Genomic DNA, 69,616 nt, shown 5'->3' on the forward strand with positions numbered 1-69,616 from the left:
ATTGAATGGGTCTAATAATTTACTTTGAAATTTTATCAATTTGAGGAAGAACCTGGGCCTACCCTGATAAAGCCCAGATCCGCCACTGTTGATAGTGGATTCTTTAATGAATTTACGAGTATGACTGTTGTACCCATATTACAAGTATACAAGCGGGAAAGATTTTCTGTAAGGGTAAGATATATCCCTTCGCAAAGAGTCTCTGTTCATAAAAGCTAAGAGGCAAACCTCCATAGTCCTATCAATCAATTTTCTTTAATTTGATGCTCATTTACCAGTCAAATACAAATTCAAGCTAAAGAAAATTAAAGGCTTCTATGTCATGCCTTTGTAATAAGTTCCGAATAAGTATTCAACTACTAATAATATGATATGCATGTTGGCAGGGGAATGAGACGGTAATATCAAGTGTAGGCAAGATATGTACTTTAGATTATTACAACGCCATGGTGGCAAAGTTGTTGGCATTTCAAAAGTAAGAAGAATGTACTCTTTTCTCCTGGGCAAGTAGCTTTTTGTAAGTTCCCTCTTCAATGATCCTCCCATTTTCAATGACTCTCATTTTATCTTATTTTGACCACTGGGTAGTCTGTGAGCCACAACCAAGCATGTCCTGCCAAGCATAGCCTTCTCCTCAGTATCTTGAACAAGTTTGTCAGAATTAATGTCCAGTGCACTTGTGGTCTCATCCAAAAACAATATAGCTGGATTCTCAAACATGGCTCTTGCTGGTGCTATATTTAGCCATCCCTCATGGATTTCCTTTTCATTGAAATTCAGTAAAATATTTGAATCGAGACCAACAACCTCCAAAACTTGATGAAAGACCAAAATACATCCCAACTCAAAATAATATATGCTACACATATGGTTGATACTAACAAACCTGATGAAATCGTAGGCATTTGCTATAGTTGCAGCTTCAATTGATTTCTCCTTTCCATATGAAACGATATGGAAGAAAGTGGATAGAGTGGCTTTTGATGGTGAAGAAGACGGAAGAGACTCAATGGAAGATATAAGCATACAAGCAAAATTAACACGAGTCCATGGTGTTTAGATTTTTAAAAAATGTAATCAGTTCTGTATGTAAACCTTGTTACATAAAATGAGTTTCCTATTCTGATCAGCCTTTGTATAAGACTCTAAATGAGATGTCATTGCCATGGTTTTCAGAACTATCATGTACCTGAATTCAGAAATAAGAATTGGCAATGGAAAAAAATGAGATGTCATTGTCATCAATAGATATTATTACAAGGAAAACCTATTCCAGTCATCCAAAGCACCATTTCTTTGACAATCTTGCGAAACTCAATCTAATTGCCGTAAGGTTTGTTACATCTGCTAGCATGCTCCAATAGCTGTGGGGAGTTGATTGGCATATCTCAGATTTGGTATGAACTGCAAAGGCCTTAGTTCACGGCTAGTTTGTCACATAAAGATTGGTATGCTTGACTGCACAGCTTGAATTTTTCTTCAGCAACAACCTGTTCAAGTATGGAAATACGGGCATACTTTGTTAATATCATGAACAAATCCTACCACAAAGCACACCATGTAACAAAGTTCAGGGAAAAAATTAATAAATGGGCAGGCAACCCTGATCAATGGGAGAAGAGTAGTACCTTGGAAGACCCTTGGTGACGATCAGGATGCCATTTCAGTGCACACGCTCGATACCTGAGATTAAGCAGATGGAGATCAGAGAAATTAGGAAAACATCTTCCCACTGGCAACAATGATGCTTGGAAAGAAAAGAATAATACAAAGGATATACAACCAAAATATACCAAAAAGAAGACAGAATAATCTATACACCATCAAAAAGTGACCCAAAGAGAATCATTGAGAACTTACGCAGTTTTAACTTCCTCAAGTTTTAAAGGACCATAAGCACTTAGTCCAAGAGCCTGCCTATCCAAAGCCATATCTGAGTCTAAATTGTCTGACTCGCTTGAGGATTCATAATCCTCTTCAAATCGGGCTCTCCAATCCCCGAAATTTGTATAGTTATGATGATAACCAGATGAGCTCCTCCATTTAGTATTCTCTTCATTAATGAAGGACCAATAGAAGCGGCAACTAAAATCAACATCAATTTCTTCATCATCTTCACAAAACTGGAAAACTCCTGGGCAAAATTTAAAAACGCATCAGTAGTTTTATGAAATTGTTTTGATAAAGTAATAAAAAAATAAAGAAATTGAATCTTATTATTTATAGGGTTGAGAATACATTTCAATTATCATTTTTTCAAAATAATGTCATGAAAATGAAAACAATGAAATACACCAGGAAGAGATTTTTTTAAATAAAAAATATAATTATAAAAAAATCTTATTATGATTTTTCATAATTTAAAAAATCAAATTACAATTAATTTATAAAGAACACAGTTTAGAACTTTATGATTTCAAAAAATGAATATCAAAAAATAGAAACAAGTATAAATTTGAATATCTAAAAGTGCAGAAAAAGATTTTAAAAGTGTGTTTCTTATTTTCTTATTCTCTATTAGTAAGACAATAGGAGATTTTTCTATTTACTAGAAATAGAAAATGACAATGCATGACAAACAAGTTTTTTTTTATTCTTTACAAGACTAAAATGTGGAACACTCGAGAATGAGTTTGTAAACCAGTAGGACCAAAAATCCAAGCCATCCCACCAACTATAGCAGTGTCCTTACTTTTATCCCAGTATTGGTGACCCAGATTCCAACCCTTCTTGGATCTCCCAGAGTGCTGCTTTTTAAACCACGATGGGCCTTTACTTGTTGATGGATCATCCTCATCAAGGTCTTCTTGCCAACTCTAAACACAGAAGCAATTTAAGAACAGCTCAGTAATTAAATATAAATTAAAAAAAATCAACAATTTGGCTACAAATACTTGCATAGATTGCAATTTATGGAAAGGTCAATGAGACAACTCTCTAGACTAGTAAACAGCCTAAGGCCGAGATAATACAGCAATGTAAAACAACAATCAAAACATGACAGTCATAACGTGAGAAAATTATTAAAAGTTTAGACAAATAGTAAATACTCGAGTCAAACTGTAAGAAGACCCTTTCATACATACATTTGTGGCAAATTACTTTCATAAAAAAGAAACATAAAGCCTCTACGCACCAGTTTCAAGCGAATATAGTGACATTCAGCTCTTGCTATAAAGATATCAATAGGCAGAGCCCGTGCTGCATGATTCAGCGTGTAAATTCACCACAAAAAACATGTATCCATAAAAAACTAGATTTCAGACCAAACAAGCTGTGTCACTAACAATTGATAAACTTCCACAGAACATAATTACTTGACATAACATCCAATAATGCTTGCATAACCAAGGAAATAAAATTTGCATTAAGTCACTTTATCCACTTTCCTTCTTCTCTATGCAAGACTAGCGTACAGTGTCTATGATCCCAAATTTTAGTAAAAGCTGCAAAATCAATGCAAAGAATTTATAGGAATCATCTCAAGTTTTGAGTTCCATATAAGTGAAATTGGGCAAAAGCAATGGACTCGTATGCATGGTTAATCTGTTCTACTTTTTAAGCTTCCAGTCACTTGGGTCTTAAATCGTAGTTAAGGGTCTCACTCCACTAGTGCACTAGTTCTGCTAACATTCCCCAACAAGTAAAGCATAAATTGCTACATTTAGTACAAATGTTATGCTAATGGGAGTGCCATTGGCATTTTATTGAGATTACAAATGGATGATTTGTAGTGTTCAGTATTTATTTAGCTGTGCATAGAGTTTATACATAACCCAATTTCAAACAGAGGCTTATTGGCTTTACCTATAGCAAAACCTGCTATAAACTATTGGATCTTCAACTAATTATCATGTAACAAGTATCTCAATTGCGAAACAAGTGAACATGATACATGAACTCGAGTTTGAAAACTCCGTTATACGCTTTAAGTAGAGCAGTAGAAAACCATAAAACATGTGCAAGACCAGCAGACAAACAGGTATTACTTGGACAAACATTTACCGGGATAAGCATATAAGAACTTAGCAAAATGTACACCAACCTGAAACAGGTAATCAGCATAAGAGCTAATATTACGCAATAAAGTTTTCTTTGACTGCATCTTTCTGAACCTTTTAGAATATGCATTGGAAGAGCGATGAGATCTCTGCATATTTGAGCAGCATTTAAAAAATTTCATTTACCATGACAAAGAAATATAGTACCAAGTATTAAGGGCCTAAAAGACAAAATGAAATGAAAAAACGTAACTCTAAAGGGAGCAACTCAACAAAAAGAATCAATTTCAAACAAGCCTATTGAACTACACAAAAAAAACAAAGAGAAAGGGGATAGAGAAAGGCACTCTGACCGGCGTTTGCCAATAGCTGCGTCGTTTACGTTCAAGAACAGGAGTTGAATGAAACATAGCGAGCCTCAATTGACTTAGGTGGGTATGTGGACCAAAAATTACCGCCTTTATTGCGCCAATCATTTCTGAAACTCAACCAGGATTTTGCAAGAGAGATTGCGAATGCTTGTGCTGCTCTGCTCGCTGTGGAGGATTAGTGTAAAATAGGCGTCGATTCAAAGTGACGGGCTATAGGATAAAAAATGGGCTCGACCCGGGCTTGTCGTGGCCAGGCATAAATTACGCCCTGGCCCTGGCTTGGAAAATCAGGTGGGCTATCCAGGGTTATGTAATTTCACTCCTTTTTCTCCATTATTTTTTTGTTTACTTTTTTCTTCTGTCTTTTCTGCATTCTCATTGCAAGAAACTATATTAACTTGAATACATTAATGCATGTATTAATGTAATATGGTAATCTGAAGCTGCGGAAATTCTATCCAAGCTATATATCTCTGAATAAGCTTAAAATGTCACGACAAATAACTAGCCATAAGATAATTGCTATTCTATGTTTGCGAGAAAAAAGATAGTCTCTTCAAATTGATATAGTAATTGAATTTCCGTTAAAAGGAGAAATTCATCATAAATCTTTTACAAATATTTTCATATCATAAAGCAAACAAAAAGATATTTTCACTTCAGAAACCATGATGTTTTTGAAATTTATAATTTTTTTTGTTTAAATTGAATTAGGAACATATCTATTTTAATCCTATTAGGATTTGAAATCCTAATTAAACTATATTGAATATAATTTCCCTCTAGAAGTCGTATAAATAAGGGAGGATTATCTGAGAGAAATGAAAAAAAAGGAGAGAAAAATAACTCGTATAAGTGAGTTTACGTAGGTTACTAGATTATCTTATCAATTCTGTTGTATTACTGCTCAATCAATAAACTACACTATGGTCATAGGCATTCCAACTATTAGGATAGACCAAAGTTAAAGATCATGTGTCTTATTTTCTTATCTATGAATTTCATTTAATTATTGTTGCAAAGTAGAAGGCACGCCAAAATTTCTTCATATTCTTATCACCGCTACTATAGCTTATCTTGTGCAAGACTCGAAATTGTGTTCATTAGTTGGTGATAATAAATTACATCAATGATTTTGTTCTATAAAAAAGGCTTATGCTAAATTCCAGTCTTAATAAGCTTTATAAAAACAATGGCTTGTGATAGATGACACATAAAATCCTTAGACAACCAATTATGCAATGACTTGGAGAGTAGCCCAGAGCATCATCATTATCTAGAATGTAGTTAGCCTACCTCTAAGGTTGATACACAACAATCTAAGCAAGTTACGACTTTCAAACAAAAACCACCCAAAAGCAACTTTCCTAAAATCACTTAACGACTATACATCTCTACCCTAACAATGCACACATTACTCATAAGGCATTTTTCTAGGAAGGTAATGGTCATGGAAACATCTACATAACACGTAAAAACTACTCACTCTCAACAGTGACAAAAATGATAGAGTAAGAGTCAAAGGTCTTATATCCTTCTTAGTGCACCTTGCACTTAAAACCTATCAACTCCTAATAGAGAACCCTTCGACAGTGAAAAGATCAAAGCATTTTAGAGCAACAAGCACCATATCAAGCTCATTTAGGATGACATTCCATGCCAACATTCGTAGTCCCCAAGCTTATGAGATTTTTTTTTTTCATTTTTGTCTATTTTGAGAAATCCCTATCTTGTTCGAAATGACGTGGGGACTTGGTTGGGAGGGGACAATTGTCACCCTTACAAAATAAAGAATGTGACAAAAGGAAAAATTACATGACCTAGGAATTTCTTTGTTATTTTTCACACCGTTTTCCCCTATTCATGTATCCTCAAATCCTAAAATATGTGCACTAACTTAGAATAATACATATTTCACTATTTAAACACAATCAAAGGATTATTTCCTACCTAAGTTTTAATACAAAGACAAATACACACTTGTAAGGTTTAAAAAACCTAAAGTCTCATCTATAATTCAACTACCATTAAAATTTTTTATTAGGACTAAAGATAAAATCATCATTTTACTAATAATATTAAAGAATATGTAATATTATTTCATTTTCCACCTTGGATTTTGAAAACTCCCATTTCAGCCCAATCTCATTTTTGAAAAATAACTCCCCCCGCCCCCCCTCCCTCTCCCCCAAAATCTCTAGGGTTTGTTGCAAAATTTGGCGACAACAACGGTGGCTGCCACTGTTATTGTAGCTAGAGTTTACAACAGATTTGAAAAATTTACTTTTCAAAGTTGAGATTAGAGGTGAATTACGAGTTTTCAAAATTCGGGGAGGGAAGAATGAGATAAAATTATATATTTTTTAATATTATTGGTAAAATATCAATTTTACCTTTAGTCATAACAAAAAATTTTAATAGCAATCGGTTCATAAGTGGAATTTTGGATTTTTTAAACTCTGTAGATATGACTTTGGGAACACATAAAAACTTGGGTGGAAATAAGTCCTTTGGCCTTTAAACACTTATAAATATTATAACAATGTGTACATTAACATTAAATGAATACAATAGCAATTTAAAATATTATTTTTATATTTTTCTTCTTTTGTCTTGAAAAAAGAAAAAAAGGAAAATGCTATTTGTACATATTTTTTATGTACAATTTGGGCACATAAATGATAAATTATCATATGATTAAATATCATTTTATTTTTAATTCAAAATCATCTAATTATATAATGATTCATCGTCTATGTATCCAAATTATATATAAAAAATAAATAAAATTATGAATACTCACTTTGAGTATACAAATGTGTACACACTTAAATATGTGATAACATGATTTAGTGATTTTGAATTAAGGTAAAACAATATCCAATCATATAATAACACATATAAGTGTATACACAATTACGTACTAAAATGAGTACATATAATATTACTCATAAAAACTATATACACATACGCCTATTTAAAAAAAAACTAATTTTATACAATTTTATCGAATTAATTACATTCAATAATGTTATTGATACAATACGATAATATACCAGTTAATCAAGGCAAAATTTATGATATCGAGCATATTGAGAAAATGGGATTTCTAATATAATACAATTATATACATAAATAATATACACAATTTTATATTCAATCAATAACATGTTATCATATGATTGAGATTATTTTATTTTTATTTTTAAACTATTCAATTAAACGATGATATATCATTAATTATACACAAAATTGTGTCCATAACATTTATCCAATTTAGTAAAATTAGCATAACTCATTAATCAACCAAAAAAAAAACTTAATTCGCCAAACATGATGAGAACATCCCATTTAAGTAAAACCTAAATTATTAAAATACTATCTTATTAATATTACAGTAATTAAAAAAGAAATTATGACAATGAGCAAAGTAAGGAAATCCAAATTTTAATGTTATTCTTTTTAAATCATTAAAAATATTATACTGAAATAGTAAATTGTATGGCGTTGTTATCGAACCGATAATTGCTAAAATCCATTCCCACTAATTAAAAAAAGTAGTCAACCATTAAATCCGGAATCAGCGAAAGAGTGACCATGGTGTGTTGTTATGCATGGCACGTATTGAATCACAGAATTTAATGGATCACCGGCCGTCGGATTATTTGACTATTTCAACTCACTCCGATAAAGGTCAAGAAGATGCCAGGTGTCAGTAGATGCGGACGCACTTGAGCAAACATTTCGACGTGATCATTGGACAGTAGGAAACGGTATACTGAGCTGGCAGTGGCGCTTTTTCCATGTAGTCATCCCCACGACAAAGTTATGGAAAAGGAAAAAAGAATAATAAAGCTTCTAAAAATTAGAGAAAAAGGTCTGTTGGTTCCACTTGCAAGGACTAATTTACCCTTTGCAATCTTATCATTGTCTATCGGGTCCCCAGTGGATTATTTCCACAGTGAGGGAAGGGTATTAGTGGAATCAAGTGAAGTGTAAAAACTGTACTTTTATTGCTATAAAAGGTAATTCATTGAATTTTATATTATTAATTTAAACAATTTTTTAAAGGGCTTTCTCTTATTGATAATTAATTAAGTCTTTCTTAAATTTGACAAAAATTTTCAATATATATGAATTAATTCTCTTCTTAATTTTAATAGGATTTTAAATGAACATATATGATTTTTTAGGATTTTTCTTAGAAATTAAAAAATTTATAAGAATAGTAAATAAATTTATGAAAATTCTGAGTTTATAATTACCTAAGAGTTTCAGTTGGAATGCCTATTATGCCCTTAAAGTGAGAGGAAAGAGAGTGGCTAGGCATTAGGAGAAAGCCAAGGGCAAATCCATCCTTCAAAAAAGTTAAAACCGAAACAAGCAAAAGGGGAGCCAGCTGGAAGCACGATGAAGAAGAAAGAATGTGGTTGGGCTGATGTGTAATGGTGTGAAAGGACGGCCAGGATTCGATTGGAATGCATTTGAGGCTAATTTAAGATGAATTTCGCTTCATTTCCACGAGATTCCCTTTTTTTAAACTAGAAGGCGGGTACCTTCACGCTAAACATAACCCACAGCCCTCACAACACAGTCCAGAAGAGAGTAACAGAAGAAAATCCAAAAAAAAAAAAAAAATCAAATCCAGAGGTATTATTACTTCTCGATTTTGATTTCTATTCTATTAATTTCGATTTTGATTTCTTTTTTAATAATTTGTTTACAGTAGATCTTGGAATTGGGTGAAATGATGTTAACAAATTTAAAAAAAAAAAAAGATATCGGCACGGTAACATTATCGGACCGGCGTCATCTGAACGGATTGTTTTGCAGCGCATGTGGTGTTTTAAGATTTCAGTGTATCTAAAGTGCTATCCGGCAACGTTCCTGCAATTGTAATGGTGTAGGAGACTAGCAGTGAAATGAGAAGGAATAATGATTAGTTCTTCGAATTTGATTTTCACTCTTTTTGTTCTATATTTTATTAATTTATATGCAGCTGTTTCGATTTTTGTTTAGAAGATGCGTCAATGTTGCAATTTGATGATATCATCTTTCATATGTTTAAAAAAGATACACAGAACGGTAATGGTCCCCGGCCGGTAATATCAGCATGGCTGTTGCAGTACATTTCGTGTTTTAATATATCGATCGAGCTATATTACAAACCTGTCACGTAACAATAATTGTAATGAGAGGGGAGTGGAAAGCAGAAGAAATTATTATTAATTTTTATTAGTTCTTTGATTTTTTTTTCGATATTCTTTCTTCTTTTAATTTTGATTTTGATTTTGTTTAGATTTTGTATACAAGATGTATTGATTAATAGATCTTGTAATTTGATGATTTGGTATAGCTATAGTAGAAATTTGTTAAGGTTACTGGACCAGATGGTTGTTGTATGTATTACTATTTCATTATTATGATGATATAGGATTGAAAATGAGAAGAAAAGTTATTGATGTATCAAGACGTGATTCTTTTTCTTGGTATTTTTGTGGCAGAGATTCTATAGAAAATGGCGGATGGTGAGGATATTCAGCCTCTTGTTTGTGATAATGGAACTGGAATGGTGAAGGTGAGTATTTCAATTTTCAGAAATTTTGATATTATTTGAGGGTTTGATTCAAAGTGTATAAGCTTGATTTAAGTAAAAATGTGTGTTTAGGCTGGATTTGCTGGAGATGATGCACCAAGGGCTGTGTTCCCAAGTATTGTGGGACGCCCTCGCCACACAGGAGTGATGGTGGGGATGGGGCAGAAAGATGCCTATGTAGGAGATGAAGCTCAATCAAAGAGAGGTATTTTAACATTGAAATACCCAATTGAGCATGGGATTGTTAATAACTGGGATGACATGGAGAAAATCTGGCATCATACTTTTTACAATGAGCTGCGTGTGGCACCTGAGGAGCACCCAGTTCTTCTCACGGAGGCTCCTCTGAATCCCAAGGCTAATCGTGAGAAAATGACCCAGATCATGTTTGAGACATTCAACACTCCTGCTATGTATGTTGCTATTCAGGCTGTTCTTTCTCTGTATGCCAGTGGTCGTACAACTGGTAAGTGATTGCATCTTTGTTGTTCAATTTGGTACTTGAATGTAAATTTTCAGAATTGCTATTGAAGGTCTTGGATTATAGTGCTTCTATAAAATTCATGCAATATAGGACGATTGTGAAACCAGAGATTGTATAATTTCATGTTTGATCTTTACTAAATTAGAAAATTTTTGAATCATGATATTATATGCGATCGGATTACAAATTAAGCAAGACTTGGTGTGAAGAGTATTACATTTTACACATTATTGTGATTTTCTATGCAGGTGATGTATTCTTTCCACAGCTCTTATTAATAGTCTTCCTTAACTTGTAGCTTTTATGCAAATAGGTTAATAATTGATCATGCAAATAGGTTAATATTTATTCTTGGGAATTTGAAATGTTAACGTAGTTATCATTGAAGTGAAATTGACATTAATGCATAAGATTGTTGAAGTTGACATTCTTTAAATCCTTTTACTTATTGTTGAAGAATACTTGATTCTAGTACCTTTTTTTTTTTTGGTAAGTTTGATTCTAGTGCTTAATTATTACATTTCAACAGTCTTGGAAGCCATGTGTGTCTTAATCAACATGTAATGATTGTGTATGTGTTTTACTATTTAGGTATTGTTTTGGACTCTGGAGATGGTGTGAGTCACACAGTTCCCATCTATGAAGGCTATGCCCTTCCACATGCCATTCTCCGTCTTGACCTAGCAGGCCGTGACCTTACAGATGCCCTTATGAAAATCTTGACCGAGCGTGGTTACTCATTCACCACAACAGCTGAGCGGGAAATTGTGAGAGACATGAAGGAGAAACTAGCCTACATAGCTCTTGACTATGAACAAGAGCTAGAGACAGCAAAAACCAGCTCATCTGTGGAGAAGAGCTATGAGCTCCCTGACGGGCAGGTTATCACCATTGGGGCTGAAAGATTCCGATGTCCTGAAGTCCTCTTCCAACCATCTATGATTGGAATGGAAGCTGCTGGAATTCATGAAACCACATACAACTCTATCATGAAGTGTGACGTCGATATCAGGAAGGATCTCTATGGCAACATTGTTCTCAGTGGTGGCACCACTATGTTCCCAGGTATTGCTGATAGAATGAGCAAGGAGATCACAGCATTAGCCCCAAGTAGCATGAAGATCAAGGTGGTAGCACCACCGGAGAGAAAATACAGTGTCTGGATTGGAGGTTCCATTCTGGCTTCACTAAGCACCTTCCAGCAGGTACTTTATTTAATATTCATCTTTAAATGTTAACAGTTTTGACATCATTGACATGAATGGATGAAAATAAAGTATTTTTTACAATAAGCGTTCATATCTATACATGCTTACCGAATTTTATCTTTCCTCCCAAAGTAATTCGATTATCAAATATGCTTTGATTTGAAATGTTGGTTGATTATGTTGAGTGCAGATGTGGATTGCGAAGGCTGAATATGATGAGTCAGGACCATCAATTGTCCATAGAAAATGCTTCTAATTGCAGGACAAAAAGACGCCATGAAGAAGGAGCATATACCAAATCATTTTTTTTTCAAGAATGGGCTTCTAATTAAAGTTGTTGCGGAGTGTGTGTGTGTTTTTTTTTTTTTTTTGCCCTCCTATTTTATGTTTTCTTACCATTATTTTTGCTTATTTATTTTAATTGTTTTGGTGACGTAAGAACAATGGGGGAGATTCAATTCTTTACAACAGTAGGTTGATAGTAAAAAAACAAAAAAAAAAAGGCCATGTATTGTTACCGATTTGTTTTGAGTTTGAATTTAAGGATTCCTTTAATGTATTGATATCGATTAATTAACGATTGTGACTTGGGTTATTAATTAAAAATAGACATATTTGAGGGGTGTACCACGCAATTAGCATTTGAGGTTGGATGAATTTGTCATAATATAGAAAAAAATGTTTAGATGGAAATAGATTATATTTGAACTTTAAAGATAATTTGAATGATAAAAAAATATATTTTATATACAAAAAAAAATATAAATTTTAAGTTTTTTTATGACATATTAAAATTAAAAATTTAATTTATCTAATTCAGTAGTTTAAGTTTTGATGTCAAGTGTTCTTTATTTATTTATTTTTATTTATCATTTGAATTAACCTAAGTTTCAAATTCTTAGTCAAAGATTAGTGTTTTATTGTCAGAAGACCACTTCCCACTGTTAGCCTTGAGCTCCAGATGGAGAGATTCCATTTGTCACACCGCTTTAGGTTGCCGTTAAAGATTCAAGGCTATGAGGACACGATGGGCAAAGCCTTTCTAATGTTGATGAGCAAATATTAGTCCATTACTTATCCATTATTAGAGGAAACTATTTTGTGACACCTACTTTAGAACCTTCCTAGATGTTAAGAAGTAAATATTAGCATAGGACTTACCCATTATGCGCTCCTCCATCAAATAAATTAAAGGGAACCCACATAGGAGTTTTGGTTTAAGTTGAATGAAGTTGATTTTAGCTCATTAGAGATAGCTATGGTGATAAGACTCATGTTTAGTCATTGCACCAACATACAATTATATGTATCAATGTTAAGTGTGAACCTTCTCAAGGAGATGTACTTTTCGGAATGCAGATAAGTCTATCATGATGATTTGATTTTGGTCTTTGACATGTCTAACACTTATCTGTAGAGAATTACTCTCCAAAAAGAAGGCAAGCTTGAAAATGAAGTGTAACTACTTAAACTTCACATAGATTAACTTATGCAAAATTTAACATACTAAAAAAGACTTCAATAAAATGAAACCTCACCATCCATAAAAAACTCAATCTCAAACCACACACTAGAAATGTGAAAAAAAAAAAAAAAAGCTTATAAAAATCATCAAATATAAAAAAAAGTGGTTGTTATACGAAAAATAAACTAACACAATAAACATCACATAAACTAATCCCCTCATGCACTCCACCTATTGACCTACATCTTTGTAACCACAACTCACCTGATTCCTGCAAAATACTAAAAGAAATGAATGAGTGATAAGAACTCAGATAGTAAGCGATCAATTAGGCACCTTTATATACTTCACTATATTACATGTTTCTTTTACAATACCTCTTAGCTTTGCATGTCTTATCTCATAACTTTTGTTACCTAGGATACTTAATACCATGTCTAACTGTGATGAAATAAGAAACAATGAACGTTGAAAAACAATTTAAGACTTGTTAAAACATTACATATAAAAACTTTTTTAACATTTGAAAACTTTATGTATCAATGCCAATTAGCTAGGTTAAGGCATGAGTTTGGTACCTTGGCCATGTAAGCATGCATATACTAGTGTACTCATCTCTTCATTCACATAATGCATGCAACTAAGATTGCAATAGTTGTTGGTTTACCTATATAACTCTCACCCTACTACAAGCATGTTAATGAAAGAGAACATAGGTAGGAAATGAAGAAAAAACCATTATAGAAAAAACTGAACGAATTGATTTGGACATACACAATAATCAGGGTTGAAAGTAGCTTGAGTTATAAGTAGGCATGATACTGTAATACCCTTAAGTACGTTCTAAGGGTATTTATGTCTTTTGACCCTACTTTGAGACATTTCCAATTTTAAATATATATGCTCGCATGTATGTGTGTGTTTATATATATATATATATATATATATATATATATATATATATACATATATACATATATATGTATATATGTATATGTATACATATACATATATGTATACATATATACATATATGTATACATATATACATACATGTGTACATATATGTATACATATATGTATATGTATATTTATACATATATACATATATGTATACATACACGTGTACATACACGTGTACATATACATATATACATATACATATATGTATACATATATACATATACATATATACATATATATATACATATATGTATACATACATACACACACACACACATACACACATAAATCTATATTGAAGGGTATGTATATATATAAAAAGATAAAAGATAAAAAAGGAAACTTTATGCCTTTTTCCATCATTTTCTCCTGTCCATTCCAGAAGCTTAGCCTTCTTCAAGTTGTTTTCTTTGTTTTTTGAAGAAAAAGAAAGGAATTTAAGGGATTTTGAAAGACAAAGTAAGGAAAGAAAAAAAAGGAAGCACTTTGAAAGCCTTGGTAACCAAAAGATCACCTTCTTTTCCCTTTACTTATGTTTATATATATTAGATACATGTTTTATGAATATGTTAGTGTGTTTTGGTGTTGAATTAATGTGGTTTTGGTGATAAAAGAAGCAAGACAGAGAGGAAGGAGTCAACTTACAAAGATTAGCTTGAAACAAGATAAGGGGTATTATTCTTGGTATGTTTCATGTTTTATGCTTTTGGTTCCTTGGCTTTATTTATAAATGATGATTTTGAAGTTGAGAAATTTTGTTTTGCCATTTGGGGAATCTATATGTATGATTTTGTTCATGGCAGAGAGTTGGATAATATTTATAATTTTACCACTGAATTCGTCCTACGTTTTAACTGTCTTATCGGATAAATCATGAGTGTTATTATAGCTTGTTGGAATACTCTTTGAATCCTCTTTTCAATAATATATAGTTTGTGTAAATTAGAGATCGTCTGGACTGTTAAATTGCATAAACAAAAAGACTATCTTACTAAATAAACAGTGAATATAGTTTTTTTGCCATTGATTTCATCTCATGTTTTGACTACCTTATCTGATAAATCATGAGTGTTCTTAGCTTGTTGGAACACTCTTTGAATCCTCTTTTCAATGATATATGGCTTATATGAATTAGAGGCCGTTTAGACTGTTAAATTGCATGAACAAAAAGATTGTCTTAATACATAAACAGTAAATATATTTTTTTGTCACTTATTTCATCACATATTTTGACTGTCTTATCTGATGAATCATGAGTGTTGTTATAGTTTATTGGAAAACTCTTTGAATCATATTTTCAATGATATATAGTTTGTATGAATTAGAGACAGTTTGGACTGTTAAATTGCATGAACAAAAAGACTATCCTACCAAATAAACAGTCTAATGAATAGTAATTTACAGTTTTTGGAAAGGAAGAAAGAAAGAAAAGGAGGAGAAAAGGAAAGGAAGAAAAGAAAGAAAGGAAAGAAAAAGAAAAGAAAAAGAAAAGAAAGGAAAAGAAAAGGAAAAGAAAAGAAAGAAAAACAAAAAAAGGAATTTGGGGCTCAAGATTCAAGGGTCGTCCCAAAAATGTGGTCTAGTAGGTTATGGATAGTTTTAGATGGAAGCAAGATTAGTAAGAGATAAAACACGTACGCATGCTACGAACTATGAGGGGACACTTTACACAACACCACTTGTAATAGGGTACATCTATAGTAAGACATAGATCCATAATAGGGCTCACTCATAGTAGAACATGCTTATAGTAGAGCACAATTCAGATTTAAAAATAGTGTAGGGAGAGAAAAAAAGAGAGATCGAGCCTAGAAAAGTATCAAATCTCTGTAGTCAGCTTTTATAAAGTATCAAATGGACACTAGATGGAACAAAGTGTGACCCGAATAGTAAAAGATAAACTAAATTATCCCCTCGATTCCTTGAGAAGGCTATTATGTGAGATTGAGTCCCGAGAGTGATTTAAAATAGGAAAGGAGATAGTTTATTTAATTTTTTCCCTTTACTGAGTGTTTTTATCACTTACTTCCTTTTCTTTCATGATTATAGGTATAGGTGATCGAGATAGCTGTAAAGCAGGGTCAGGTCATCAAAGATAGATCTAGGCTGGAGTAAGTTATCTCTGGTTTTTATTACATGCATACAATCGTATGTTATTGTTGACTTTTGGCCTTCTTCAGATTCTTGTATAGTTGTATATGATTACTCCATGTTTTCATATAAGTTTTCTTATGTGATATATACATCTTTTGTTCACTTCCAGATTTTCAGTTTTCTTAGAATAATTTCTAAACACTTTTAGTGATGAGTTCATTTTAAAGTATTTTTTATTTTTAAAAATAGATACTTTGGATATTAATTCATAATATTTCTCTTTTTGAAGGTAGTATTCTAGGGAGGGATGTTACAGATGCCATCTTCAGACTCCCAATTAGTAAAGGATAAGATTAATCTCAATTTTTTCAAAATTTTAAACTTTGACATATCTAGGATCTTCAAACTTCTAAGCATTGACATTGAATCTTGATGTACTTCTCGTACCAATTCATAGAAATCAAATCATAGAATTTCAAGATGAGAGAAGCCATTTGTCAAGCATATCAATTTTGTTCTCACTACAAAAAATGAAGTTTAAGACAAGAATCATCTAGTTTGGTAGCTTTTCCAGCAAAGCCATTGGATCATCTCTAAGAATTGAACTTGGTAACTTTAAACATTAAAGATTTGGTGAGAATTTATCCATCTTTCTTGGTAGTCTGCAAGACATGTGCAATGAGCAAGTGGTTGTAGTGAATAAAAAAATTGATTTGAAAGCAAGGTAATTAATAAACTTTGAAGGTTTTTCAACTTGACTATTAGTGCCAAATCAAACTCCTTTGGTAATGGCAAATTAAATTTGTGTTGGCCTCATGACATTAAAGTTCCAAGCCACATTATTAAATAATAATAAAAAAAAAAAGATGTGCAGAATGTGTGCAAGTTATGTGAGATTTGAAGAGTAGGTAAATGTTTATTTAATTCCGCTAAAATTGGATAATTACTCATAAAATTCAATTTTACAATAACACCAAGGCTATGGGTGGGTTATAGTATAATTACATGAATGGTCTAATACATTGTATATATCAAAATGTACATAAAAGGTTGAGAATTAGTAAGTATACAATAGGATATAATTAAATGGCCACCATTATAAAAGCTATTACTATTCGTTATTCATATTATATTATATCATTTGCAACTAACATGCATTTGATACAATTGAAAATTCAAAATAACTTAACTTGGAAACAAACCAATGCACAAGAAAAGTGCATATAGAAAACAATAAACTACATTGCAAAAGGAAAGAAAGAAAAACCATGACAAAGAAAATTGAATGAAATTGATTTGTACATACAAGATAATCAGGGTTAAAAGTAGGTTGAGTTAATTAACAGGTATGATGTCATCTTCACACTCCCATTTGATCAGAGGTGGGAATTGATCTCAGTCTTTCTAAAATTTTGAACTTTAACATATCTGTGATCTTTAAACTTCTAAGCATTAACATTGAATCCTAATGCACTGCAATTCATAGAAATCAAATTGTAGAATTTCAAGATGAGGAACCGTTTGTTAAGCATATCATTTTTTCCTCACTATAGGAAACAAAGTTTAAGATAAGAATCATCGAGTTTGGCAACTTTTTCCAACTAGACCACTTGATCATCCCTTAGAATTAGGCCTGATAACATTAACCATTCAATATTTGATAAGTGTTCATCCATGTTTCTTGGTGATTGCTCTATCTTCCCACGTAATATCAAATCTACAAGACATATGCAATGAGCAAGTGCTTGTAATGAATCAAAAAACTGATCCAGAAGGAAGGTAACTGATAAAATTTGAAAGCTTTTTCATCTTGCCTATTAGTGCCAATCAAACTCCTTTGGTAACGGCAAATTAGATTTGTCTTGGCCTAATAGCATTAAAGTTCCAAGCCATATTATTAAATAATAATAAAGAAAAATGGGTAGAATGCATGCAAGTTATGTGAGATTTGAAAAACTTTAAAATATTTATTTTATTTTTGTTAAAATTGAATAATTACTCAAAAAATCCAATTTTTCATTGACACTAAGGGTAGAGGTGGCATAGGTCATAGTACAATTACATGAAGGGTTAATGCAGAGGAATCAAAATGTACATAAAGAGTTAAGAATTGGACATATTTAATTAGTTGCCATTGTAAAATCTATTACTATCAGTTATTCATAACATATCATATCATTAGCAAGCAGTATGCGTTTGATGCAATTGACAATTCAAAATAACAACTTCACTTGGAAACAAACCAACACACAAGAAAAATGCATATAGAAAACAAGAAATTGCATTGCACCATGAAATGAAGAAAAACTATAACAAAGAAAATTGAATGAAATTAATTTGCACATACACAATAATCAGGATTAAAGGTAGCTTGAGTTTTTAATAGGTATGATGTCGTCTTCATACTCTCATTTAGTCGAGTGCAAGGTTGATATCAATCTTTTCATAATTTTGAACTTATGACATATCTCGCATATCTAGGATCTTTAAGCTTCTAAGCATTGACATTGAATATTGATGTACTTGTTACTCCAATTCATGGATATCAAATCATAGAATTTCAAGACGAGAATGTAAAATTTAATCATGATTTAACTGAATCATGCATAACATATATAATACCAAAATTACATGTTTAATCTAAATACAAAATCAAGATTAGGGATGTAGAAAATTTTGTTTGAGTCATGCCTTTGAATCTATATAACTTTATAAATCACCTAAAAACTAAAAACATGTTATAACAGGTCTTTCGCTCCAGAAACTTACCTATGATGGCTTTTAATGGGTAAAGTTGTATATCAAATTAGGTTCTAAAGTGAGGACCAAACTAATTTGTATAAGAGATTACTTGAACCTTCTCATTAAAGGTCCAATAACCCAAAGATCTATAATAAACCGTCTACCTAGATCAATGATTTTTAAGTATATCGAGTTTATCTTAATTAATCACTCAGACTCATCTATAAATTGATATTGGACTATTAAATTGTCTACTTTTATAAAATCAAAACATAATTAATGTTAGCTTATATCGGAATTTTCTAACAAAGGGAAACCATTTGCCAAGCATATCATTTTTTTTTCACTACAAGAAACAAAGTTTAAGACAAGAATCATTCAATTTGGCAACTTTTCTAGTAAGTATCAATCCTAAGAATTAAACCTGATAATTTTAAACATTCAAGATCTGGTAAGTGTTTATCCAAGTTTCTTGGTAATTTCTCTATCTTCCCATATAATCTCAATTGTGCAAGTAATGAATCAAAAACTAGTTTAAAGGCAAGGTAACTGATAAAATTTTAAGGCTTTTTTAGCTTGCTTGTTGGTTCCAAATCAAACTCCTTTAGTAATGGAAAATCAGATATTGCTCTTCTGATTGAATCTTGATGATTATGAATTCACGAATGTATGTTGAATGATTAGGATATTAGATAATCTAGAATTCTGCTTGAATGAAAACTGAATTGAGAATTTGTGGAAGAACTATTGACATTGTAGGCTAATTAAATCCAAAGATTTTAATGTATTTGATACCTCTGGTTGTTGGAATAATTGTGCAATATTAGGATCATTAGAAATAAAGGAAAATTTGGCCAAGAATGACTAACATTTGAATTCCAGGACATCATGTACGGCCAAAACTCATAGATTCACAAGTATACATAGGTTGGAATAATGAAAACAAACAAAGACATACACCCGTGCATGATAACATGTATACCCATATGTCTTTTCTTTGAATTATGATTTTGCGATAGATGGACATGCAATGAAGCATGTGTGGTCTATCTAACCCTTATGAGATGATGTCATGGTATCTATTCAGAGTACAAATGTAAAGAGAGAAAATCCAGGAAAAAAGGTTGCTAGGGCTTTTGATTGGAATTATTTTTCATGGCAGAAGGAGAGAGAATGCAAAACCAATAGCTTTATTATGTGTCTACTTGTTTTTTTCTTAATTTTCTATTATGTGAAAAACATGTTTTTTTATATATATGCAGGTATGCGAGCATAACTAAAATTCCAAGCATGTATGTCACCTGCAACACATATGCACAACTAGCTTGTAAAATGCACAACCGACATTCCTATGCACTTGCATGGTTAGCATACATATGTGTGTTGACCAACAAGTTCAAGCACTTGCACAGTTGGCACATATATGTGTGCTAGTCAACAATTTTAAGCTTTGTTACATGGTGTTGATCAGCATCATGCATTTGCATGGCTGGCACCATCATACCAAGTGTATGGCTAGCACTTGGTCAAGACATAGTCAAATCGAGTCCTCTCACCCATTGGGCAAACTCGGTCCATTCGTAGTCTCTCTTTCTCAATCCTAATCACTAGTATTGTCAATAAACAATTCACTCCTCTGAATTTAATTCAACTTCTTTATACATGTGACTTTTAATCTCACGATCAATCGTTTGATCCCTTTGTCACAGTTCTATCATTATAAAGACATGTTATTCATACTATCATATAAATAAACAATATATGAATTGAATAATAATAAATTATCTTATTAATGATTAATACAAAATTACACCACAAATATCAAATTCGATTAACTCTAGGGCACTTATCTTAACATATTATGACCAATAATTCCTAACATGTGCACATTAATTTTTAAAACCATATACAAAAAACTCTTTCACAAAATTTATATTTTCATTTGTTCCCCTCGAGCTCTGTAACATGCCTTTTTTTTTTTCTTCAGATTAGTGAGTTTGCATGTAAACAAAATTAAATTAGGTAAGACAAAGCAAAATATTCCAAGATGGTTTAAAATCCAGACTGTGAAGTGATATAATTCTACACCATAATATAAGCTCTAACCGATAAAAGCCAAGAACCACAGTAAAGATGGTAAGAGAAGCAACAAATGATCTACCACAATCTACCACAACAAAATATAATCTTTAAAGTATCAAATAGGTGTTGGATATATCCAGATTCAATGGTGCTCAACTTTTATAGACAAATCTTAAATCAATCTAATGTACTTTTTCTTGTAGAGAACAAAATTGCATAGACTAATAAACAAAAATTGATACATTATTTATGTAACAAGCTAGCATGATTTAGAGTTACAGAATATGAGGGTTGGCATATTTGAGATTGAATTCAAACCATACCAGAACAAAGCACATAGTCAAAACAACTCAGAATTGAAACTCTAATCCTTAAAACTAAGTAGCCTTTTATTTTGTTTAATTTTCTTAGAAAAGTCAATGTACGTGATTGGCTACTTGGTTGTGCTATAAATGTTGTGGGAGATGCTACCCTATATTTTCAAAGGTGTCAAATTAACGATTAAAAAAGAAGTCAATGTACGTGGTTGGCTGTGTTAGTAGGTTGTATTTAGTTTGGAGAAATTTTGAAATGAAATTTAAGAAGCCGTGAATATTTATATGGTCAAGTAATTACTCTTGACACTAGACAAGTCATACAAAAATAGACACGACATTTGCTATCAAAAGTTATGTTGTTTCAACTTAAACTAAAAGTTGTGATCATTCAAGATTGGAGATGTCTAATTGGAAAGTTATGATTTTTTAAAACATAACTTTTGGCTAAAAAATTATGACTTTTGGTGTCAATAGACATATTGTTTCAAGTATATAAATTGAGGCCTGAATCAAAATATTTCATTATTCCAATTTCTCCATACTATACTACTTTCTCTTTAGTTCAACATCATCACATCAAAATTATTCATTCTTATGTTTTTGAGAGAGTATTTAGTAGTGTTGGCTATTATTCTAGGGGTTTTATTGTATCTTAGAGGTGATTTGTCAAATCCTTGCAACACCATATAATTACTGGGAGCAAATATCACCTTAAAGAAAATGATTTACATGCCTCAAAGCCTTCCAATGCTTATTTGTTCAAGCACATTTTTTTAACACTGTTAAAATGATATTTTGCTTCGATGGCCTTAAAAAAATTAGATTTTGCTTGCAACAAATTCCTTAATCTAGAAGTCAACAAGTTGGAGTGTTTTGATGGCACAAACTTCTCTTGCTCGAAAGATAAAATTATATTTTTCCCTATTGAATTAAATGTCTAGTATGTGTTGGGCTTAAATTTGATAGACTTGCCTTCACCAAGTGATAAAGATAGTGATAAGACAAGGGTCACTCGTAAATAAAGAGAAGAAGATGAGGTTCATTGTGGGGGTACATCTTAAACTCTCTCTTAGATCATTTATATGATCTCTCAAACCAATTCAATCTTTAAAGGAAATTTGTAGTGTACTTGAGGCAAAACACCCTTCTGGAAAACAAGGTATGAACATATTTACTTGCATGAAATATCTTGAATTTTAAATAGTTGACAATAAATCTATTATGAATCAAGTAGGTGAATTACAACTCTGGATTTCAAAATTAAAATTTAAAGAAGTGATAGAAGGGGTAAATAATTTTCTAGTAAGTTCAATTGGTTTTGTGAACAACATGGCATAATACATCAAAGTAGTGCACCATATACCCCATGATAAAACGATTTGGTAGAAAAAGGAAAAATCATACATTAGTAGATATAGTTAATATTCATGCCACTTAATACAAAGTTGCTAATGAATTTATGGGGTGAAGCTTTGCTTACTGTTTGTTATGTGCATATAGAATACCCTTAAAGAAAAAAAAAATTTCCATATGAAGTATGGAAAGGGAGAACTCCTAATTTAAATTATTTAAGGGTAAGGGGATATGTTACATATTATAGGGTACCAAACTCTAAGAGAACTCAATTGGGACCAAGAGCTATCAAAAATGTGTTTGTTGGATATGTTGAAAATTCAAAAGCATATAGATTGTTGGATTTAGAATCCAATGTTATTGTAGAAACAATGGATGCCAAATACATTAAGAATACTTTTCTTAATGATTTCATAGTATATTTAAGAAATGATTCTACATAACAAGAAATAACACAAGACAACAATTCAAATGTTGACACTTCTCCTAAGAGGTTCATTAGGAGTTTCAGAGACTTTTCTCTGAAACTCCTAATGAACCTCTTAGGAGAAGTCAAAAAACTAGGAAAGAAAAATCTCTAAGTTCAGATTTTGTCTCCTATCAAGCCTTAATCTTCTTGATAGAAGGTACTAGAAGTTGTGTACTCAATAAAATACCTATCCTATTAAACTTAGAATAAGATCCAAAAAATTATAATGAAGCTACAAATTCAAGAGATTTGGCTTTCTGGAAAGAAGCTATAAATGATGAAATGGATTATTTGCTAGCTAATGGTACTTGGGTGTTAGTAGAGTTACCTCGTGGTTCTAAACTTATAGGTTGTAAATGGGTTTTAGAGAAAATACAACATCAATGGTTCAATATAAACTTTTAAAACTAGGTTAGTAGCTAAAGGATTCAAACAAAAAGAAGGCATTGATTATTTTGATACTTATACACTGGTGGGAAGGTTAACATCTATTACAATATTGTTTGTTTTAGCTTTTATACATAATTTGTATCCATATCAAATGGATGTTAAAACAACCTTTTTAAATAGTGATATAGAAGAAGTTTAGATGGAACAACTAGAAGATTTTGTGTTGCTTGATAATAGGGTTAGATTCGAAATGAGTTTGTTCGTGCTCAAAATGAGCCTATTATAAACGAGCACAAACAAGAACACGAACATGAGCTTGAGCATAAATAACAAATGAACACGAGCTCGAACTTGAATAGGGCCATACTCAGCTCACTCAACTCGGTGAACCAAGAAGGGCTCGCTTAATTAATTAAAATTTTAAAATGGCATCATGTGGTGCTACTAAATAAAGCAAAAAATAAAAAACCTAAAGTTCTAAACTCTATTATGCTTCTTCTTCTTATCAGCAAATGGGCAGTTTCTTACCACCGTTATAACTCAACTTAGACTCTTTTTGCCTCATTTATTCATTCACACTTCACAGTCCACAATTCACACTTTTCGATGTCGTGTCCTCGACATTGTTGGCTTTTTTTCTCTATATTTTGTTTTCTCTGTTGCATGTCTTTAGAAACTTTTGGCCTTTTTTTTGACGATTCTCCTACAAATTGTTAGCGTTCAGTGATGTCAACAAAATTAGTCAAGTAATCAACTGATTTCTTCTATAAGTCAGGTAGTCTGTAAACCCAACTTTGTTACCATTAATCTCTTTCACTACAAATTAAACTATTAGTGATTAGGCATGTAATAATTTAAAGAAGTCAGAATTCAATAATGGACATTATCTAAACTAGTTCATTGTTTATAGGAAAACAAAGGGAAAAGGACTATTTCCCACCCATTTTTTAGCCCTATCTTAATCGCATACCCACACCTCATGAAAAACTCAAACACCCACCCAAAGTTTAATTTGTTTGCATCCACCCACATATTTTCAGTTAGATTAAGGGGCAAATTCGTCATTTCATCAATAATATTAAATAATTAAAATTTTATCTCATTTTTCCCCTTTAATTTGAAAACATAACATTTGTTCCCTGAATTAAGTTTTGAAAAATTCATTTTCTCCCCTAAAATGGAGCCACTTTTTTCGACGACGACGAAGAAGATTTCATCTGGAGGTCAACCACCTCTGAATGACAATTGTCGTCCAAAAAAAACGACCGTTGTCTAGATCTAGATGACGAGCGTCATCTAGATCTGGACAACGCTTTATCGTCCAGATGGACAATAAAGTGTTATCCAATCTGGACAATGTTTCGTCATCTATTCTGTCCATTCTAGACGACGAGCGTTATCCAGAGAATAGACGACACTCCATCATCCAATGAAGCTCAATGAGCGTTATCCATTCTCTGGACAACTTTCGTCACTGTCCCTCTAGCCACGTCGTCACCGGTGGCTGGAGGGAAAGTAAAAAAAAATTAGGAATTTGGGGGGTGAAAGTCACTTTTCAAAGTTCAGAGATGGGGGAAAAGTTAATTTTTAAAATCAGAAGGGGAAAATGCAATAAAATTATATAACTGGAATATAAACAGTAAAATAACAATTTTAGCCCTCTATTTAACGGAGAATTTAACGGCGGTTTAGAGATAAATGGGTGTTTGGGTTTTTCGTCTGGCGTGAATATGTTTTTGAGATAGGGCTAAAAAATGGGTGGGAAATAGTCCTTTTCCCAAAAACAAAATGCACTTACATAACATGAATTTGATCATACTATTGTTTTTTGACTTTATGATACTTTATAGTGTAAACCCAACTTTGTTGCCAATGAAAATGCTTTGTTGCTTTAAAAATGGTAAGAACAATGAATTTCAGGGTTGTGATACTCTATTGTGGAAACCAATTGATCGATGGTTGATTGATTGAATGGAAAAGAATAATGAAAACCAAGCGAACCGAAACTGAGGTTGATAATTGAGCCAAGACAAGTATATCGTGTGAACTTGAGTGAGTGTATACAAACTTAGGCCAATACAAGCTGATCACGAATAGTAAAATTATTAAGCAAATTGAATAGAAACGCAAACACATGATTAAGCGAGCTTGATAAGCCCAAACCGAAGCCCGAGCCCGAGTCAATCTAAAACGAGTCAAAAATGAGCTAGACCTTTTTTAAGCTTAGCTTTGCTCATTTCCAGCCTTACCTAGCAAAGAAATCTAAGTTTGTAAATTAGTTAAATCTTTGTATGGCTTAAAGCAAACTTCTAAGCAATGGCATGAGAAATTTGATAGTGTCATCTTCTTATATGGTTTTTGACATAATAATGCAGATAAATGCATATACTCAAAATTCACTCAAGAATATGGTGTCATAATAGGTCTTTATGTGGATGACATGTTGATAATATGAGCTAATTTACAAGGGATAAATGATACAAAAATATTTCAACTCACAGTTTAAAATGAAATATTCAAATGAGGTAGATATAATCTTAGATATTAAAGTAAGAAACATAGTGGGGTTTATGTTTTCTGTCAATCTCATTACATTGAAAAAATAATTACAAAGTTTAATCATTTGGGTTTTAAAGAAGCTAACACTCCACTAAATGTATCTTGTAAATTGATTAAAAATCATGGATGGTTTATTAGTCAACTAGAATATGGCAATGCCATTGGAGGTTTAATGTATGTCATGCACTGCACTAGGCCAGATATTACTTTTGCAGTTTGTAAGTTTTCAAGATACACATATAATCCTAGCAAAGACATTGGAAAGCCATTGGTAGGATATTCGAATATCTTAAACATATTAAATCATATGGTTTGGATTATAATAGTTTTCCAACAGTGTTGGAAAGATATACTATTGCAAGTTAGATTACAAGTATAGGTGATAATAAGTCAACGTTTGGTTGGATATTCACCTTTGGTGTGGGAGCTATTTCTTAGGCTTCTAAGAAACAGACTATTATTACTTATTTTACAATGAAATTTGAGTTCATAGTTTTAGCAGCTGTAGGACAAGAGGTTAAGTGGTTAAGAAATTTATTAATGGATATGGAGTTATGGCCACAACCAATGCCAACAACCTCTTTGCATTATGATGGTCAAGCAACTATATCTAAGGCCTTTGGGAAAGTTTATCCTAGAAAATCTAGACAACTTGCTTTGAGACATGAGTACATAAGACAACTAATTTCATATGGTGTTATTACAGTTGTTTATGCAAAGTCTAGTAATAATTTGGTTGACCTATTAACAAAAACACTTGTAAGGGAAATGGTGAAAAATACAATCATACAAATAGGTTTAAAATTATTTTAGATAAATTGTTGTCAATAATGGGAACTAAACTTTTTTATTTTAAGAAAAAGGTGTAATAGATAATAACAAGTTATTGATTTGCAACTGTAGCAAGTACTTGGACTTATAAAGTACTTAGAAAAATGAGGTTGAGTAACAATTACTCTTAATAAAGCAAAAGTTGTTTAAGAAAACAAGAAGTTTATATAACAAACTACAGAAGCTTCACCTAAGTGAACATAAAGAGTGGTGCCACTCTTAGCAAAAGTGAGGATAACTTTTGTAAATGTTCATGAGTACAGGATTGTAGCACAAGGCTATATAATGGTCCTAAACTACTGGTAACACATTATAAATAAAAATGTGTGATATTTTTGATTTTGATACCGTAAAATCTTAGTTTAAAGCAAATGTTAAACTACTATAGATTTTGTCAAAATCTTGAAATATTAACACTAATAGAAAGTTTAACTATAAAAAGACTTTCTTTATGCATAAATCTATATGTGTTAAAGTTGGTTAACAAATAAAACCTAAGTGGCGGATTGTTAGTAGGTTGTATTTAGTTTGAAGAAATTTTAGAAGGAAATTTAAAAAGCCATGAATATATATAGTCTAGTAATAACTGTTGACATTCGACATGATCTTACAAAAATGGAGATGACTTTTGCTTTGAAAAGCTACGTTGTTTTAACTTAAATTAAAAGTTGTGATCATTCAAGATTGGATATGTCTAATCAGATAGTTATGTCTTTTTAAAGCATAACTTTTGGTTAACAAATCATGACTTTTGGAGTCAATAGACATGTTATTTCAAGTCTACCTTGAATTAGATTTTTTCATTATTTCAATTTCTTCATACAATCTTGTTTTCTCTTTAGTTCAATGTCATTACATAAAAATTATTCATTCTTGTGTTTTGGGGAGAGTATTTGATAGTGTTAACTATTATTCTAGGAGTTTTGTTGTATCTTGAAGGTGATTTGTCATATATCTACAACACCATAAAACTAATAGAGACAAATATCACCTTAAAGAAAGTGATTTACATGCTTTAAAGTCTTTCAATGTTTCTTTGTTCAAACAAATTTCTCTAGCAAGCTGTGCTTGAAGTCCTATTTCGTTCTTTGTTTTTTACTATCAAATTTTAGTTTTTCATTAGTTTAATTAGTAAAGATGCAAAACTATGGTCTACATCTCACTTTTTCGGAAAGCAAAAAAACATTGAACGTGTATAAATAAATTGCAGAGTCTACACTGCAAAACAACTATCAGTGATGAATTATGAATACAAACCTAGAGAACAATAAAAAAACATCTTAAAAAATTAGGAGTGTGATAATTTGTTTCAATCTATAAAAACGTAACCAAATCATTAAAAAATTATGGTGTGGTTTGGTTTATAAAATGATTTAGCTTGAGTTAATAAATTTAAGAAAAACATTTTATTGTTTGGGTTATAATTTAGATTATTTTTAAACTGAACTAAACCATAAACCATATTTTGTTAAAATACATATATATAAAATCATGTTTGATATAGAATTTCAATAAGTATTTAGATGTACTGATTGTTTTTCAAATTTATTTTTTCATTTTCTTTACATGTTTGTTGTATAATAATGTATACACATTTCATATTCTAGAAAACTATAATTCAATTATAATTTATTAAATACCATATATTTAGAAGTGAATAATTTTTAATAGATTTAAATTGTAATCCAAATTAGACCAAACCATATTTTTTTAATTTAATTTAATTTGGTTTAGTTAGAAATTTTTTAAACCTTTTTTTCAGTGTAGTTTGAAATTTTTCTAAAGTGCATTAAATTAGGCCTTGCATACCCCTAACAAAATGAAAGCTTACCTTTTGAGCAATGAAGCCTCTAAAAGAAAACCCATAGACAAAATGAAAGCTTACACTGGATGTTATGTGATGCGATGCAAATAAGGGGGGGAGAGATTATGGCTTTGGAAGAAAAATCTGGGTGTTTTGTTTGATATAATTTGAATATTATGATAATTAATTAAAAATATATAAGACAGTTTCGAATTTAGGCTTTAGCATCTATGGCAATGTTTTTTTTTTTGTTTTTTTCTTAAATTCAATTAAAAAAAGGCAAACACTCTAAATAATACATTTTTAATAGTTAAAATGTGTAAAATATGTATTTAATATATTTGGAGTTAAAATTTATCAAATAATTTATTTAAAACAAAATAATACACCAAACCAAATAATTCATGTTTTTCCTAATTAGGGGTCTTCCAGGACCAAACTGGCTATTTCAATAATATTTTTAAAACTAAATTAGATATCAATATGATGAGATGGACAGTGCGATTCAACCAATAATTGTACCGATAAAATTATTTAAATATTATATAAAATAATTTTGTATAATCAATCATAAGAATTTAATAAAACCATATATACACAATTTTGAATATTTAATTAAGTATACAAATTATATAAATAATTTTAAATTAAAAATAATTAATAATTAATCATATAATATAAATATATACTCAAAAATTATATACACATGACATTGTTTTGGAAGTACATCCTGCCAAACTTCCACGGGTCTATGAAAAAAAAAAAAAATTGAGTGGTGTTGATGAAGTCCAGTATGGGCTTTGAATCCATGCATTTCAGGCTTATGTGCTTGAAATTTTAAACAGAGAACCAGCCATCTGTATGGCTTACTGAAAATAAGAAAAGAAACCTGACACTTGTTTTAATTTTTATAATGAGAAATCTGACCCGAGTTGGACCGCTCCTTCAGCACTAAACCAATTACACTAAATAGATTAAATTTTAAATCCAATGATCAACTTCATAACCATTAAATCAGATAAATCAAAAATTTAATTATGATATGTTATTAGAAGAGACTTACACCCATATTTTTTTATATATAAAGTTTCTTTTTTTCCTAATCAAGCTATCCTTAGGGTAAAAACCTGGTATCTGTATTAACCCCTTACAAAATGATAGTTTTAAGGACCAACAGTGTCTAAGAACCCTCGAATCGACAACTCTGGCAAAGAGATTGTCTTCCCCATCAACTGATGATCTATAAAGATGACAATCACACTAATATCATCATGAAAATGCCTCCTAATTCCCTTATCAATCGGCTGCAATTCTTTGTAAGTCATCTCCCTTTTCTTTGCTGCTAGTGTCAAAGCTGTTTTAAGGAGTCTCCAAGCAATCCCCTAATATTTAAGGAAAGAATGTAGAAATTTATGAATAGATCGATTATAAAGGTGAAATATCAAGTAGATTGTAGATGCATTAGAAGATGCATACATTTCGTGGGTTTTTATGAACGACATCAGCTGCCTCCTGATTTGACAAGTGCTCCCATAGCCCATCAGATGCAAATATTATAAATTTGTCATTGGGTTGCAAAACCCGAGTGTAAATGGATGGCTCAGCTGTCAGCACAGGCCTACGGATTGATAGATGGGCAAATCTTTTAGGTGCAGAAAACTCTGGTCGCTTCAAGTATGCATCACCAATAGACCTAGACGTCTGTATCAATGCATAGCATTCAAACCAATATGTACAAGAACCATATACAACTTAATACAAGAAACAAACCTGAATTATGCCCTTGATACGCCATACACCGTGCTTCAAATTTACAATATCTTTATCATCTGGATGCATTGATTTGAGTTCTTCTCTGACTTCCTTCACGTTTGCATTATGTTCTCTTGTTAATTGCTCAGCAACTATCTCATTTGATCCACCTAAAGAACCAATTACAGCTATTGAACCACCCAAATTGGCTACATATAATGTCCCGCTCCAAATAACTCCAACTAGGCAACAGGACCCTGTCTGCACAAATGATGGATTTACTCTCTGTGTCCTGCGCACGAGACTAAGAAATCCATCCTCAGTTGCAGAAATAGCACTTCTAAGTATATCCTCAGAGAAGGCTCCATTTTCTTGGGCAAGCCCTGGGGAATGGCACACAAGATAATACCACTACTTTAGCGACCACGTAAATACACCAAAGAAGGCACTGGAAGATGAATGGTGATCTCACAAAAGCAGCCAATGCAACACAGAGTACTCAATATGAAGTAAGAACACAATCTAGTTTGTTTGAATTAGCATGAAAATCCTCCTTGTTCCAGGTGTTTCAGGTGGTGAACACACTGGAAACACTAAGAAATATACACTAAAAACAAGAAGATCTATTTCTATTAAGTAGTATCTCCATATCTGTGTGACATCATACCAAGCATACACCAAGCAACAAGATTGAAGACAAAACATACAACACCACCATCAAAAGATCCCTTCGGTTACTATCAGTCTGCCTCTAAACATGTAGTTCACAGTGCAACCACAAAGAAAACCCAAACAAAAACCACATTCAAGTTAAAAACTTGACCACAACCTAGCTCAAAAAACATATTTAATGAAGAAAAAAAGAAAAAAAAAAGCACTAACTCGTCAAATGAAGAAACAGATTGTCACAAATGAAACGAGCGGCCTCAGGTCCGCTACGGCCATCATAGACTCCAACAAAGGTGGCATCCGGTCTGATCTTCACCTGGCAGTAATCCTCCATGACATTATTGGCTTGCACCTGAGCGCAGGATAAGTCACCATAGCAGTGTTTCTCCAAATCTCGGCTCCAGATAAGTGAGTCTTGAGCAAAATGATTGTTACCCAGGGCAAATTCCTTAACATTTCTCCACAAGCCAGGGCTGTTCCACATGTTGATTTGTAACAAAATTCTTCTGGCTAAAGCGAATGATTGGTCAGCTTCTCTGCGAGAAAAGAAAGCACTACGCAGCATGATGATAATTTCAAATAACAAATATCTCCCCTTTTTTTTGACAGCAACCGCCCATAGTTTTTTTAAAATAACATCTCCCTGTTTTTTCTAACCAAGCAGGATTAGGCTTGGCAAAATACTTGGGTATTTGCAAACAGTTGTCTAAAAATAAGTATGACTTTTAGATTTTTCAAATGGCCAAACGATTATTTCCCACCTACATTATGCTTTTTTTTACAAATTTTTTCCTGTTAACTTTGAAAAGTCCATTTACCTATCTAAAAGCTGTTAAAAAACATCAGATTGATCGATTCAAGGGTAAAATTATTATTTTACTTGTAATATTAAAAATAAACTTAAATTTAATTTCTTTTTTACCCCCAAACCCCAACAACTAATAATTTTCCTTTAACTTAAGTTTTTAAAAATAACATTTCCCCCCTTAAGATTTCCAAACTTTTAGATTGAATTTTTTGACAAAGACCGATAATCTCTAGGTGACGTCTCCTCCTTCCCGGTGTCTCCTCTTTCCAACCGTATGACATCTTTCCCTCCTAGGTATCGTCGTCGACGAAGACGACACGTCTTCATTAAGACGAAGACGAATCGTCTTTGTCAACGACAATATCGTACAACGTCAGAAGTGTACGACCGGAAGGAGGGGCCATCGGAGAGGGAGAATAAGTGCTTGGAGATTGCTGGTCATCGTCAAAAAAATTGGATCTGAAGGTTCGGAAACCCTAGAGGGGAAAATGCAGTGTTTGAAAACTTGGGTTGGGGGGAAACTTTAGTTTTTAAAGTTTAAGAGAGCAAAAAGAGATAAAATTTTAAGGTGTTAGGGTTTTGTTAATTTTAATTGTTCATGGGTGAGTATTTGGTATTATCAAAGTTAATGAGGGGAAATTTGAGAATGCAGCATACCTTGGAAGGGACATAGTCCTTCGGCCTTTTTAAATTGTACATATTTAGACTTCTACCACTGATAATAGATTTTTGCAGGAAAATCAGGTATACCTACTATTGATTGAAAAAGTCATAACAAAATAATTTTTAGTATATTATTAAATACATAAATAATATGTTATCATATGATTAAGTATTATTTATTATTAATTTAAAATTATTCTATCACAAAATAATATATTAACTATATATTCAAAAGTATATATTCATAATTTTATTAGTAAATAAATGTCGGTTCGATAAATATAGTGTATGAATATTTTTTTTTATAAACCCTCAAAACTTTTCGAGTTTTGAAACAGGGCAAAGGACTTATTCTAACTCAAGTTTTTATGCGTTCCTAAAGTTATATTTATGAGATTTGAAAAATCTTAAGTCCCACCCATATGCCGACAATCGTTAAAATTTTATATTAAAGACAAAGATAAAATCATAATTTTATTAATAATATTTAAAAAATATAAAATTTATTATATTTTCTTCTTAAGTTTTAAAAACTAATAACTTTATCTCAACCTAAAGTTTTTTAACTTTGAAAAGTCACAATCTCCCCTTCCCCCAAAACCTAAAGTTTTTTTCCTTCACCTCTCCGGTCACTATCTCTAGCTCCGATGACCTCTTTTATTTACCTTAAAACGTTAATCAACACATGACAGGGCACAAAGACTTCTCTTCTCCATATCTCTTTACCAGAGACGAAGAGATCAACAGAGGGAAGGTGTTGGCTAATGTTTTAGGGTGAGAAGAGAAAATCGTCGATATTAGAGATTATAGGTATAGGAGAGAAGAAAAAAACTTTATATTTAGAGAGAAATATGATTTTTTAAAATTAAAAAACTTATATTATAAATTTTATATTTTTAATAATATTATTAAAATAATAATTTTATCTTTATTTTTAATAGAAAATTTTAAACTCAATTAATTTGTAAACAAGATTTTAAATTTTTTAAGTATAGCTTTTCAACCTTTAAAACATGGAAGGTGGTTGGTGCAATTGACCCATTCCCACCTACCGTCATTGCAAGTTGACGCCCATTTGTTTTCTATACTGGCATTGGATGCTGGAAAGCACAACAGAGGCAGAAGATATATAATTATATATATATATAAAATACTTGCTTGTGATCTGCCGTTGTTGTGTTTTCGTGTAAATCCTGCACTTCTCTTCATTGGCCATTACCTGTTATTTTTAATACTTGCGAGTGAATAATGTTAGTTTATAAAACATTATGGGAATCTTTCCAGCTGGAATCACGTTAACGTGTCAGGATTAAAGGGGAGGTTTTATTTGTTTTATATATATATATATATATATATATATATATGGTAGATTTTCCTACCACGTGGAAGGCAAAAATTTAACGGTGGAATGATCTTATCGGTATGTATGGGGTGATGGAATTTGTCTATATAAACCCATCCCTTTCCTTTGTATGTATGCGAAAACGTGAAAACGTGAAAAACCAGATTTCTCGCTACTTTGTGTTTCGTTTTTCAATCACGGTTGAATGGATTTCCATCTTGCTTTCATCTTTCTCTACCTAATAAAATATATTTATAATACATTACCAACTCAATTTATTCAAATATATCTTTATATTAATTATTTTTTAATTATATTGTTACCTTGCTTTTATGATATAAATATAGATATTTTAATTATAATATTATCTTATTTATAAATTATCTGATTTATAAAATATTAGTTATGATTGTTTTAATTATTATTATTATTATTATTTTATTTAATTTTTCTAATATATTTGTTTTTTTGAACCAAAAAAATTATAATTATATCAATTTTTATATTGTTTCATATTTATGAATATAACTTATAATTGTATCTTATTTGTTATCTAAAGTTTATAAAATCATGAATTTGAATTTAAAATCTTGAATATCATTTGTAACTTGAAATTTGTAAAATCGTGATAATACATATATATATAGATTTGAAGTCTTAAATTTCATCAAAATATTTATTTGTTTTATAGTAATTATATCTTATTTGTAACTAGAAGTTTTGTAAACATAAGATAATATTTGAATTTGAAGTTTCAAAGATTAATTTTAATATTTTCTCTACAAAACCATAAGTATTGTGAATATAAAAAAATATTTGAACCTGAATGTCCTAAAATTGGATAGACAATATTAAATGAGTTTTTTACATGATTCTCCATATTGAATTTTTAAGCCTTGAAAAAGTGATTAAATAAAATGTCTAATAAGGATAAATCCACAACCACTATTCTACCGATATCACATCCCCAAAAAATTGCATGCCAAATATGTAGATATAATCATAGATTCATTAAATTCATGGAGAAATTTGAAAGATAAATTTGAACATTAGATTCAATAATACTCTTAATGATTCTGTAATTTAGTACAATTTTGTTATATTTAGAATCTTTCCTCAACTGAGGTTATGTGGAAGAAAATATATTTTCTACCTTTTATTTTTATAATATACTCTTATAGTAATAATATTGGAAAAAGAAATTTTGAATTAATATTTTCTCATTAATGAAAAACTATCAAACTGGCCTTACAAACACAAAATCGTTCTTCAAAGTGAACACAACTATTAGAAAATAGTTATCATGGGTGTGAGTACGGTCATGGATGAAATAATTTTCAATTCGAAGATGATTATAATAGAAAATTTTAGTCATACCACTAGAAGTAGAGTAAGAGTGAAACGAACCATAAAATAATACAGAATAAACCATAAAATAATAGGTGTGGTTGTAAATGTCATTTGCTATGTATCTGTAGTACACGCAAACATTAGATAAATCTATATTAAACATCCATATAATTGAATTGAATTTATTGATGATTTACATCTTGTCAATATAACAAATCTTGATGTTTTTTAATAGTTCTTTCAAGAATAAAATACAAATCACTTGACTAGTGACAAAAATGCTAAGACTTTTATAATTAGAATCCATCAGATATCCTTATTTCAAAGTTATAAATATTATTTTGTATTTTATTATCATATTCACCTTTCTTCCACCATTTTATGTACATTATAACTAACGTAATTTTTAAATAAAAGGAAATAGACTCTAAAATTGAAACATTAACTTTAAAAGTTGATGATGCAGACGTTTGTTTGGTGGATAGTATAATAATATACACAATTCTTAACATGAAATTTTTTTTTTTAACTTCAGTATCGATTGAAATTAAAGTAAACACTATATCAAAATTAATAAATTTGATTGAAGGCTTTAAAAGAACCATAATTTTGTTAAAAATTATGACCAAATTAAACATCAATGATACATTACATTCAAGTATATTCATAAAAAATCTACTTAGTTTTAAAGATATAACAAATAATGAGTATCATATTGAAACATAAGTGAAACTGGTGCAGAATTCATCTATATAATTGGTAATGCCTTCGGAGGAAGATTTATACTAGAAAAAAATGTTTGCTTTATCATTTAGATTATATTATACAATTATAAAGACAATTGAAATCTATACAGTATCGAACTAAAAGTGCTCGATCCAAAAGTATTATGCTTTGACATGATCATTTAGGTTATCTAAGATTTACAATAATACGTAAAATTGTTAAAAATTTACATGAACATGCACTAAAAAATCACAAGATTTTATTGTCCATTCAAAAATTTTGCACTATTTGTTTATAAAACAAATTAGTAATCAGAGCATCTCTCTTTAAAATAGGAGTTGAATCTTTATCATTTTTACAAAACATTGAAGAGGATATATGTGGGTCTATTCATCTCTAAAATGAATATTTTATTATTCTATGATCTTAATTAATATTTAGTTTAATGTTTGTATATTATCAATTTAAAATATTATTTTTATTAAACTATTAATATAAATTAACAAATTAAAAATATATTGTTTATATTTTTCAATTAAATTAATATAACTAAATAATACTGACGAATTTATAATATTTTTCAATTGGTTTTTCCTCATAATTAAAGGTGGAAATTGGTATATGCCCCTTCACGTGCAACGCATCAATCCTCTGTATTTCTAAGAAAATATAGACCCGCTTTCCAAATGCGGTCAACAATCGGCAACTGCCCAGAAAGAGAGAGAAAAATAGCAGCTTGAGAGATATGGTTGATGCAGTAATTTCATTTGTGGTGAACAAGATTGGGGATTATGTTATTCAGGAAGCTGTGCGATTCCATGGAGTGAAAAAAGAAGTAGAGTTGTTAAAGAATGAACTGGAATGGATGCAATCTTTCCTCGAGGATGCAGAAAGAAAACAAGTTGATGATGCTGTTATAAGGAAGTGGGTATCTGACATTAGAGATGTCGCTTATGATATTGAAGATCTCTTGGATACATATGTGCTCAAAATCGAGGAAGAAGAGGCTCCAAATATAGTTCAAATGAAAGAAGAGACTCCTGATACAGTTCAAATCAATCAATCAGAGATTCCGAAAACAGGAAGGAGAGTTTCTGCTTCCATCAAGAAGTTTTCTTCGATTTTCAAGTGTCAGAAAAAATCCAATCATAAGGAGTCTGGTAATCACACAGAGCCCAGTAGTCACACAGAGCCTAGTAGTAATCCAGTGTCTAGTTTTTTCAGCAAAGGAGAAAAGGTTGTTAATCAGCACAACATAGGCAAGAAGATCGAGGAGATCAGAGAGAAACTTAGTGATATTTCTCGGAAACGTGAACAATATCGCCTAGAGGATATTGGTAACAAAGGTGAAGGAAAGGACAATGTTCTTTACAGATTGAAGGAACTGCGAAGAGCCACTTCCTTTGTAGTTGAAGATGGTGTTGTTGGCTTTGAGGATGATGCAGAGAAATTGTTGGCTAAACTTGTTGGCGGGGGGCAGCGGAGAGGTGTGATTTCTATTTATGGTATGGGTGGTTTAGGCAAAACAACCCTTGCCAAAAAGCTATACCACAATAACATTGTGAAGAATAAGTTTCAAGATCGTGCTTGGGTTTCAGTCTCTCAAGATTACAAAACTGAAGATATTCTTCGAAGGATAATAAAATCTTCCAACATCGTGCTTGGAAAGGAGGATGAAGAATCTTTAACAAGTAAGAAGAAGATGAGTGCAGAGGAGTGGGAGCGAGTGCAACAGAAGATCAAGGAACGTCAATTTAAGGAGTTGGAGAAGATGAGTCAAGAAGATTTAGAGCGGTATCTTCAAAAATATTTGAAAGGACGTTCATATTTGCTTGTGATCGATGATGTATGGCATAAAGATGCTTGGGAGAGCTTCAAAAGGGCATTTCCAGATGACAACAATGGTAGTAGAGTAGTTATTACCACCCGTAACAGAGAAGTTGCTGAACGTGCGGACGAAAATGTTTATGTCCACAAGCTTCGATTTCTAAACACAGATGAAAGTTGGAAGCTTTTTTGTTCTAAAGCCTTTCAAAACTCAAATGCAGATGAAGGATTAAAAAGGCTGGGGGGAGAAATGGTGGAGAAATGCAGAGGTTTACCACTTGCTATAGTTGTATTGGGAGGACTCTTGTCAACAAAAAAGCCACATGAATGGCGGAGGGTACATCATCACATTTGGCAACATCTAAGGGACGATTCGATTCAGATATCCTTTTTGTTAGCTTTAAGTTTTACTGATTTATCTTCTGAATTGAAGTTATGTTTTCTCTACTTGAGTCTTTTTCCAGAGGATTTTGAAATCCATGTGGAAAAACTGACAAGATTACTAATAGCAGAGGGTTTCATACAAGTAACTGAAGGTCAACTAATGGAAGAAGTGGTTGAGAGTCATTTGCAACAATTGATTGATAGAAGTTTGGTGCAAATAGAAAAAAGATGTTGGGGACGGATTGCCACTTGTCGGGTTCATGATCTTTTGCGTGATCTAGCCATTCAGAAAGCAAAGGAATCAAACTTTGCATATTATTATGATGCAACCATACATTCAAATCCTTCTCCAGCTATATTATCTTGCCGAAGACAAGCTGTTTATTCAGAGGTTGAAAGTCATTTGTGGTTTCAAGACCATAATCAATTGTCACGTTCCTTTCTCTTCTTTAAACAAAAGTGGGATGAATCACTCAAAGTGACACAACACTTGCCACCCCTCTTCACCAGATTCAGATTGCTCAGAGTGCTCGATGTAGAGGGCTCTGAGAGTAAGGATGTTGTACGAGAGAGTAAGAAAAGTTTACCTAAAGAGATAGGAAAGTTGATCCACTTAAAATATTTGGGGCTAAGGAATGCATATATACATCATTTTCCATCATCCTTTGTCAACTTGAAGAGGTTGCAAACTCTTGACATATATGGCATCGGGTGGATATTTCATGAAGTACCGATTGAGATATGTAAGTTGACAGGATTGAAGCATGTAATTGGAAATTTTCATGGATCATTGCCGGTAGACAATTTGAGAAACCTTCAAACTCTCAAGTATATAAATATTGAATGTTGGAGTAAAATTAATCCTGACAAGTTGGGTAATCTTCGGGAGCTGCGGATCGAATCTGATTTGCCATTACCAAAGGAGTTTGATTTGACACCAATAGGCAAGCTGAAAAGCCTTCAAATTTTATCAGTTACCTTGCTTTCGGACCAGTCTTTTGTTTCATTGCAGGCACTTGCTTATTGCACATGTCTTGTAGATTTGAGATTAAGTGGGAAGATAGAGAAACTACCAAGAAACATGGATGAAATCTTACCAAATCTTGAATGTTTAAAGTTATCAGGTTCAATTCTTAGAGATGATCCAATGGCCTTGCTGGAGAAGTTGCCAAACTTAATGATTCTTGTGTTAAACTTCGTTTCCTGTAGTGAGAAAAAAATGATATGCTCAGCAAATGGTTTTCCTCGTCTTGAAATTTTACGATTTGATTTCTATGAATTGGAGGAGTGGCAAGTACATCAAGATTCAATGCCAATGCTTAGAGGTTTGAAGGTCCCAAATGCGTCGAAGTTCAAAATTCCTGGAAGACTAAGATCAATCCCGCCTCCAGCTGAATGGGAATGTGAAGACGGCATCATTCCTATCAATAACTCAAGCTACTTTCAACCCTGATTATTGTGTATGTGCCAATCAATTCTTTCAATTTTCTCTGTTTATGGTTTTTCCTTCCTTTCCTGTTGTAATTCAGTTTATTGTGTTCTATATGTACTTTTCTTGCGCATCGGTTGGTTTCCCAGTGATGTTATTTTCAATTGTCAGTTTGTATCAAATGCATGCTACTTTTGCAAATGACATGATATGCTATGAACAACTGACAGTAATAGCTTTTACAATGGTGACCATTATATATTTTCTATCCTCTACTAACCAATTCTCGAGCCTTTATGTCCGTTTTGATTTCTCTGAATTAGACCCTGCAACTCATTGTATTGTAAGACGACCCCACCACCACACCCACCACCCCCGTATACACTACCTTTTTGATCTTATCTCTTTATCGAATCCGTTGTTGAAACCTAATAAAAGTCATTGCGGATGGAGATTCCAAATTTCATCACATAATCACCGCCTTCTCATTGTAGAGTTGCTCCTAGAAAATAGGGCAAGTGATTATTTGTAAATCAGTATTCATCCCTTGTGTGATGAAATTTCAGCCAAAGTGATTGTCAAAATCCCTCCATGGTAGTAATCACTCCTTTTCTACGTGCAGTGTCCTGGAATCTTTTTTGGTAACCAGGATTTATCATCTTTCGTGTCTAAAGTCCATTTTAAATCAAGAATTTGTGTTATAATGACTTCATCTGACTCGTTAGTTTTTTGTGTAAACAAATTACACTTTGAAAATCGTTAAGAAAGATTTTTTAGGAAATTGTTGAGTCTCAATCACATTTTACCAAGCCTCAGTAAATGTATCGGAGTAAAGATTAAACTTGCTATGTAATATGTAATAGGATCATTAAAAAGAAAAGCTAAGGGAAATTATGTAAAAAAACATTAATAGGTTCACTAAATGATATGGTTATATTAAAATAAAATTAAACCTTCTAAAATTATTAAAAATCAGCATAAAAAAAAACTATTCTCATTAACAATTATGAAAGTTTATCCATTGATACAAGTTATGGTCTACATACCCATAATTATTATAGGTTGTGCAAATTTTACTTACGAGTGTAGTAACTAGTGTCATCTCACCTATCGAAGCCAACTACAACACCAACATGTGGAGCATCAAGTGAATATTATCATTTCGGTTGCAGGCTTGCTCCAAGTGTCAAGAGGCATAATCTATTGATTTTCATTTTGTACCTCAGGCTTGATAACATAGGTCACTTCCAATGTTAAAGTCAAACGTTGAGCCATTATGAAGTGATAAAAGTCTAAACCTTGGGTTTAGCAAGCAGGGGTTACTTCACTTGTCAAGGCTAATTGGATGATGAAGATAATTGAGTCGATAGGGTCAACATGAAATGAGATAAACGTTTTATGCTAGAAATGGTGTCAATGAGTTGCCATTTTGGTCTATGGGTTTAACAATTTGTGTTTCCTAGTCAATCAATTATGGCGTCAATGCATGAGGGTGCTAAGCAAATTGTATATTTGAACAACAAGAGAGATATCCTACTTAGTACCTATCATTGCCTTGAGGAACAATCACAGGTCCATTCGTGTCGCATAACAAATACAACTTTAGGGCTTATGCTCTAAAGCATCTTCTTGTCATTTTTACTAGTAGCCCTTTGTAGAAGGCAATAGGTTCATAACATTATATGCTTTGGGGAGGATTTGAGATCTCTCATTTGGAGGCACTTGGTTGTTGATTATACTCGTGAAAATGAGTGACAATTGTTTGAGAAGTTGAATTATAAGGGTCCTTAGTCCAATATTAGGGTGGAATACTTTATTTTTAGTTGTGTGTTAAGGACTACGTACTAAAAGTTGTCACCATTACAATGTAAGATGTTAGGTCCGGTAGATAAAGTTACACATTCTCGATTAACATTATGATATAAATTGACACACGCAATAAAATGGTGTACAAAAAGAGAGAGTAAGCTACTCAAGGTCGAATGACCACTTCACTCTAAAAATCAAAAGTGTATCATAAGGGGACATATTTACATTGGAAGTTGTCTCCCTTTAGCAAGTTAAACTCCATACCTTGAGAGACAACTATACAATGATTTTTAGCCTATTCATGGCATGAACCATTTTTAGGTTGCAACAATAATTGTGTGAAGATACAATCATTTAATGTCTTCCTTGTTTCTTTTTTTTGTTGGAAAATTTTGAAAAATATGTTCTGTTTAGGATTAGCAAGTCACAGACTCTATTTATCTTTAGAGAGACATTGAAAAAGCAATATGTCAAAAAATTGACAATATTCAGTATTTTCCCTTCTTCTAATACTGAACTATTGTTACAACTTCTTATCACCAACTAATGTAGGTAACTTTGAGCCTTATACAAGATAGGCTATGATGGCTAAGGTTAGAATTTGTTAAGCAATTCTATCATCCAAGATAGTGAGAATAACATAAAGTCTCTCTTTATGTGTGAATTAGACATATAAAAGTTTTTAATGTGGTTCGACTCATTATTCAGAGAGTTTATCCATGGTTATATTATTGACGACTTTGAGAAACTGTTCTGACAGCGTGAATAGACTTTTACAAAAGATGTGTCTTGTGAATGACTCGATTTTGGAAAATTGTCTGAGGAGGATAATTGGATTTCTCCGAAAGCCACCTCACCTATCTTAGGATCATATTTATCTAATTCGAAATGTTGGATATTAGCTACATGCTACTACATAATTGATTCGCTATTCCTTTGTCATGCTTAGCCTCTTTGTTAAGCTATGATGGCAAGAAAAGTACATATAGAACACAATAAACTGAATTACAACAGGAAAGGAAGGAAAAACCATAAACAGAGAAAATTGATTGGCATTAATGTTGACAGCCTCCCCAAAAATACCTCATCAATCACTATACTTTTCCCATCTAAAAATTATATTTTAATGGCTTTCTCCACCCTTGTAGGCACTAGTCCTATTATTTCAACAACACCGCATGCAATAAAGGAGTGGGTAGTTCTTGAATCAATCAGAACATAAAGGGTAGTACAGTGAACTATTATCTAACTCGTACGTATTGATGGGTTGGCCTTGGCATTAGTATCTCAAACTGTCTGTGCCTGATGAACAAGGGTAACCCTATAATCTCTTTCAAAGTGACCCAATCGACTGTACTCGAAGCAAGCATTATAGCCCATTAAGGCTATAATGTGAGATTAAGTCTTGAGGTGATTTAAAACAGGAAAAAAGATAATTTATTTAATTCGTTCCCTTTATTGAGTGTTTTTATCACTCACTTCCTTTTCTTTCATGATTGTAAGTATAAGTGATTAAGGTAACTGCAAAGTAGGGTCAGGTAAGAGAAGATAGATCTAGGCTAGAGCAAATTATCTCTAGTTTATATTAAATGTGTACAATTGTATGTTATTGTTGACTTTTGGCCTTATTTAGATGGTTGTATAGTTGTATATAATTGTTTCATGTTTTTAGATGCTTTTAGATGAGTTTTCTTATGTGATATATACATTTTTTGTTCACTTCAGTTTTCTTAGAATAATTTCTAAATATTTTTAGTAATGAGTTCATTTGAAAGTATTTTTTATTTTTAAAAATAGAAGCTCTGAATATTAGTTCCTAACATTTCTCCTTTGGAGAGTAGTACTTCTAAGGAGAGATGTTACAGATGCCATCTTCACACTCCCAATTAGTAAGGGATGGGATTGATCTCAATTTTTTTGGAATTTTGAACTTCAACATATTTGGGATCTTTAAACTTCTAAGCAGTTGCAGGACAAGAGGTTGAGTGGTTAAGAAATTTATTAATGGATATGGAGTTATGGCCACAACCAATGCCAACAATCTCTTTGCATTATGATGGTCAAACAACTATATCTAAAGCCTTTGGGAAAGTTTATCCTAAAAAATCTAGGCATATTGCTTTGAGACATGAGTACATAAGACAATTGATTTCATATGGTGTTATTACAGTTGTTTATGTAAAGTCTAGTATAGATTTTGATACCGTAAAATCTTAGTTTAAAGCAAATGTTAAGCTACTATAGATTTTGTCAAAAATCTTGAAGTATTAACACTAATAGAAAGTTTAACTGTAAAAGACTTTCTGTATGCATGAATCTATATGTGTTAATATTGGTTAACAAATAAAACCTAAGTGGCGGATTGTTAATAGGTTGTACTTAGTTTGGATAAATTTTGGAAGGAAATTTAAGAAGCTATGAATATATATATATGGTCTAGTAATAACTGTTGACATTTGACATGATCTTACAAAAATAGAGATGACTTTTGCTTTGAAAAGTTACATTGTTTTAACATAACTTTTGCTTTGAAAAGTTATTACTAATTATAACTTTTACTTTGTATATATCTAGTAATAACTTTTGCTTTGAAAAAATGGAAATGTCTAAAAGTTGTGATCATTCAAGATTGGATAGGTCTAATAAAAAAGTTATGTCATTTTAAAGCATAACTTTTGGTTAACAAATCATAACTTTTGGTTAACAAATCATGACTTTTGGTGACAATAGACATGTTATTTCAGGTCTACCTTGAATTAGATTTTTTCATTATTTCAATTTCTTCATATAATCCTACTTTCTCTTTAGTTTAATATCATTACATCAAAATTGTTCATTCTTGTGTTTTGGGGAGAGTATTTGATAGTGTTGACTATTATTCTAGGAGTTTTGTTGTATCTTGAAGGTGATTTACCATATATCTACAACACCATATAACTAATAGAGACAAATATCACCTTAAAGAAAGTGATTTACATCCTTTAAAGTCTTTCAATGTTTCTTTGTTCAAACAAATTTCTTTAGCAAGTTGTGCTTGAAGTCCTATTTCGTACTTTGGTTTTTACTATCAAATTTTAGTTTTTCATTAGTTTAATCAGTAAAGATGCAAAACATAGTCTACATCTCACTTTTTCGGAAAGCAAAAAAACATTGAATGCGTATAAATAAATTGCAAGAGTCTACACTACAAAACAACTACTAGTAATGAATTATGAATACAAATCCATAAAAACGTAACTAAATTATTAAAAAATTATGGTATAGTTTGGTTTATAAAACAATTTAGCTTGAGTTAATAAATTTTAAGAAAAATAGTTTATTGTTTGGGTTACAATTTAGACAATTTTTAAACTAAACTAAACTATAAACCATATTTTATTAAAATACATATATATAAAATTATGTTTGATACAATATTTCAATAAGTATTTAGATGTACCAATTTTTTTCAAATTTATTTTCTCATTTTCTTTACATGTTTGTTGTATAATAATGTATACGCATTTCATATTTATTTTTCATATTATAGAAAACTATAATTTATTAAAGACCATATTTAGAAGTGAATAATTTTTAATAGATTTAAATTGTAATCCTAATTAGATTAAACCGTATTTTTTAGTTTAATTTGACTTAGTTTAGTTAGAATTTTTTTAAACCTTTTTTTAAGTAGAGTTTGAAAATTTTCTAAGCTACGTTAAATTAGACCTTGTATACCCCTAACAAAATGAAAGCTTACCTTTTGAACAGTGGAGCCTTTAAAAGAAAACCATAGACAAAAATGAAAGCTTACACTGGATGTTAAGTGATGCGATGCAAATAAGGGAGGAGAGATTTTGGCTTTGGAGGAAAAATTTGGGTGTTTTGTTTGATGTAATTTTAATATTATGATAATCAATTGAAAATATAAAAGGCATTTTCGAATTTAGGCTTTAGCATCAATGGCAATGTTTTTTAAATTTTTTTTCTTAAATTCAATTAAAAAAAAGGCAAACATTCTAAATGACCCTTTAATACATTTTTAATAATTAAAATGTGTAAAATATGTATTTAATATATTTTGAGTTAAAAATTATCAAATAATTTGTTTAAAACAAAATAATACGCCGAACCAAATAATTCATGTTTTTTCTAATTAGGGGTCGTCAGGCCTTTCAAGACCATACTGGCTATTTCAATGATATTTTTAAAACTAAATTAGATATCAATATAATTAGATGGATAGTGTGATTCAACAAATAGTTGTACCGATAAAATTATTTCAATATTATATAAAATAATTTTGTATAATTAATCATAAGAATTTAATAAAACCATATATATACAATTTTGAGTATTTAATTAAGTATACAAATTATATAAATAATTTTGAATTAAAAATAAAATAATAATTAATCATATAATATAAATATATACTAAAAAATATATACATATGACATTGTCTTGGCAGTACACTTCAAATCCCAACGATACCACGGGCCTATGAAAAAAATAATTGGGTGGTGTCGATCAAGTCCAGTATGGGCTTTGAATCCATGTATTTCAGGCCTATGTGTTTGAAATTTTAAACAGAGAACCAGACATTTGTATGGCTTACTGAAAATAAGAAAAGAAACCTAACACTTTTTTTAATTTTTTTAATGAGAAATCTGACCCGAGTCGGATCACTCCTTCAGCATTGAATCAAGTACACCAAATAAATTAAACTTTAAATCTAATGACTGACCTGACAATCACTAAATCAAATAAATCAGAAATTTAATTATGATATATTGTCAGAAGAGACTTCTACTCATATTTTCTTATACATAGAGTCTATTTTTGGCTAATCAAGCTATCCTTAGGGTAAAAACCTGGCATCTGTATCAATCTCTTACAAAATGATTGAGTTTTAAGGACCGACAGTGTCTAAAAACCCTCGAATCAACAAATCTGGCAAAGAGATTGTCTTCCCCATCAACTGATGATCTATAAAGATGACAATCACACTAATATCATCATGAAAATGCCTCCTAATTCCCTTATCAATCGGCTGCAATTGTTTGTAAGTCATCTCCCTTTTCTTTGCTGCTAGTGTCAAAGCTGTTTTAAGGAGTCTCCTAGCAATCCCCTAATATTTAAGGAAAGAATGTAGAAATTTAATGAATGGACCGATTATAAAGGTGAAATATCAAGTTGATTGCAGATGCATTAGAAGATGCATACATTTCGTGGGTTTTTATGAACGACATCAGCTGCCTCCTGATTTGACAAGTGCTCCCATAGCCCATCAGATGCAAATATTATAAATTTGTCATTGGGTTGCAAAACCCGAGTGTAAATGGATGGCTCAGCTGTCAGCACAGGCCTACGGATTGATATATGGGCAAATCTTTTAGGTGCAGAAAACTCTGGTCGCTTCAAGTATGCATCATCAATAGATCTAGACGTCTGTATCAATGCATAGCATTCAAACCAATATGTACAAGAACTATATACAACTTAATACAAGAAACAAACCTGAATTATGCCCTTGATACGCCATATACCGTGCTTCAAAATTACAATATCTTTATCATCTGGATGCATTGATTTGAGTTCTTCTCTGACTTCCTTCACTTTTGCATTATGTTCTCTTGTTAATTGCTCAGCAACTATCTCATTTGATCCACCTAAAGAACCAATTACAGCTATTGAATCACCCAAATTGGCTACATATAATATCCCGCTCCAAATAACTCCAACTAGGCAACAGGACCCTGTCTGCACAATTGATGGATTTACTCTCTGTGTCCTGCGCACGAGACTAAGAAATCCATCCTCAGTTGCAGAAATAGCACTTCTAAGTATATCCTCAGAGAAAGCTCCATTTTCTTGGGCAAGCCCTGGGGAATGACACACAAGATAATACCACTACTTTAGCGACCACATAAATACACCAAAGAAGGCACTGGAAGATGAATGGTGATCTCACAAAAGCAGCCAATGCAACACAGAGTACTCAATATGAAGTAAGAACACAATCTAGTTTGTTTGAATTAGCATGAAAATCCTCCTTGTTCCAGGTGTTTCAGGTGGTGAACACACTGGAAACACTAAGAAATATACACTAAAAACAAGAAGATCTATTTCTATTAAGTAGTATCTCCATATCTGTGTGACATCATACCAAGCATACACCAAGCAACAAGATTGAAGACAAAACATACAACACCACCATCAAAAGATCCATTCAGTTACTATCAGTCTGCCTCTAAACATGTAGTTCACAGTGCAACCACAAAGAAAACCCAAACAAAAACCACATTCAAGTTAAAAATTTGACCACAAACTAGCTCGAAAAACATATTTAATGAAGAAAAAAGGAAAAAAAAAAGCACTAACTCGTCAAATGAAGAAACAGATTGTCACAAATGAAACAAGCGGCCTCAGGTGAGCTATGGCCATCATAGACTCCAACAAAGGTGGCATCCGGTCTTATCTTCACCTGGCAGTAATCCTCCATGACAATATTGGCTTGTACCTGAGCGCAGGATAAGTCACCATAGCAGTGTTTCTCCAAATCTCGGCTCCAGATCAGTGAGTCTCGAGTAAAATGATTGTTACCCAGGGCAAATTCCTTGACTTTTCTCCACAAGCCAGGGCTGTTCCACATGTTGATTTGTAACAAAATTCTTCGGGCTAAAGCGAATGATTGGTAAGCTTCTCTGCGAGAAATGGAAGTACTACGCAGCATAATGATAATTTCAAATGACAAATATCTCCCCATTTTATATCTCGGCCACCCCCATAGGTTTTTTTAAAACTTGAACCAAGCAGGATTAAGCTCGGCAAAATAGATGGGTTATTTGCGGACAATTGTCTAAAAAATATATTTGAGTTTTAGATTTTTTAAATCGTACCTATTTAGATTTCTACCATTGATAATAGATTTTTGCGGGAAAATCAGGTATACTTACTGAAAAAGTCATAACAAAATAATTTTTAGTATATTATTAAATACATAGATAATATATTATTATATGATTAAATACTTTTTATTATTAATTTAAAATTATTCTATCATAAAATAATATATTAATTACATATTCAAAAATATATATTCATAATTTTATTGATAAATAAACGTTCGGTTCTAAATATAATGTATGAATTTTTTTTTATAAACCCTCAAAACTTTTCAAGTTTTGAAACAGGGCAAATGACTTATTCTCATCCAAGTTTTAATACATTCTTAAAGTTATATTTACGGGGTTTGAAAAATCTTAAATCTCACTCATAGGCCAACAATTGTTAAAATTTTCTATTAAAAACAAGGGTAAAATCATAATTTTATTAATAATATTAAAAAATATAAAATTCATTACATTTTTCTCATAAGTTGTAAAAACTAATAACTTTATTTCTACCTAAAGTTTTTTAATTTTGAAAAGTCAAAATCCCCCTTCCCCCCAGAACCTAAAGTTTTTTTTTTTTCACCTCTCCGGTCACTATCTCTAGCTCCGACAACCTCTTTTCTCTGTCTTAAAACGTTGATCAACACATAACAGGGCACAAAGACTTCTCTTCTCCAGATCTCTTTACCAAAGACGAAGAGATCAGAAGAGGGGAGGCATCGGCCAATATTTTAGGGCGAAGAGAAGAGATCGTCAATATTAGAGATGATGGTTATAAGAGAGAAAAAAAAAATCATATGTTTGGAGAAAAATATAAATTTTTAAAGATAAAAAACTTTAAAAAAAGATGAAATTTTTAATTTTTAAAACTTAAAAAATATATATAATAAATTTTATCTTTTTTAATAATATTATTAAAATAATAATTTTTTCTTTATTTTTAATAAAAAATTTTAAACTCAATTAATTTATAAACAAGATTTTAAATTTTTTTAAGGTAGAGCTTTAAAAATTCATCGAACTCAACCTTTAAAACATGGAAGGTGCTTGGTGCGATTGACCCAGTCCCACCTACCGACATGACAAGTTGACGCCCATTTGTTTTCTATACTGGCATTGGAAGCCGGACACCACAACAGACGCAGAAGATATATAATTATGGCCAAACGGCTATTTCCCACCCACGGTATGCGGTTTTCATAGGTTTTCCTATTAACTTTGAAAATTTCATTTATCTTTTTGTGATAGGTTAAAATTAACGATTTTAAGGATAAAATTATCATTTTATCTATATTATTAAAAATAAACTTAAATTTTATTTTATTTTTCTCCCTAAATCCTAAAAGCTAATAATTTTTCCTAACCCAAGTTTAAAAAAACTACATTTTCTCTCTTAGGGTTTTCAATTTTCGGAGTTAGTTTTTCAGCGCCGTTTCTTTCTATCCGGTGACCTCTAGCAACTCCTCTTCCTCTCCGGTGTGGCCTCCTTCCGCAGTTGTTCTAGACGTTATTGTTGACGAAGACGAGTTGACGATCGTGCCTAGGATAATCGTCGGAAGGAGACTGCAGTGGAGAGGAAGAGAAGTCGCCTAGATTCATTAAATTCATGAAGAAATTTGAAAGATAAATTTGAATATTAAATTCAATAATACTCCTAATGATTCTGTAATTTAGTACAATATTGTTGTATTCAGAATCTTTCCTCAACTGAGGTTATGTGGAAGAGAATATATTTTCTATCTTTTATTTTTATAATATACTTTTATAATAATAATATTGGAGAAAGAAATTTTGAATTAATATTTTCTCATTAATGAAAAACTATCAAACTTGCCTTATACACACAGAATCGTTATCTGAAGTGAACGTAACTATTAGAAATAGTTATCATAAGTGTGAGTACGGTCATGAATGAAATAATTTTTAATTCGAAGATAATTATAATAGAAAATTTTAATTATACCACTAGAAGTAGACTAACAGTGAAACGAACCATAAAATAATACAGAGTAAACTATAAAATAATAGGTGAGGTTGTCAGAGAGGAAGAAACAGCACCAGAAAACTAATTCTGAAAAATTAAAAACCCTAAAAAGGAAAATATTATTTTTTAAACTTAAGTTGAAAAAATTATTAATTTTTAAAATTTTAAAAAGAAAAATGAGAGAAATTTTTCATAAGTTAAGATTCTATTAAATTTAATAAACTATAAATAGATAAATGATATTTTCAAAGTTGAAAAAAAGGGCATACTTTAGGTGGAAAATAGTTGTTTGGCCTATATATATATATATATATATATATATATATATATATATATATATATATATATAATACATGCTTGAGATCTGACGTTGTGTTTTCGTGTAAATCCTGCGCTTCTCTTCATTGGCCATCACCTGTTATTTTTAATACTTGCGAGTGAATAACTTAGTTTGTAAAACATTATGGGAATCTTTCCAGCTGGAATCACGTTAGAATTAAACTTGTCAGGATTAAAGGGGAGGTTTTATTTGTTTTATATATATATATATATATATATATATATATATATATGGTAGATTTTCCTACCACGTGGAAGGCAAAAATTTAACGGTGGAATGATCTTATCGGTATGTATGGGGTGATGGAATTTGTCTATATAAACCCATCCCTTTCCTTTGTATGTATGCGAAAACGTGAAAACGTGAAAAACCAGATTTCTCGCTACTTTGTGTTTCGTTTTTCAATCACGGTTGAATGGATTTCCATCTTGCTTTCATCTTTCTCTACCTAATAAAATATATTTATAATACATTACCAACTCAATTTATTCAAATATATCTTTATATTAATTATTTTTTAATTATATTGTTACCTTGCTTTTATGATATAAATATAGATATTTTAATTATAATATTATCTTATTTATAAATTATCTGATTTATAAAATATTAGTTATGATTGTTTTAATTATTATTATTATTATTATTTTATTTAATTTTTCTAATATATTTGTTTTTTTGAACCAAAAAAATTATAATTATATCAATTTTTATATTGTTTCATATTTATGAATATAACTTATAATTGTATCTTATTTGTTATCTAAAGTTTATAAAATCATGAATTTGAATTTAAAATCTTGAATATCATTTGTAACTTGAAATTTGTAAAATCGTGATAATACATATATATATAGATTTGAAGTCTTAAATTTCATCAAAATATTTATTTGTTTTATAGTAATTATATCTTATTTGTAACTAGAAGTTTTGTAAACATAAGATAATATTTGAATTTGAAGTTTCAAAGATTAATTTTAATATTTTCTCTACAAAACCATAAGTATTGTGAATATAAAAAAATATTTGAACCTGAATGTCCTAAAATTGGATAGACAATATTAAATGAGTTTTTTACATGATTCTCCATATTGAATTTTTAAGCCTTGAAAAAGTGATTAAATAAAATGTCTAATAAGGATAAATCCACAACCACTATTCTACCGATATCACATCCCCAAAAAATTGCATGCCAAATATGTAGATATAATCATAGATTCATTAAATTCATGGAGAAATTTGAAAGATAAATTTGAACATTAGATTCAATAATACTCTTAATGATTCTGTAATTTAGTACAATTTTGTTATATTTAGAATCTTTCCTCAACTGAGGTTATGTGGAAGAAAATATATTTTCTACCTTTTATTTTTATAATATACTCTTATAGTAATAATATTGGAAAAAGAAATTTTGAATTAATATTTTCTCATTAATGAAAAACTATCAAACTGGCCTTACAAACACAAAATCGTTCTTCAAAGTGAACACAACTATTAGAAAATAGTTATCATGGGTGTGAGTACGGTCATGGATGAAATAATTTTCAATTCGAAGATGATTATAATAGAAAATTTTAGTCATACCACTAGAAGTAGAGTAAGAGTGAAACGAACCATAAAATAATACAGAATAAACCATAAAATAATAGGTGTGGTTGTAAATGTCATTTGCTATGTATCTGTAGTACACGCAAACATTAGATAAATCTATATTAAACATCCATATAATTGAATTGAATTTATTGATGATTTACATCTTGTCAATATAACAAATCTTGATGTTTTTTAATAGTTCTTTCAAGAATAAAATACAAATCACTTGACTAGTGACAAAAATGCTAAGACTTTTATAATTAGAATCCATCAGATATCCTTATTTCAAAGTTATAAATATTATTTTGTATTTTATTATCATATTCACCTTTCTTCCACCATTTTATGTACATTATAACTAACGTAATTTTTAAATAAAAGGAAATAGACTCTAAAATTGAAACATTAACTTTAAAAGTTAATGATGCAGACATTTGTTTAGTGGATAGTATAATAATGCACACAATTCTTAACATGAAAATTTTTTTCTTAACTTCAGTATCGATTGAAATTAAAGTAAACACTATATCAAAATTAATAAATTTGATTGAAGACTTTAAAAGAACCATAATTTTGTTAAAAATTATGACCAAATTAAACATCAATGATACATTACATTCAAATAGATTCATAAAAAATCTACTTAGTTTTAAAGATATAACAAATAATGAGTATCATATTAAAACATAAGTGAAACTGGTGCAGAATTTATCTATATAATTGGTAATGCCTTCGGAGAAAGATTTATACTAGAAAAAAATGTTTGCTTTGTCATTTAGATTATATTATATAATTATAAAGACAATTGAAATCTACACAGTATCGCACTAAAAGTGCTCGATCCAAAAGTATTATGCTTTGATATGATCATTTAGGTTATCCAAGATTTATAATAATGCGTAAAATTGTTAAAAATTTACATGAATATGCACTAAAAAATCACAAGATTTTATTGCCCATTCAAAAATTTTGCACTACTTGTTTATAAAACAAATTAGTAATCAGAGCATCTCGCTTTAAAATACGAGTTGAATCGTTATTATTCTTACAAAAGATTGAAGAGGATATATGTGAGACTATTCATCTCTAAAATGAGTATTTTGTTATTTTATGATCTTAATTGATATGTAGTTTCATGTTTGTATATTATCAATTTAAAATATTATTTTTATTAAACTATTAATATAAATTAACAAATTAAAAATATATTTTTTGTATTATTCAATTAAATTAATATAACTAAATAATACTGATGAATTTATAATATTTTTCAATTGGTTTTTCCTCATAATTAAAGGTGGAAATTGGTATATGCCCCTTCACGTGCAACGCATCAATCCTCTGTATTTCTAAGAAAATATAGACCCGCTTTTCAAATGCGGTCAACAATCGGCAACTGCCCAGAAAGAGATAGAAAAATAGCAGCTTGAGAGATATGGTTGATGCAGTAATTTCATTTGTGGTGAACAAGATTGGGGATTATGTTATTCAGGAAGCTGTGCGATTCCATGGAGTGAAAAAAGAAGTAGAGTTGTTAAAGAATGAACTGGAATGGATGCAATCTTTCCTCGAGGATGCAGAAAGAAATCAAGTTGATGATGCTGTTATAAGGAAGTGGGTATCTGACATTAGAGATGTCGCTTATGATATTGAAGATCTCTTGGATACATATGTACTCAAAATCGAGGAAGAAGAGGCTCCAAATATAGTTCAAATGAAAGAAGAGACTCCTGATACTGTTGAAATCAATCAATCAGAGATTTCGAAAACAGGGAGGAGAGTTTCTGCTTCCATCAAGAAGTTTTCTTCGATTTTCAAGTGTCAGAAAAAATCCAATCATAAGGAGTCTGGTAATCACACAGAGCCCAGTAGTCACACAGAGCCTAGTAGTAATCCAGTGTCTAGTTTTTTCAGCAAAGGAGAAAAGGTTGTTAATCAGCACAACATAGGCAAGAAGATCGAGGAGATCAGAGAGAAACTTAGTGATATTTCTCGGAAACGTGAACAATATCGCCTAGAGGATATTGGTAACAAAGGTGAAGGAAAGGACAATGTTCTTTACAGATTGAAGGAACTGCGAAGAGCCACTTCCTTTGTAGTTGAAGATGGTGTTGTTGGCTTTGAGGATGATGCAGAGAAATTGTTGGCTAAACTTGTTGGCGGGGGGCAGCGGAGAGGTGTGATTTCTATTTATGGTATGGGTGGTTTAGGCAAAACAACCCTTGCCAAAAAGCTATACCACAATAACATTGTGAATGTTGAGGACTCAAAGAAAAGAGAGTCCCACATCTAATGAATAGAACATAAGAGAGTGGTATATAAGTGTGTGAATTGGACCTTAACATAAGCCAATTGGTTTTGTGTAACATGGGTTTCAATCTACACACTTGTAAGCCCAATTTATATATATTTCCGACATAGTATCAGAGCGCGAGCCAAACGGCAGGTTTAACAGCCTAAGTGTTTCTGGATACAAGTGACAACGCACCCAACCAAAAATCGGCTAAGCCAAAAAGGCAGGTTTAACAGCCTAGGTGCTTGCACTTAAGCGGGGGTATTGAGGACTCAAAGAAAAAGAGAGTCTCACATCTAATGAATAGAACATAAGAGAGTGGTATATAAGTGTGTGAATTGGACCTTAACATAAGTCAATTGGTTTTGTGTAACATGGGTTTCAATCTACACACTTGTAAGCCCAATTTATATATATTTCCGACAACTAGAGGATATGGAAGAAGTGGTTGAGAGTCATTTGCAGCAATTGATTGATAGAAGTTTGGTGCAAATAGAAAAAAGATGTTGGGGACGGATTGCCACTTGTCGGGTTCATGATCTTTTGCGTGATCTAGCCATTCAGAAAGCAAAGGAATCAAACTTTGCATATTATTATGATGCAACCATACATTCAAATCCTTCTCCAGCTATATTATCTTGCCGAAGACAAGCTGTTTATTCAGAGGTTGAAAGACATTTGTGGTTTCAAGACTATAATCAATTGTCACGTTCCTTTCTCTTCTTTAAACAAAAGTGGGATGAATCACTCAAAGTGACACAACACTTGCCACCCCTCTTCACCAGATTCAGATTGCTCAGAGTGCTCGATGTAGAGGGCTCTGAGAGTAAGGATGTTGTACGAGAGAGTAAGAAAAGTTTACCTAAAGAGATAGGAAAGTTGATCCACTTAAAATATTTGGGGCTAAGGAATGCATATATATATCATTTTCCATCATCCTTTGTCAACTTGAAGAGGTTGCAAACTCTTGACATATATGGCATCGGGTGGATATTTCATGAAGTACCGATTGAGATATGTAAGTTGACAGGATTGAAGCATGTAATTGGAAATTTTCATGGATCATTGCCGGTAGACAATTTGAGAAACCTTCAAACTCTCAAGTATATAAATATTGAATGTTGGAGTAAAATTAATCCCGACAAGTTGGGTAATCTTCGGGAGCTGCGGATCGAATCTGATTTGCCATTACCAAAGGAGTTTGATTTGACACCAATAGGCAAGCTGAAAAGCCTTCAAATTTTATCAGTTACCTTGCTTTCGGACCAGTCTTTTGTTTCATTGCAGGCACTTGCATATTGCACATGTCTTGTAGATTTGAGATAAAGTGGGAAGATAGAGAAACTACCAAGAAACATGGATGAAATCTTACCAAATCTTGAATGTTTAAAGTTATCAGGTTCAATTCTTAGAGATGATCCAATGGCCTTGCTGGAGAAGTTGCCAAACTTAATGATTCTTGTGTTAAACTTCGTTTCCTGTTGTGAGAAAAAAATGATATGCTCAGCAAATGGTTTTCCTCGTCTTGAAATTTTACGATTTGATTTCTATGAATTGGAGGAGTGGCAAGTACATCAAGATTCAATGCCAATGCTTAGAGGTTTGAAGGTCCCAGATGCGTCGAAGTTCAAAATTCCTGGAAGACTAAGATCAATCCCGCCTCCAGCTGAATGGGAATGTGAAGACGGCATCATTCCTATCAATAACTCAAGCTACTTTCAACCCTGATTATTGTGTATGTGCCAATCAATTTCTTTCAATTTTCTCTGTTTATGGTTTTTCCTTCCTTTCCTGTTGTAATTCAGTTTATTGTGTTCTATATGTACTTTTCTTGCGCATCGGTTTGTTTCCCAGTGATGTTGTTATTTTCAATTGTCAGTTGTATCAAATGCATGCTACTTTTGCAAATGACATGATATGCTATGAACAACTGACAGTAATAGCTTTTACAATGGTGACCATTATATATTTTCTATCCTCTACTAACCAATTCTCGAGCCTTTATGTCCATTTTGATTTCTCTGAATTAGACCCTGCAAATCATTGTATTGTAAGACGACCCCACCACCACACCCACCACCCCCGTATACACAACCTTTTTGATCTTATCTCTTTATCGAATCCGTCGTTGAAACCTACTAAAAGTCATTGCCGATGGAGATTCCAAATTTCATCACATAATCACCGCCTTCTCACTATAGAGTTGCCCTAGAAAATAGGGCAAGTGATCATTTGAAAATCAGTATTCATCCCTTGCGTGATGAAATTTCAGCCAAAGTGACTGTCAAAATCCCTCCATGGTAGTAATCACTCCTTTTCTACGTACAGTGTCCTGGAATCTTTTTTGGTAACCAGGATATATCATCTTTCGTGTCTAAAGTCCATTTAAAATCAAGAAGTGTTATAATGACTTCATCTGACTCGTTAGTTTTTCGTGTAAACAAATTACACTTTGAAAATCGTTAAGAAATATTTTTTAGGAAATTGTTTAGTCTCAATCACATTTTACCAAGCCTCAGTAAATGTATCGGAGTAATTAATCCTAGTATTTAAGATTAAACTTGCTATGTAATATGTAATAGGATCATTGAAAAGAAAAGCTAAGGGAAATTATGTAAAAAAACATTAATAAGATCACTAAATGATATGGTTATATTAGAAAAAAATTAAACCTTCTAAAATTATTAAAAATCAGCGTAAAAAAATAAAACTATTCTCATTAACAATTATGAAAGTATATCCACTGATACAAGTTATGGTCTACGTGCCCATAATTGTTATAGGTTGTGCAAATTTTACTTACAAGTGTAGTAACTAGTGTCATCTCACCTATCGAAGCCAACTACAACACCAACATGTGGAGCATCAAGTGAATATTATCATTTCGGTTGCAGGCCAGCTCCAAGTGTCAAGAGGCATAATCTATTGATTTTCATTTTGTACCTCAGGCTTGATAACATAGGTCACTTCCAATGTTAAAGTCAAACGTTGAGCCATTATGAAGTGATAAAAGTCTAAACCTTGGGTTTAGCAAGCAGGGGTTACTTCACTTGTCAAGGCTAATTGGATGATGAGGATAATTGAGTCGATAGGGTCAACATGAAATGAGATAAACGTTTTATGCTAGAAATGGTGTTTATGAGTTGTCATTTTGGTCTATGGGTTTAACAATTTGTGTTTCCTAGTCAATCAATTAGGGCGTCAATGCATGAGGGTGTTGAGCAAATTGTATATTTGAACAACAAGAAAGTTATCCTACTTAGTACCTATCATTGCCTTGAGGAACAATCACAGGTCTATTCATGTCGCATAATAAATACGACTTTAGGGCTTATGCTCTAAAGCATCTTCTTGTCATTTTTACTAGTAAAGCCCTTTGTAGAAGGCAATAGGTTCAGAACATTATATGCTTTGGGGAGGATTTGAGATCTCTCATTTGGAGGCACTTGGTTGTTGCTTATACTTGTGAAAATGAGTGACAATTGTTTGAGAAGTTGAATTATAAGGGTCCTTAGTCCAACTATTAGGGCGGAATACTTTATTTTTAGTTGTGTTAAGGACTACGCACTAAAAGTTGTCATTATTACAAATGTGAGATGTTAGGTCAAGTAGGTAAAGCTACACATTCTCGATTAATATTATGATATAAATTGACACACACAACAAAATGGTGTACAAAGAGAGAGAGTAAGCACTCAAGGTCGAATGACGACTTCACTCTAAAAATCAAAAGTGCATCACAAGGGGACATATTTACATTGGAAGTTGTCTTCCCTTAGTAAGTTAAACTCCATACCTTGAGAGACACCTATACATTGATTTTTAGCCTGTTCATGGCATGAACCATTTTTAGGTTGCAACAATAATTGTGTGAAGATACAATCATTCAATGTCTTCCTTGTTTCTTTTTTTGTTGGAAAATTTTAAAAAGATGTTATATTTAGGATTAGCAAATCACAGACTGTGTTTGTCTTTAGAGAGACATTGAAAAAGCAGTATGTCAAAAATATGACAATACTTTAATATTTCCCCTTCTTCTAATACCAAACTATTATTACAACTTCTTATCACCAACTAATGTAGATAACTTTGAGCCTTATACAAGATAGGTTATGATGGCTAAGGTTAGAATTTGTTAAGCAATTTTATCATCCAATATAATAAGAATAACATAAAGTCTCTCTTTATGTGTGAATTAGACATATAAAAGTTTTTAATGTGGTTCGACTCATTATTCGGAGAGCGTATCCATGGTTATATTATTGACAACTTTGAGAAAGTGTTTTGACAGTATAAATAGACTTTTACAAAAGATGTGTCTTAAGAATGACTCGATTTTGGAAAATTGTCTGAGGAGGATAGTTGGATTTCTCCAAAAGCCACCTCAACTATCTTAGGATCATATTTATCTAATCCGAAATGTTGGATATTAGCTACATGCTACTACATAATTGATTCGCTATTCCTTTGTCATGCTTAGCCTCTTTGTTTTTCTTCTCCCTCTCTTTCCCTTGAGTGATAATTTATGTTTATTGAATGAATAGAAATGTTTGTAATCTCACCAATTTAAATTTAAATTTTAAAAATAACTTCCTTACCTATTATGTGAGAGATAAGGTAACAGTTATGTTCGTTGTGATAAAAATTTATGATTTTTCATCCTAGGTGTGAGATAGGATGAAATGCACACTTATAAGACAATTTCTTTGGGTGAAAAATGTCTACTCGCATATCAAATTATTGATCATTATTCTTATAACTAATTGTTTTTTTCATAAGTCGTTTCACAAATCCGTATAACATATAATTTCTCTCAATTTATTGTATTCAAAATTTTAATATGTAATTGAATTAAAGTTAGGCTTATTTTTAAATATTATATAAAACTATATAATAATTGAAGTATATATTTTAATCAAAATTTGTTTTATAATATTAGATAACAGATGCTATTATTTCTACAGTTAAAATATATTTAAAAAATAAAAATGAAAACAATAAATATTTAAACAAAGATATTATAATTTTTTTTGGTGACATATTCACAATTTCCTAAACCTGTAAATACGTTTGTAGCTTTTCTAAACTTTGAGGACTTTGTTGGAACGATAACATTTTCGAATAGAAAACCGAACATGATTACGTAAATGGACCCGGGACAAAAAGTAAAATTGAATAAAAAAAAGGCCTTTAATCCTGGCAACTTTAATTCCAATGTGATTCCACTTGGAAAGAGTCACCTAATGTTTTATTATTAGGTAATATTATTAATATACTTACTTAAAAATAATAATAATAATATTATCAAAAATAACAAGTGATGGCAACTTATCAAACAAATTATCAATACGAGATGGAGTGTCACTTTGATAAGGCTCTTTTAATCAATACCCGTTTTCAAAGACTAAATCTTTTTTTTTTCAAAACAATAAAATTATTTATACATATTTTTGATACATAATTTATATACACAGATAAAATGTTATCATATGATTAAATATTTTTTTATCATATAATTATATATATATTAAAATCACTTAATTACATTATAACACATTACTGTATATATGAATTGTATACAAAAAAATAAATACATATAATATTACTCTTTTCAAAAATAAGATAGCGAATGATTGGATCTTATAAATTCACAATCTATGAGATTTTGGAATTACTTCTTTAATTTTTGAAACTCCAATAAGTCCATTCAGTACGAAGCCTTGGAAATTAGGTACCAGATGTTAACCTTATACATCTCTCTTTTTAAGAAAAAACTAAGTAATTCATTCAGAAAAAAGAATATTCACAAATTCTTGAATTACAGGCATACCATACATAGAGACTTGAATATTCAATTCTTTACACCACATAGTCCAAACATCTTGTACACCTTTTATAGAATATTTTTCTTACCTTTACATCACTTATCTTTATACTTAAGACCTTTTCCAAAGTTAAAACTATCTTCATTGTCTAGATTAAACCTAACTTTTTTCTTACGACAAATAATTCCACTCCATATCTACCCGTAAATTTCATACCTAGTATAACATCAAAATTTGGCATATTAAACACAATCGAATCAACTCTTTACTCTTGCCCATTAATGTTGACAGCCTCCCCAAAAATACCTCATCGATCACTATACTTTTCCCATCTAAAAATTCTATTTTAATGGCTTTTTCCACCCTTGTAGGCACTAGTCTTATTATTTCAACAACACCGCATGCAATAAAGGAGTGGATAGTTCTTGAATCAATCAGAACATAAAGGGTAGTACAGTGAACTATTATCTAACTCGTGAGTATTGATGGGTTGGCCTTGGCATTAGTATCACAAACTGTCTGTGCCTGATGAACAAGGGTAACCCTATAATCTCTTTCAAAGTGACCCAATCGACTGTACTCGAAGCAAGCATTACAGCCCATTAAGCATTCTCCCTTACATTGCTTTCCTCACTTTTGACAACATGGGGTATCATTCTTCTTTTGCTATTTATTCCTGCAATTCTTCTTATTTACCTTAGCTTGAAAGTTCTTTTTAACCTTATTATCTCTCAAATTAGGTGGACCATTATTGTTACTCTTCTACACGGTAGGTTGGGTGTTATTAGAAGTCACTCTTGGTATGGTCTCCCTAGCAATCTTATTTAAAAACGCTTAAGCTCTTAGGATTCTGTTCAGTGACTCACTATATGTCTGAGGAGGTTATGTGCTACCATCACATCTCGAGCAAACCTCAAATTCAACCCACGCAAAAATTTCTCCATTCAATTTTGAGGTGTGCTCACCATCCTTGAAGTAAAGCTTGCCAAGGCATTAAACCGTATAGAGTATTCCTTGATCATACTTGTCCCTTGTTGAAGACTAATAAAACTCATTCGTCTTCACACATATCATGTTGGTGGTCTATTCTCTGCCTCAAACAATCTTATAAACTCTGCCAAGCCAAAGTGCCTACATCATGGGATTCCATTATCAATTCCTACCAAATTTGATCATCCTTCTTTAACAAAAAACTTGCATACCAGATTTATTTTCCTATCTTTTTTCTTAATAAAAAGGGACATGGTACGTTCCACTAACTTAATCCATTCTTACTTAGCCAAGGAGGTATCACTGGATCCATGAATTTCAAAAGGTTGGTTAGTTCTTTCTGTCTTGTATAGTACATGAGATGATATCATTTCTTTCTATGGAAAGCAGAATGTGTCTTCTTATATTTCTACAGCTATATTTCTACATCTAGGATCTGACTTGTATCATTGATAATAATAGGAATGGAACCTTATGATAAGAAAAAGTTTGATTCATAGAGAGAAGAAAAAGGCAAAAATTAGAATAAAAATATCATTTGATTTATGGATCCTAAAAAAAAAAGAAATAAAAAAAGTTACATTGTTGAGTGATAAATAGAAAATTCATGGAAAGTTACAATCCCCACCATGCAATAGTTCACTTATACATCTTCATTGACCTTTTTCCATTGAAAAGCCAAGAGCTTACTATCAAGACTTTAGACTATTTAAACAAATACTTAACGAAACAATTCATGCACATTTGTTGCCATGGGCAACAAGATCAAGTTGGTAAGGATTAAAATATCCCTTAGTTTTTTCTATTTAATATATTCTATAATCTATGATCATAGAGGCATCTTATGGAAGAGAGCCTATTCAATCCTTGTTTTCGTTGATTTGTTACAAGCTAAAGCAGGTTGGTAACTTGCAAAGCAAGTAACCTTGAGGTCACATATTCAAATTCTGTCTCAACAACAATTTTTATTTATTTTTTTATGTTTTGATAAAAGAACTAGGTTTGATTCGATTAACTAGTAATTGAACCACTATACTATCAATATAATGTAATTTTGATCCTATTAAATACAATACATTACTTCGAGTGGATAAAAGAACTTGACCATTCAACTATATTAGTTTTTTTGGTTGAAGTGCCAGATAATATTTATCCAAAGTTAGGCCAAATACTCTTTACGAGGTGATAGCATCAAATTGCACCACCAAAACCGATTAAAACCAATTTCCTTTATTCATTTCTATTAAAATATTAATATTTATTATCATTAATTAGATTAATTAAATAATTTTAATATCATTTTATTCTCTTTTTATTGTTTTTATTAGAATTCTGTTTGAATCTATTCATTAAAATTATCTAATTTTGATTATTATTTTAGTTTTTTTTTTTTCATTCAAGTTTAAGAAGTTTGACTCTTCCCTCCAATTTTTTTGTTTTCTTTATTTGTATTTTGGAAACTTATAAGAAATTTGACTGTCTCCAAACCCGAAAAAATTCATGGGAGAGGTCATTTCGTTGTTAGATCTGGAACCAGACATAATAGGAGATCGGGTCAATGCAACCCAACCTATGGGAGCATGACCCTACTTTAACAAGTCGTGCTAGATCGATAGGCTATCTAAGTTGTGCTACAAACCTAGACGTTAGGCCGACAAGTCAGCTTGACACAACCGGCTATTATAGCGAGCTATTTCAAAAATTAAAGATTAACATTTTGCAGGTGTTGAAGCCTTTCTACACCCACAGAACGTTTTCTAGCTTCTACTAAGCTAGATTTTCAATTTTTTTTCTTTTTTATTTTCTATATGAATCCTCTCTCCTAGTTTTCACACCATATCCAAAATATAATTTCTCTATCTCTCTATCTCTACATTTTCTTTATTCAATTTCGATCTCATACTCTCTCAAATTTCAATTAAATTTTTATTTTATCTAACAACTTAGTTTCTATTTCTTTAACAATTTTGTATTTTTTCATTTATTTTTTTGTGTTTGGTTTTATATTAATAAATTAATTTCTTTAAAAAATTAATGATCAAATTTTACTAATTTATATTTAATTTCAAATCAATACAACCATGAATCGTAATTAGCGGATTAATCTTCTAAATAATATTTCTTATTTATTTACAAATGATATAAAATAATTTTCTATTATTTATTGTCATATTCTAATTAAAAGAAGTTTTTTATTTTATCAGTGATGTCGTATTGAGACTTGTTCTCTAACCATACTCATCAGGACTCACTTACTTGGAGCTGAGATCTGGAGAGACGTTCTGGTTACTTGTCATGTGCTCAGATGCAAGCCAATAAGGTCATGGAGAATTGCTGCCAGGTGAAGATAAATATCGGATGCCACCTTTGTTGGAGTCTATTATGGCCATGCTTAGTATGATGACACACAGATATAGAGATCCTATTTAATGGAAATAGATCTTCTTATTTTTATTTTGTATCTCTTAGTGTTCCTCTTGTCAGTAACCGTGTAGATGGGATTTATGTTCAATAGTTTAAGAGCTTACATAGGGGTATTTTTGTGTAGCATTGGATGCTTTTGTGAGATCACCATTCATCTTCCAGTGCCTTTATTGGGTGTATTTACGTGGTCGCTAAAGTAGTGGGTGTTATCTTGTGTGTCAATCCCCAAGGCTTGCACAAGAAAATGGAGCTTTCTCTGAGGATATACTAAGAAGTGCTATTTCTTCAACTGAGGATGGATTTCTTAGTCTTATGCGTAAGAAACATAGTAAATCCATCCATTTTACAGATGGGATCCAGTTGCCTAGTTGGAGTTATCTGGAGGGGGATATTATATGTTGCCAATTTGGGTGATTCTCGAGCTGTGATAAGATCTTTAGGTTGATTTCGTAAGATAGTTGTTGAGCAATTAACAAGAGACCATAATGCAAGAGTGGAGGAAGTCAGAAAAGAAGTCATGTCATTGCATCCAGATGATTCAAATCTTCTAGTTTTTGGTTTCTTGCATTGTGTTATATATATTGTTTGTATATATTGTGTTGAATGCTATATGCATTTATACAGACCTCTAGATCTATTGGCAATGCATCCTTGAAGCGACCAGAGTTTGCTGTTCTTCAAAGATTCAACCATATATCACATCGTCGGCCTGCACTAACAACTGCGCCATCCATGTACATTCGAGTTTTACAACCCAATGATAGATTTATCGTATTTGCTTCCTCTAGGCTACGGGAGCACTTGTCCAATGAGGAAGCAGCTAATGTCGCTCACAATAACCCACGAGATGTATGTATCTTTTTAATGCATTTACGATCTACTTGATATTTCACTTTCATAATCAATCTATTCAGTTAATTTCTACTTTCTTTCCTTGAATGTTGGGGAATTGTTAGGAGACTTCTTATAAAAGATTTAAAAGTAGCAGCAAGAAAAAGGGATATGAAATACAAAGAATTGCAGCAGATTGTTAAGGGACTTAGGAGGAATTTTCATGCTGCTGATATTAGTGTGGTTGTCATCTTTATAGATCATCAGTTGATGGGGAAGGGAATCTCTTTACCAGAGTTGTCAATTCGGGGGTTCGTAGACACTGCAAGTTCTTAAACATTATGCAAAGATTGATGCAAATGTCTGTTTAAAATATACGCAATAATCTGAAATGGTCAGTTGGGTCATAGTCTTGGAAGACCAAGGTCAGATATTTTTTGTATCCAATACTTTTCTGGGCTTAAAGAACTTGGCATTACATACAATTGCAGTTGAAATCCCTTTTTCAGAAATATCATAATCTTTAGTAAATATTGACGATCATTAACTAATTGAAATCCCTTTTTTGCTAGTTCATGCATTCGCTCATGACTAGTCATGCATCCCATAAGCACGACCATACACTTTTTCGTCACGGTCAGAGCATACTTTGTCTTCACAGTCATGCATAATATCTAGGGATATTCTCACTCAAGGATCATGTTATTTGCCAAAATCAGAGAGAGCAGAGTTGGCTCATTACAACGAACTAGAGAAGCTCAGAAAAATGTAAATGAAGGATTATTGTTTTTCTATTTCTTGTATATTCAATCGTTTATATGCAATGACTTATATACTGTAAATTTTAATCTATCTTTGGTAACATAAGATTTGTACAAAAGTATTATGCTTTGAATGGAAGAAAATAATCTGCTCATCAATGTAAATTTGATCTCTAGGGATGTGATAGCTAATAATCTGGGATATGATATGGGGTATGATTTCTAGGGATAATGCATGATTTCTAGGGATATGATATGATTTCCAATATTCCCCCTCAAGTTTGTAGTTTGTAGATGTCATAAACGCTAAGCTTGTGTAAGAGGTAAAAATGTTGTCTCGATCCCAAAGGTTTGGTGAATATGTCGGCCAATTGTTTTGTGGTTAAAATGTGGTAAGGTTTTATTAATCTTTCCTATATCTTGTCTCTCACAAAGTGACAATCGATCTCTATATGCTTAGTTCTTTCATGAAACACTGGATTGGTTGAGATATCTTTTGCTGCCTTATTACACAGTAGAGTCCAACTGGTTTTGAGATTGTCACGCCTAGATCCTCTAATAGACCACGAATCCATATTATTTCACAAGTAGTTTTTGCCATTGCCTGGTACTCTACTTCAACTGAAGAGAGAGAGACCATAGATTGCTTCTTTGTTTTCCATGAGATAAGTGAATCCCTAAATTTTACACAGAAGCCCGTCAGTGATTTCCTTGTCATAGGACATGTACCCTAGTCTGAGTCATAGTAAGTCATTACTTTCAGGTTTTTATCTTGAGGGAATAATAACCCTAGACCCGGACATCCTTTTAAGTATTTAATCACCTTTAAGGCTGCATCCATGTGAGACTGTTTTGGTGCATGCATAAATTGACTAAGGATCTGAACTACGTAACTTATGTCTGGCCTGGTCATTGTGAGATAGATTAGTCGTCCTACTAGTTGTTGATATTCAAGATGATCCTGTAGTGGCGGGTCTTCTATTGTTTCATAGTTATGATCATACTCTTGACTAGGGAGTTTGACATTTTGCTCTATTGGGATCATACTTGGTTTGCAAGCAGATAATCCAATGTCTACTATTAATTCCAAGGCATATTTCCTTTGACTGAGGACAATTCCATCTACAGATCGAGCAATTTCAATTTCCAAAAAATATTTTAGAGATCCTAAATCTTTTATCCTGAATGATTTATGGAGATGAGTTTTCAGCTCTTCTATAGTGATTGTGTCATTCCCAGTTATGAAGATATCGTTTACATAAACCACGAGGCATATGAATGAATTTCCTTGTCTTCTTGTGAACAAGGCATAATTGTGTCTTGACTGTTTGAAACCTAGCTTGATCAATGCCTCTGTAATTTTAGTGTTCCATTGTCAGGATGCTTGTTTCAGCCCATACAAGGACTTTCGCAGTTAACATACAAGGTTCTCCCCCTGTCTGCGAACTCCTAGTGGAACTTCCATATATATTTCTTCATCTAAGTCCTCATGAAGAAAAGCATTGTGAACATCCATCTGATGAAGAGACCAGTCATGAGAAGCTGCAATAGCAAAAAGTGTACGAACTGTAACATATTTTATGACATGTGAGAAGGTCTCTTGGTAATCAAGTCCTTCCTGTTGAGTGAATCCTTTTGTAACCAATCGAGCTTTATAACGTTCAATGGAACCATCAGCTAGGTGTTTTATCTTAAAGACCCATTTGCATCTTATGGGTTTCCTATGAGACGATCGTGGTACGAAGTCCCAGGTTCTATTAAGGTACAGAGCTTTCAGTTCTTCTGCCATCGTCTAATGCCAATGAGGTATTTGAACTACTTCTAAATATGAGTTAGGTTCACGATGTTTAGAGATGTGACTGATGCAGGGTATATGCCTTAGAGATAACCTGTCATAATTAATATATTGAGAAATAGCATATGGTTTAGATGAAACAACACAATCATAGTCAGTGCTCTAAATGGGAGGTTTTTTGGTTTGTGATGATCTTCTCAAAGGAACCTGTGCAAGATCATCAGAGGCAACTGGAACATCCATGGATAATGAAGTTGGATCTAGAATAAGTGAAGGTAAGTTAACACCTTATGTAGAGTCAGATCCTATCGATATACCATCAGTGTTACGAGATGATGGGATTACGTCATACTCTTGTTCAAGGAATTCAGTGTATGTCATAGGTGTTAAGCTGGTGGGTGTGATGTCTTTAATCTCATCAGCAAAAGGAAAAACATCTTCATGAAATGTGACATCTCTATTGATGAAGAATTTATCTGTAGCCATATCATACAGACGATATCCCTTTTGTAGTAGAGGATATCCCATGAATACACAGTGAGTTAATTGGGTGTCAAATTTATCTACTTGCTGAAGTTCCTGATGTCTAGTTTCTTGCCAAAGAGAAGTTCATAAGGTGTTTTACCACCCAGAACCTTGGTTGGCATTCTGTTGATCAGATAGGTTGTCGTGACCACACAATCTCTCCAGAATTTAGGTGGAATTTTGGATTGGTATTTGAGGGCACGAGCTACTTCCAATAGATGTCTATGTTTTTATTCTATAATCCCATTCTATTATGGTGTGTAAGGGCAAGAACTTTCATGTAGAATTCCTTGAGAGTCAAGGTAGGTAGTGATGGTATGGTTAAAGAAATCTTTTGTATTGTCTGTTCGAATTCGCTAGATTTTGGTGTGAAATTGAGTTTGGACCATGGACACAAATTTCAAGAAAAAATGAGTGTGTTTAGGCTTTTGAATTCATGAGGTACAGTCATATGGCATGTGAGAAGTCATCTACTATAGTAAGAAAATATTTGGATCCATCATAATTATGTGTGTTATAAAGTCCCAAAATGTCTAAATGTATCAATTGGAATGGTTTTGTGGTTGTAGAGGTACTTGTGGGAAAGGTATTGTGAGTTTGTTTAGCAAGGGGACAAATGGGACACTTTGGATATAGGATAGTACTCGAATGCCCTAATCTTTGATGGGAAATGAATGACACTTTATTAATTTGATTTGTATTATGATAGAGAGGAGTAATACAATTTTTATTTAATAAAGGAAGTGTATTGGGATTCGTGTCCAATAATATAGCCCATGTTGTTCTTTACCCAAACCTATCAGATTGTCAGTCGAATGGTCCTAAAAGGGTTTAGGATATAGGATAGTACTCGAATGCCCTAATCTTTGATGGGAAATGAATGACACTTTATTAATTTGATTTGTATTACGATAGAGAGGAGTAATACAATTTTTATTTAATAAAGGAAGTGTATTGGGATTCGTGTCCAATAATATAGCCCATGTTGTTCTTTACCCAAACCTATCAGATTGTCAGTCGAATGGTCCTAAAATGCGTATATAGTAGGCAAAAAAGTTACTACACATTTGTTGTCTGCACATATTTTGGATACTGAGATGAGATTGAAACAGAATGTGGGTATGCAAAAGATATTTTTTAGTTTGAGTTTATCTAATTGGATATCTCCTATTTGTGTGGCTTAAGTTGTAGTCCCATTAGGTAATTTAATAGGTATTGGAGGAGATAGATATTTTGTATTGGTATAAAATTTTGGGGAACATATTATATGGTCACTAGCCCCTGAATCTATTATCCAAACATCTGGGGAAACAAAAGTATTTAAGCACAAGATCGCACCTGCGTAAGAAGTAGGGATGTCATTGTCTTTTGGTATCTGATTTAGAAGTTGAATCTAGTAATCATATTGTTCAAATGAGAGTCCTATTGTAGATCCTAGACTGGTTGAAGCAGTTTGATTTCTTATGGGCCCTTTTGCCTTTGTTTTGCTGGATTCAAGACGACCATATAGCTTCCAGCAAGTATCCTTGGTGTGATTACGACATTTGCAATAGTCACAATATAACTTTCCCTTTTGTTTGAGGGTCTGATTATAATTATTGAAACTATTTGGGGCTTGACAAAAATTTTTGAGAGTCTAAGAGCCAAACTAATTTTGTGCTGTGGGTGAATATGTGCCGTTAGATCGCTTGGTTTCATCTTGTCTGTTGATTCTGTCATATAAATTAAAACCTTGTTGTGGTAGCCCTAAATCGTTTCTTTCTTCTCTAGCCACTTGCTTCCTTTGGTAAGCGTTGAGAGCAGCAGCTTCATTTTCTTCTTCATGCCTAATGTTTCTCTGGCTCTCATCTTGGATGGCAAAGTGGTATGCTCGTCGTAGTGATGACACCT

The 69,616-nt window shown here is 31.8% G+C and overlaps 5 protein-coding genes across 6 annotated transcripts; 2 read left to right on the forward strand and 3 right to left on the reverse strand.

The window, feature by feature from the left end:
* Positions 1-1,215: 1,215 nt before the first annotated feature.
* Positions 1,216-4,641, reverse strand: LOC123227131. The gene is made up of 6 exons (XM_044651818.1): positions 4,355-4,641; positions 4,046-4,150; positions 2,693-2,816; positions 1,861-2,134; positions 1,629-1,683; positions 1,216-1,490 (listed from the first exon to the last, which is right to left on the reverse strand). The coding sequence occupies exons 1-6, from the start codon at positions 4,475-4,477 to the stop codon at positions 1,416-1,418; spliced, it is 756 nt and encodes a 251-aa protein (XP_044507753.1). The 5' UTR covers positions 4,478-4,641; the 3' UTR covers positions 1,216-1,415.
* A 4,244-nt stretch (positions 4,642-8,885) lies between these two features.
* Positions 8,886-12,287, forward strand: LOC123227973 (actin). The gene is made up of 5 exons (XM_044653145.1): positions 8,886-9,022; positions 9,877-9,950; positions 10,041-10,434; positions 11,044-11,657; positions 11,851-12,287. The coding sequence occupies exons 2-5, from the start codon at positions 9,891-9,893 to the stop codon at positions 11,914-11,916; spliced, it is 1,134 nt and encodes a 377-aa protein (XP_044509080.1). The 5' UTR covers positions 8,886-9,022; positions 9,877-9,890; the 3' UTR covers positions 11,917-12,287.
* Positions 12,288-29,742: 17,455 nt separating this feature from the next.
* Positions 29,743-31,801, reverse strand: LOC123226979 (probable protein phosphatase 2C 43). Its single transcript, XM_044651575.1, has 4 exons — positions 31,363-31,801; positions 30,499-30,863; positions 30,205-30,429; positions 29,743-30,110 (listed from the first exon to the last, which is right to left on the reverse strand). Exons 1-4 carry the CDS (start codon positions 31,712-31,714, stop codon positions 29,892-29,894), a joined length of 1,161 nt encoding a protein of 386 aa, XP_044507510.1. The 5' UTR covers positions 31,715-31,801; the 3' UTR covers positions 29,743-29,891.
* A 4,854-nt stretch (positions 31,802-36,655) lies between these two features.
* LOC123226980 (disease resistance protein RPP13-like) lies at positions 36,656-56,527 on the forward strand. Of its 2 annotated transcripts, XM_044651577.1 has the most exons (2): positions 36,656-38,421; positions 55,023-56,527. In XM_044651577.1, exons 1-2 carry the CDS (start codon positions 36,784-36,786, stop codon positions 55,899-55,901), a joined length of 2,517 nt encoding a protein of 838 aa, XP_044507512.1. In that variant the 5' UTR covers positions 36,656-36,783; the 3' UTR covers positions 55,902-56,527. The 2 variants fall into 2 exon arrangements, with proteins under 2 accessions (XP_044507512.1, XP_044507511.1); XM_044651576.1 differs by lacking the exon at positions 55,023-56,527 and having other exon boundaries at positions 36,658-39,923.
* Positions 46,225-48,254, reverse strand: LOC123226982 (probable protein phosphatase 2C 43). Its single transcript, XM_044651578.1, has 4 exons — positions 47,851-48,254; positions 46,987-47,351; positions 46,693-46,917; positions 46,225-46,597 (listed from the first exon to the last, which is right to left on the reverse strand). The coding sequence occupies exons 1-4, from the start codon at positions 48,233-48,235 to the stop codon at positions 46,379-46,381; spliced, it is 1,194 nt and encodes a 397-aa protein (XP_044507513.1). The 5' UTR covers positions 48,236-48,254; the 3' UTR covers positions 46,225-46,378.
* Positions 56,528-69,616: the final 13,089 nt, after the last annotated feature.

The sequence above is a fragment of the Mangifera indica genome, chromosome 10, assembly GCF_011075055.1.
Source record: "Mangifera indica cultivar Alphonso chromosome 10, CATAS_Mindica_2.1, whole genome shotgun sequence".
Lineage (NCBI taxonomy): Eukaryota > Viridiplantae > Streptophyta > Magnoliopsida > Sapindales > Anacardiaceae > Mangifera > Mangifera indica.

What these genes read in the sequence shown, in the direction of transcription:
- LOC123227131 (XM_044651818.1), bottom strand. Translation starts at nt 4,477, where the DNA reads ATGATTGGCGCAATAAAGGCGGTAATTTTTGGTCCACATACCCACCTA. An exon ending in GCAGCTATTGGCAAACGCCG is followed by an intron (nt 4,151 to 4,354) that starts GTCAGAGTGCCT and finishes TCAAATATGCAG; the next exon opens with AGATCTCATCGCTCTTCCAA. An exon ending in TCACCAATACTGGGATAAAA is followed by an intron (nt 2,135 to 2,692) that starts GTAAGGACACTG and finishes AATTTTGCCCAG; the next exon opens with GAGTTTTCCAGTTTTGTGAA.
- LOC123227973 (XM_044653145.1), top strand. Translation starts at nt 9,891, where the DNA reads ATGGCGGATGGTGAGGATATTCAGCCTCTTGTTTGTGATAATGGAACT. An exon ending in ATGGAACTGGAATGGTGAAG is followed by an intron (nt 9,951 to 10,040) that starts GTGAGTATTTCA and finishes ATGTGTGTTTAG; the next exon opens with GCTGGATTTGCTGGAGATGA. An exon ending in TGCCAGTGGTCGTACAACTG is followed by an intron (nt 10,435 to 11,043) that starts GTAAGTGATTGC and finishes TTTACTATTTAG; the next exon opens with GTATTGTTTTGGACTCTGGA.
- LOC123226979 (XM_044651575.1), bottom strand. Translation starts at nt 31,714, where the DNA reads ATGCTGCGTAGTGCTTTCTTTTCTCGCAGAGAAGCTGACCAATCATTC. An exon ending in TCTGTTTCTTCATTTGACGA is followed by an intron (nt 30,864 to 31,362) that starts GTTAGTGCTTTT and finishes GCCATTCCCCAG; the next exon opens with GGCTTGCCCAAGAAAATGGA. An exon ending in GTATCAAGGGCATAATTCAG is followed by an intron (nt 30,430 to 30,498) that starts GTTTGTTTCTTG and finishes GCATTGATACAG; the next exon opens with ACGTCTAGGTCTATTGGTGA.
- LOC123226980 (XM_044651576.1), top strand. Translation starts at nt 36,784, where the DNA reads ATGGTTGATGCAGTAATTTCATTTGTGGTGAACAAGATTGGGGATTAT.
- LOC123226982 (XM_044651578.1), bottom strand. Translation starts at nt 48,235, where the DNA reads ATGGGGAGATATTTGTCATTTGAAATTATCATTATGCTGCGTAGTACT. An exon ending in TCTGTTTCTTCATTTGACGA is followed by an intron (nt 47,352 to 47,850) that starts GTTAGTGCTTTT and finishes GTCATTCCCCAG; the next exon opens with GGCTTGCCCAAGAAAATGGA. An exon ending in TTCATAAAAACCCACGAAAT is followed by an intron (nt 46,598 to 46,692) that starts GTATGCATCTTC and finishes CTTAAATATTAG; the next exon opens with GGGATTGCTAGGAGACTCCT.